Source organism: Heptranchias perlo, chromosome X (genome assembly GCF_035084215.1).
Source record: "Heptranchias perlo isolate sHepPer1 chromosome X, sHepPer1.hap1, whole genome shotgun sequence".
NCBI lineage: Eukaryota > Metazoa > Chordata > Chondrichthyes > Hexanchiformes > Hexanchidae > Heptranchias > Heptranchias perlo.
This window is the reverse complement of record NC_090370.1, coordinates 1,893,259-1,954,151: the sequence shown is the minus strand read 5'-3', so window position 1 is coordinate 1,954,151 and position 60,893 is coordinate 1,893,259. Positions and strand designations below refer to the sequence as shown.

At 52.3% G+C, this 60,893-nt stretch overlaps 2 protein-coding genes across 2 annotated transcripts; one reads left to right on the top strand and one right to left on the bottom strand.

Annotated features, from left to right (window-relative positions):
• The first annotated feature begins 19,208 nt into the window (after positions 1-19,208).
• cs (citrate synthase) lies at positions 19,209-36,734 on the top strand. Its single transcript, XM_067976430.1, has 10 exons — positions 19,209-19,258; positions 21,678-21,785; positions 22,683-22,748; positions 23,977-24,108; positions 25,224-25,412; positions 28,336-28,535; positions 29,947-30,076; positions 33,926-34,027; positions 34,716-34,925; positions 36,064-36,734. Exons 2-10 carry the CDS (start codon positions 21,783-21,785, stop codon positions 36,232-36,234), a joined length of 1,203 nt encoding a protein of 400 aa, XP_067832531.1. The 5' UTR covers positions 19,209-19,258; positions 21,678-21,782; the 3' UTR covers positions 36,235-36,734.
• Positions 36,735-40,186: 3,452 nt separating this feature from the next.
• Positions 40,187-56,810, bottom strand: LOC137306927 (coenzyme Q-binding protein COQ10 homolog A, mitochondrial-like). The gene is made up of 5 exons (XM_067976305.1): positions 56,652-56,810; positions 47,410-47,565; positions 46,330-46,522; positions 44,145-44,246; positions 40,187-42,010 (listed from the first exon to the last, which is right to left on the bottom strand). The coding sequence occupies exons 1-5, from the start codon at positions 56,783-56,785 to the stop codon at positions 41,843-41,845; spliced, it is 753 nt and encodes a 250-aa protein (XP_067832406.1). The 5' UTR covers positions 56,786-56,810; the 3' UTR covers positions 40,187-41,842.
• Positions 56,811-60,893: the final 4,083 nt, after the last annotated feature.

Genomic DNA, 60,893 nt, shown 5'->3' with positions numbered 1-60,893 from the left:
TCCCCCTCCCCCCCGTATCCGGGGGTTTTAAACCCCCTCCCCCCCCGTATCCGGGGGTTTTAAACCCCCTCCCCCCCGTATCCGGGGGTCTTAAACCCCCTCTTCCCCCCTCCCCCCCCCGTATCCGGGGGTTTTAAACCCCCTCTTCCCCCTCTCCCCCCCCGTATCCGGGGGTTTTAAACCCCCTCCCCCCCGTATCCGGGGGTTTTAAACCCCCTCCCCCCCCGTATCCGGGGGTTTTAAACCCCCTCCCCCCCGTATCCGGGGGTTTTAAACCCCTCCCCCCCGTATCCGGGGGTTTTAAACCCCCCTCCCCCCCCGTATCCGGGGGTTTTTAAACCCCCTCCCCCCCCGTATCCGGGGGTTTTAAACCCCCTCCCCCCCGTATCCGGGGGTTTTAAACCCCCTCCCCCCCCGTATCCGGGGGTTTTAAACCCCCTCCCCCCCGTATCCGGGGGTTTTAAACCCCCTCCCCCCCGTATCCGGGGGTTTTAAACCCCCTCCCCCCCGTATCCGGGGGTTTTAAACCCCCTCCCCCCCGTATCCGGGGGTTTTTAAACCCCCTCCCCCCCGTATCCGGGGGTTTTAAACCCCCTCCCCCCCGTATCCGGGGGTTTTAAACCCCCTCCCCCCCGTATCCGGGGTTTTAAACCCCCTCCCCCCCGTATCCGGGGGTTTTAAACCCCCTCCCCCCCGTATCCGGGGGTTTTAAACCCCCTCCCCCCCGTATCCGGGGGTTTTAAACCCCCTCCCCCCCGTATCCGGGGGTTTTAAACCCCCTCCCCCCGTATCCGGGGGTTTTAAACCCCTCTTCCCCCCCTCCCCCCCGTATCCGGGGGTTTTAAACCCCCTCCCCCCGTATCCGGGGGTTTTAAACCCCTCTTCCCCCCTCCCCCCCATATCCGGGGATTTTAAACCCCCTCTTCCCCCCTCCCCCCTTATCCGGGGGTTTTAAACCCCCTCCTCCCCCCCCCCCGTATCCGGGGGTTTTAAACCCCCTCTTCCCCACTCCCCCCCCCGTATCCGGGGGTTTTAAACCCCCTCTTCCCCCTCTTCCCCCTCCCCCCCGTATCCGGGGGTTTTAAACCCCCTCTTCCCCCTCCCCCCCCGTATCCGGGGGTTTTAAACCCCCTCTTCCCCCCCTCCCCCCCCCGTATCCGGGGGTTTTAAACCCCCTCTCCCCCCCCGTATCCGGGGGTTTTAAACCCCCCCTCCCCCCCCGTATCCGGGGGTCTTAAACCCCCTCTTCCCCCCTCCCCCCCGTATCCGGGGGTTTTTAAACCCCCTCTTCCCCCTCTCCCCCCCCCGTATCCGGGGGTTTTAAACCCCCTCTCCCCCCGGTATCCGGTGGTTTTTAACCCCCTCTTCCCCCCTCCCCCCCCCCCCCGTATCCGGGGTTTTTTAACCCCCACTTCCCCTCCCTCCCCCCGGTATCCGGGGTTTTTTAACCCCCCTCCCCCCCCGTATCCGGGGGTTTTTAACCCCCGTTCCCCCCCTCCCCCCACCGTATCCCGGGGCACTTAACCCCCGTTACTCCCTCCCCCCACCGTATCCCGGGGCTCTTAACCCCCGTTTCCCCCCCCCACTGTATCCCGGGGCTTTTAACCCCCTCTCCCCTGTATCCCAAGGTTTTATTTTTCACTCCCTTCCTGCCCCCGCGTTGCTGCTTTAACACCCCCTCGCTGCTCCTCTGTTAAGGGAGTGTGGGGGTGAAAGAAGATAATGGCGTGTCCCTCAGGGTTTATATTAACTTACTGGATGGTGCCTAAAGCTAAAGCACAAGGTACATTCATTTGGACAGCAGGAACAGTCTGAGGTGCGGGCCAGAGCCAAGAGGCAGACAACATCGGTAGGGCGTTTCCCCCCTCTGCTTCGGAAAGCACTGAGCGCAGGGTGACCTGTGCTGCTCCCCTGTCCCAGAACAGGACAGACACCTGAGAATGACTCCTTGCTGCCCTTCTAGTTGGGGAGATAGCACTTGAAGGGTGGAGAGAGAAGACAGCGAGGAATGGAAATTGAATCTATGTCAAAAAGAAAGAAAGAACAAACTTACATTTATCCTGCACCTTTCACCACCTCAGGACATCCCGAAATGCTTTACAGCCAATGAAGTACTTTTTGAAGTGTAGTCACCGTTGTAATGTAGGAAATGCGGCAGCGAATTTGCGCACAGTAAGATCCCACAAACAGCAATGTGATAATGACCAGTTAATCTGTTTTTAATGTTGGTTGAGGGATAAATATTGGCCAGGACAACTTGTGATGGTGCTAGGCTTCAGATTGTAGGAAGCATCTGCTGTATAAATAGATTATTTCTTGATCATGCAGATTGTCCAAATGGGGAATGAGGGTTAGGTCGTTAAACGGTAGCTGCTCACATACAGGACTAAAACGAGAAATCATGTCCAGATGTGGGACAGTGTTCTGGTTGTAATCTACTTTGGGAGGCCTGGTGAATTAACCATAAACTCGTCCTTTGTTTTTGCACTTTTTAACAATGAAGTCCCTCAGATGTGAAACACACTTTTGGTGTAAACTGTTTTAAAACTGTTATTGTTTAGTCGAGATTTATTTTTTGTATCGATAAAGGGAAGATCTTCGGTAAAGTAGTTGAGGCGGGGGGAGATGCAGTGGTGTGGTGTATTGGTATGTCGACTGGTAATTGGGGTTGGGCTTGTTTTAATTCGGTGCCGCCTTTAGAAATGTTTGAAAGTTCCGAGCTCAGTATAATTAGTCAGTGAGTGAGCCACGCCAACCATTAAATTGCCAGGTTCAGTTCGTAATCAGTGTTATGTTAGCTGTTCTTAGCTGGGATGGTAGTAGGCCTCTACAGTTGCACTAGAGCTAAGCGGGGTGGGTGAGAATTCGTCCGAGTTATCCACTGAACCCTGTTTGTGTGTGTGTGTGTGTGTGTGTGTGTGTGTCTGTAGAATGAGAGCAGGATTGTGCTTGGCTCTGAACTCTTTCCCAGGGAACTGAATTGGCTGCCAACGGCCGCTGTCTAGGCTTACACAAGCTGCCTAACACCTGTGGAATGCAAAGAGTCAACACATTGGGGAAGGGTGAGACAAAACTCAGTTTTCATATCTTTCAAAAAAGGGATGTTTGGAAAAGCTATTTTAATCTGTTCAATCCTTTTTAATAAAGCATTCGCAATCTATGGGATGATCGGTGTCATGAATCGAGTTTGCCAGTTTCAGTAGTTTCTGTGCCAATGTTACAGTTGACTGGAATCAAAGCTGCTAATTTAACTAGTCAAAAGAGCATATCCATCGTTTTATGTGGAAGCTGACATTCTTCTGTGATTTATATTTTTGGGTGTGACTCTCTCATTTCTCCCTAGTTTCTTTTGGTCTGCTTGGGCCACACACTAGCTGATGTTATACTGGGTCTAATGGGATAGTAGCACTGCAGCAACCCCAAAGTAAACTTGCTGCGTTTGCTAATGTCAGCCCCCACTTCCCGGGAGGCCACTTAATCCCGCAAGTTAACTTTGGGGTTGCCATTTGCTGTGTGGTACCAGTGCGTTGGGGACTGACAGCAGGGGTACCCCTCTCGGCCCTGGTTACAGTGGTGGTGTACCAGTGGTGTACAGGACCAGCAGCCCAGAGGTTGAGTGCTCGAATCCCAGCAGGTTATGAAATTGAATTCAATAAAGCTGGTAACATACAGGCTGGCACCAGGCAATATGGTCATGAAATTGGGATTGTTCTCAGCAGAGGAGGTTAGGGGAACATTTACTAGAGATGGTCAGAATTATAGAGCAGATGGGGAGAAACTGTTTCCACTGGCAGGAGGGTCGGTAACCAGAGGACACAGATTTAAGATAATTGGCCAAAATCTAGGGGTGGGGAATGAGAATTTTTTTTACGCTGTGTTATGAACTGGAACGCGCTGCCTGAAAGGGCGGTGGAAGCAGATTCACTAATTTTCAAAAGGGAATTGGATATATACTTGAAAAAGGAAAAATTTGCATGGCTGCGGGGAAAGAGGAGAGGGGAGTGGGTCTAATTGAATAGCTCTTTCAAAGAGCTGGCACAGGCACGATGGGCCGACAGGCCTTCCGTGCTGTATGATTCTGTGAAAGCTGCTGGATTCTTGTAAAAACCCATGTGGTTCACTGCTGTCCACCAGGGAAGGGGGTGTCCCCTATCCGTTCTGGGCCTACACAAGAGCCCAGTCCCATACCACACGGTTACCTCTTGACCCCCTCTGAAGTGGCTTACCAAGCCACTTGGCTGTAAAGGCAGTTGCGGTGTAGGACAATAGTAACAGCAGTTCCACCATTATCAAAGCAATGGCGTTGCCCGCAACCCAAGAACAAATTTCTTTTTAAAAAGCAGTTACAGATTACAGCCAAGATTTCTAGTGCTGCTCTGAGACCGGTGCTCGGAGGGATGGGAGACCGGGGTTAACTCTTCCATCCATCTGTTCCCAATGTGCCGATCCCTCTTGGCTTCATTCCGCTCTACTAAAGGGCATTGGCACTATTAGCAACTCATGGTGTTTTTGGTTTTTACATTGTTGGTTGGCTTAATCTGATCCGTTGTTTGATTCATGCCAGCGTAACGACTCTCCCAAGAAGTTGTGCATTTGAACCAGGAACTTGTATCAGCAAGCAAATTAATTATCCTCAGTGTATTTTGTAAAAATAAAATTCCGGCAGTGAGCAGCTTGTGTATTAAAAGCCCATTAAAACTCAATTCCAAATCCAACCGGTTTATGTTGTTTCCTTCATTTCGTACAAAGTGCTCAGCTGAATGTTGTCACAAGTTGAACACAATACGAATAGCTTGGTTGATATGAGAACGTTCCATTAAAAAGCGGTAGGAATAACAGAAAGGAGAGAGAAAATTGATCATATCTATCCAGGGTTCGTGATTGGATTTCTAATACCTGATCCATTATTTTTCCAGTTTAAAATGTTGTCATTAGTTGTTCCGCATGGCATTGACTTCCAAGCAGCTGAATGTAATGTTCTAATCAGTATTGTAATCATTTGAGTGTTTGCCTTTCCACTGAATTGACTGGTACAGCTGTAGAAAGAATGACTGCTCGATAGATTTATCTCTTGTTGTGTTGTCTGGCAAATCTCGGTGCCTGTTGGGTTATTAATTATTGGCTTCAGACTCTGAGTCCTTTAGTGACAGACCTGAAACCCACCACTGGGTCATGGAGACAGAGGGGGAGCTCTGTGTTGTGCAGTCTGGAGAGACACTGACAATCCGGCATTTGAGTCGGTTCCAGAATGCAGTCCTGTGCTGGTTTTATAACAGGTAGCAAATGCAGAAAGCGAGTGTTTTACCATTGGGAGGAAGTAGTGGTGAGGAAATAATGAGTTGAAAGGCCCATTGTACTAAGGTTTTGGTGTCAACTTGATGTTTTTTTTTGCATAACGTTGTATAACTGAATAAAATCGATGAACTGGCAGCCCATTGCATTTTGGCAGGTAGTATTTTTCCACTGCTGAAGCAAAGTTCAGAAAGGTCTCAGGCAGTCCAATGGCCTGGCCCGACCTTGATGTAGAGCCCGATCCACATTGCTATAAAGGAGCACCATTTGGAAACTGGTTATCTGCAGTATGAGATTGTATGACTTCCTTTGACAGTGGCATCTGGGTTTACTGCTGGTATCCCTCCCCTCCTTCCCCCACCATGTTCTATTCTGGATTTTGTCCACAACCTTGTGTTGAGATGTCAAATGAAGGTGATGCACAGTAAGGATGAAAGGAAAATACCACAATGGCTTATTGCTTCCATAAGTTTCCCAATAACTGGCTTGTGTGCAGCATTGGCAGTGTTGGGGGGGAGAAAGTAAGTTTAACGACAAGGTTAAACACTAACCCAAATACAAACCCCTTAAATGGATGCATCTTCTCCGTTTTATGTCGTCAAAGCTGATTTATATAATCCTGCTGGTGTTGTATAAATGTTGCACAGTGTAGCAGCTTCAGACCTTATCTGTGTTTTCAGTTTATCGTTAGTTGCGGCTTGCCACATCCAGGACCTTTAATCCAACAGAGCTGGAGCTAGCGAAAGCTTATCCGAGAAGGTATTCTGCGATAAGCGTCAAGTATGGATTTCTTTTCTAATGTGTAGTAGGGAGGTGATTTAGGAAAAGTAACCAGATGAGGGGAGGGGGAAGTCGCATTAAGTGTGCACAAATTGACTGTTCTGAAATCGGACACCTAAACAACAGCTTGCACTTTTACGTAAAGGTGTTTTATTTTGGGAATCTGAGCAGCAAGTCGGACAAAGCTGATGGGGTGTGATCAAAGCCACGGTCAAAGAGATAGCTTTTAAGGAGGCTTTTGAATGTGGGAGGGGAGGTTAGGAAGATAACTGTGGGGGCTTGGTGGTTGAAGACTCCAATGGAATGGAAGGGAGGAGAGTCCTTGGAGTAGAATGGATGAGAGTTGGAAGAGTGGGGTTTGAAGTTCAGCTCAGGGCTGAGCAGGGTACCAGTGCTGCTTTGCCGTTGGATCCAGATTGATCGAATATCCGGGGTTGGGGGGGAGGGGTAGAGAAGGTATCGGCACCTGAAACATACAGTTTCTGGTGGAAGCCAAACACACATGCTTCAGTCTTAATTACGTTGGATAAACATTGACCTGCATATAAAACAGCAGGTAATGAATGTACAACTAATTTTAGGTTACAAAATCCGTCAGGAAATTGCTGCTTTTAAAGTGCAATTCTCGCATCGCCTTTTGTCTTCAGGACACTTTTAACCTTCACAGTTGGTAGGCAGGACTGGATGGTAATATGGGTTGGGATGTTCCCATAGCTGGTGTCTTTATATGGCCCGGCTGCTTCACAATTGCGAGCCTTTTCCTCATCCTCTGTGTATAATTAGTACATTCTTCCGACTATGCTGCAGGAGCTCTTGTTACACAATCTCATCCTTTCTTTTCTACAGTTCCTCTCTGGTCTTCTGGCCTAACTTGCTCCGTCATTATTTCTGCTCATTTTCATTTTCTGCAGTCCTGTTCTGGCTACGTCCTGCCGCGTTTTCTAGCTGAAATTAGTTTTTATTGGTGAAATTAAATAATAAATGCTGTAAATGCACAGCAGGTCGATCAGCGTATGAAAGAAACGGCTAAGCTCCATGATGATTGCATGTGTAGTAGCTATGTCGAGCCACGGGTTTTTGGAGAATCTTGCTGTTTTTGATGCCACTGGCAGCCTAACTGAAAATATCTAAATCTCGTGTCTTTAAGGAAAACCTAAATTTAAAATGTTTTTTTTCTTTAAGTCTTGTACTTTTACAGTTTTGTAATGATACCTGCTGTAAAGTTCAATTTTCACTACAGAAACCAGCCATAAAAAGCATGTAAATAGCAATTTTAGCCCCTATATCTGAGCTTTAATTTCTGTGTGTTGTTGGGGGGGGGGTGGGTCCGTTCATTAAATTAAATTCACTTGTGGAATCTGGCACATTTGGTCAAGTTGTTTAGCACGCATGTTTGTTTGTAAGTGATGTTGGCCTTTTGGGAAGTGCTTTCAAATTTGCTACGGGGAGAGAATTCTGTGCAGTTCAACCATTTCCAGGCAGCTTGTCTTGTTGCTTTAAAGTTTAAAAAAATGGGTGCAATAAGCTGTGTGTGATAATCAGTTGGCACACACAAAATCTTGGATTGTACGAGACTTGCAGATGCACACACTGCCTCTCTTCGAAATCTGTGTGCCTGATTTACAATAACAACTGCACTAAATACCAGCATTTAGATAAACTCTGGGTATTATTGTCAGAAGGGCTGCAGATGGAGAGTCATTAGTCCCCACAAACTCAGATAATTTAATGTTATCAATTCTCATTTGAGAGCCGAGCCTTCAATTTGTTATTTTTTTTAAAAAAGAGCGCGGTATTTAAAAACCTAATGAGTAAAATTTGCAGCACAAAGTAATTTTGATTTGAAGCAAGAGGCAAAGACCCCGAGTGTTTCAAAAGCGGATTAAAATGGCGTTGGGTTTAGATCCGTGTGTCGACGGTGTGTAGTATGTGCAAATAACTTGGAGGCTTCTAACTGTAGATGGAGCCTATTTTTTGAATCTTTTGTCAGATTAAATATTTAAAAGGGAAAGTGTTTTCAATGCTGTCCCTGATAAAAAGCATCGGTATAATCTGTTTTTAGTCCATTAATTCAGAGCAACGACTGGGACTTGATTCCTATCCAAAGGTTATACTGACATTAAGGCGAACACATGACTGCCTTTTTTTTTGTGTGATGAAGGACACATCACATTGACTTTTCGAGTACAGTCAGCTAGCAAATACTACAGCGGTGATAGTGGCAAAATGAGTTAAGCCAGGCTGACTCGTGCCGGGGCTGTACAGAACGGCTGGCCACCCAGCCAGGCTGTGTGTTAGCGATTAAATCAGGCTTGCTTACCGCCTCAAAAGCTTGAAGCCTCTTTTACCCAACAAGGGAGAGGGGGGAGTTCCATCCTTGATGGCAATGAAGATGATTGCTGTTAAGGTGATTAAAGTAATCTGTCCCTTTGCATGGAGTACTTATGGGCTGGTGCAAAACTGGTGTGGGTGCTGGTTGCCCTTCAGTATGTCACATGCAAGTTTTGTGGGTGTGCATTAGTCGGCTATTTGACCACAAGAGGCATCACAGCCAATCCTCAACCGATCTTCACACATGCACTTCCAGCGGTGGTCACTGGATAGTGATCAGGAGTGGGAGCCCTGGCTGGGTTTTTTTTTTAAACCCTTTTCCCTAATCAGATGGCTGACACGACTTGTAGGGTCCCTACTGCTGCGCTGCCTCAGATCCCTTAACTTAGCACAGTCGGGATGGAAAGTGCAGTTAATGATTCAACGTTTACTGTAGCATGTAGTGTAGAGGTTGCACCCTTGCAGACTGAGAGGCTTGCACAAAGATGTGACTTGTATACCAGACTTTAACATAATTAATGGCATGTGTGGGGATCTGTGGGTCCCATGGCAATCTGTGCATGTGGAGTCTGTCATTTTGGAGCTTGACACCCCCATTAAAAAAAAATTCAGAATATGCTCCTAACCATTTCAGTTCCAAGCTGGAGACTTGCAAACAATTCAAATTGCTTATATTCCTTAAAGAGGGGTCGTTTCAGAATACCACTGGATTTATATTTGCCTGAGGGGTTACCGTATGCTGTAACCAGTAAACTGGCTCGTAAGTGTGCCTACTGTCTGTAAAGTTCCCCTCACCCCCCTTCCTGGCAGTAATAGTTTATAGATGTGGCATTCTTAGAGAATTTCATTAGTTTTCACTTTTTGAAGGATAGATATATTTTAAAAAGAATGTCATCGGAGGACCTGCTTTGATGTTGGTGAGTCCAACTGTGTGAGGGGGTTCAGTTAACACCATTGATGTGTTCTGTACCAGCTTTGTGTCGTTTGGTTCAGTGACCTATCTACATGTTAATTGTATCCGTGATTTATATTAATTAGTGTTAATTGTATCCATGTGATTTATATTGTTAATTATATTCAGGTGGTGAGTATCAATTGGGGACTCATATCCATTTATAGGAGGAAGCTTATCTTTTTTATTCGTTTATGGGATGTGGGCGTTTCTGGCGAGGCCAGCATTTATTGCCCATCCCTAATTGCCCTTGAGAAGGTGGTGGTGAGCCGCCTTCATGAACCGCTGCAGTCCGTGTGATGAAGGTTCTCCCACAGTGCTGTTAGGAAGGGAGTTCCAGGATTTTGACCCAGCAACGATGAAGGAACGGTGATATATTTCCAAGTCGGGATGGTGTGTGACTTGGAGGGGAACGTGCAGGTGGTGCTGTTCCCATGTGCCTGCTGCCCTTGTCCTTCTAGGTGGTAGAGGTCGCGGGTTTGGGAGGTGCTGTCGAAGAAGCCTGGGCGAGTTGCTGCAGTGCATCCTGTGGATGGTGTACACTGCAGCCACAGTGCGCCGGTGGTGAAGGGAGTGAATGTTTAGGGTGGTGGATGGGGTGCCAATCAAGCGGGCTGCTTTGTCCTGGATGGTGTCGAGCTTCTTGAGTGTTGTTGGAGCTGCACTCATCCAGGCAAGTGGAGAGTATTCCATCATACTCCTGACTTGTGCCTTGTAGATGGTGGAAAGGCTTTGGGGAGTCAGGAGGTGAGTCACTCGCCGCAGAATACCCAGCCTCTGACCTGCTCTTGTAGCCACAGTATTTATGTTGCTGGTCCAGTTAAGTTTCTTGTCAATGGTGATCCCTAGGATGTTGATGGTGGGGGATTTGGCGGTGGTAATGCTGTTGAATGTCATGGGGAGGTCGTTAGATTCTCTTGTTGGAGATGGTCATTGCCTGGTACTTGTCTGGCACGAATATTACTTGCCACTTATCAGCCCAAGCTTGGATGTTATCCAGATCTTGCTGCATGCGGGCTCGGACTACTTCGTTATCTGAGGGGTTGCGAATGGAACTGAACACTGCAATCATCAGTGAACATCCCCATTTCTGACCTTATGATGGAGGGAAGGTCATTGATGAAGCAGCTGGAGATGGTTGGGCCTAGGACACTGCCCTGAGGAACTCCTGCAGCAATGTCCTGGGGCTGAGATGATTGGCCTCCAACAACCACTACCATCTTCCTTTGTGCTAGGTATGATTCCAGCCCCTGGAGAGTTTTCCCCCTGATTCCCATTGACTTCAATTTTACTCTGACTCCTTGGTGCCACACTCGGTCAAATGCTGCCTTGATGTCAAGGGCAGTCACTCTCAACTCAACTCACCTCACCTCTGGAATTCAGCTCTTTTGTCCATGTTTGGACCAAGTCTGTAATGAGGTCTGGAGCCGAGTGGTCCTGGCGGAACCCAAACTGAGCATCGATGAGCAGGTTATTGGTGAGTAAGTGCCGCTTGATAGCACTGTCGACGACACCTTCTATCACTTTGATGATTGAGAGTAGGCTGATGGGGTGGTAATTAGCCGGATTGGATTTGTCCTGCTTTTTGTGGACAGGACATACCTGGGCAATTTTCCACATTGTCGGGTAGATGCCAGTGTTGTAGCTGTACTGGAACAGTTTGGCCAGAGGCGCAGCCAGTTCTGGAGCACAAGCCTTCAGCACTACAGCCGGGATGTTGTCGGGGCCCATAGCCTTTGCTGTATTCAGTGCACTCAGCCGTTTCTTGATATCACGTGGAGTGAATCGAATTGGCTGAAGACTGGCTTCTGTGATGGATCATCCACTCGGCACTTCTGGCTGAAGATGGTTGCAAACGCTTCAGCCTTGTCTTTTGCACTCGTGCTGGAATCCACCATCATTGAGGATGGGGATGTTTACAGAGCCGCCTCCTCCTCCAGTTAGTTGTTTAATTGTCCACCACCATTCACGACTGGATGTGGCAGGACTGCAGAGCTTTGATCTGATCCGTTGTTTGTGGAATCGCTTAGCTCTGTCTATAGCATGTTGCTTCTGCTGTTTAGTATGCAAGTAGTCCTGAGTTGTCGCTTCACCAGGTTGGCACCTCACTACGCCTGGTGCTGCTCCTGGCATGCTCTTCCACACCCCTCAATGAACCAGGGTTGATCCCCTGGCTTGTTGGTAATGGTAGAGTGAGGAATATGCCAGGCCATGAGGTTACAGATTGTGCTGGAATACAATTCTGCTGCTGATGGCCCACAGCGCCTCATGGATACCCAGTTTTGAGCTGCTAAATCTGTTCTGTATCTAGTGTGAGCACAATTCGTAAGTGGGGGGGGGGGTTTCTGACAATAAAGGCTTAGAAACAACTGAAGACCAGGCTCTAGAATTCCACCCTAGCCATCCGACTTCTTACACATGAGTTCCTCAGTCATTAGCACTCACTTAATAAACAAATATTGAGATACGGAACAAAGCTTTGCTAATGGAAGAAAGATTTGGATTTCTATAGAGCCTTTCATGACCTCGGGATGCCCCGAAGCACTTTACAGCCAATTAAGTACTCTGAAGTGTAGTCACTGTTGTAATGTAGGAAATGCGGCAGCCAATTTGTGCACAGCAAGCTCCCACAAACAGCAGTACGATGTGTTTTTAGTTGTTGATTGAGGGATAAATGTTGGCCCGGGACACTGAGAGAGCTCCCCCTACTCCTCAAGTAGTGCCATGGAATCTTTTACGTCCACCTGAGAGGGCAGACGAGGCCTCGGTTTAACATCTCGCCCGAAAGATCTGGCTGGGGTTTCCACGCAATGACCTGTCGCCCATTCCAATCCAGCATCTGGCCTGAGTCCAGTCTGCTAGAGAGAATTTAGTGATCTGGCGATAGTATAATCTATTTCCTTCGCTTAATCCTTTGAAATTCCCTATAGTCCTGTGTCTTCCAATCATGAAGGCCTAATCTTCCGAGGCCTTCTGGCAGATTTAAAGCTGTATAATCTGACAGGAATAGAAACTGCTGTTGTCCTGATTCTGCAGGTCAGTGCCCAGTAACAGTACATCTAAGGGAAGTATTTACTTGTTGCTGCAGAAGTTAAGAATTCTATATTTTGAAATTGTAGAAGTTAGGAACTTTTCCTATTTTTAATAACTTCTTTCGCAGTAGCCCCTGCACTGGTATACAGGGGTCTCTCCACCATCTTGGTCTCTTCCCACCCCACTACCAATTATAGCCTTTAATGTTAAGCCTGCCCTGGTAAAACTGACATCTACATGTAGTGTGATACTGAACCCCATAGTCCAGGAGGTCCCAGGTTCAATCCCAGATCTGTGCTGTTAGCTGGCCCCAGAGAGGTGGCTTCCCTCTACTGATTCAGTGACACCCCCCCCTATTTCATGTATGTAATGCCAGATGAGGTCAGGATCTGGCTTGACTGGGATATCTCGTTTTCCACCCGCCCCCCCCAAATCCAATAATCGTGCCACACATGAATAGTGGGTGAAGTGCCAGTGGGCTGCTGGTAGCTGGAACCAAATCCCAACAAGAGTCAGCACCTTCAGTGAGGAGAAAAATGGGAGGCAAACTACATGCCATTTTGTGCTTCCCCATGCCTCATCCAACAGGATCGCTATTACTTGTGCTCCATGAGCAGGACGTATAGTTTGAGCCTGGCAATGTTGCTGCCTTCCCTACAGTACTCCCCTTCCTGGGAAAGGAGGGGGAGTGCCTCCGGTTAAGTCCAGCTAAGTGCTACAACTCTACCAATCGATAATTTTCTGATGGGAAGGGGTATCTTCTTCCTGCCTTCAAACAACAGTGTTTTGGAGAGTTGGAAGCTTAGTTGTACAGATTTACATAGAGTCTACAGCACAGAACCAGGCCATTTGGCCCAGCTGGTCTATGAGGGAGGACGCTTTGCGCATTTATCTACAATGAGTGAAATTGAGCTGCATAGTTTCCCTGGGCCTTCCAGCAGCCGATGAAATGCACGGAGGCCGAGGTCTAGCTTATACCAGAGGACTTTGCTCGAGTGATGGAAACTGGCAGCTTCGCAGGAAGCGAGAGATGGGAGAACGGAAGGGCATGGGCTGGCCCGTGAGACTGGAGGGGGTTGCAGAGGTCGGGTGGGGAAAGACCATGGAGTTATTTATAAATGAGGATTTAAAATTCTGTGTGTGTTGGAGAACTTGGCACAGACCAAGCATCAAATTGAGTTTGAAAATGCTTGAGGAGGAGAAAGCAGCTCCCAAGAAGGGCACCAAGAAAGCCTCGAATAAAGCGCCAGAGAGGTTGAGGAAGGAGAGTTACTCCATCTACAAAGTGATGAAGCAGCTTCCCCTCCCACCCCCGACACTGGCATCTCCTCTAAAGCCGTGAGCATCATGAACTCCTTTTGTGAACGACATTTCCGAGCGCATCGTGGGGTGAGGCTTTTCCCGCCTGGCGTCCCACACCCATTAGTTCCCGGGAGACCCAGACTGCCACGTACCTGCTGCTGCCCCGGGAGGAGCTGGCCAAGCTCGCCGTGTCGGAAGGGACAAAGGCAGTGACCTGCTCCAAGTAAAATTTCACAATGTACTGAGAAAACACAGACCAAGCAGCAAACGTTCCAGCTCAATTTTGCCCAACGCTGTGGACTCACCAACTGGGTCACCTGGGGAACAGCCTTGTTGCTTTTAATCACATTTTATCAATCCCTGAGTGTTTGTTTAAATAATGATCCAGCTGGTTCAGCCCAGTATCTGAACATTCAAGTTACATCCTTGAGTTATTCTTGCGCTACAGCTCCTCTGCTCTAAAGCTCATGAAATCATGCTGCACACTTGATAGTAAATGGTTTTTGGTACATGAAGTGACGTCATTATGTCTCCAAAACCCATCGGTTGCAAGGTAAACAAATCTAATAACTACTTGCATTTGTATAGCGTCTTTTAACATAGTAAAACATCCTGAGACACTTCACAGGAGCGTGACCAAACAAAATTTGATATCGAGCCACATGAGATATCAGGACAGGTGAGAGGTAGGTTTTAAGGAGCATCTTAAAGGAGGAAAGAGAGGCGGAGAGGTTTACGGAGGGAATTCCAGAGCTCAGGGCCCAGGCAGCTGAAGGCACGGCCGCCAATGGTGGAGCGATGGAAATCGGGGGATGTGCAAGAGGCCAGAATTGGAGGAGCGCAGAGATCTCGGAGGGTTGCAGGAGGTTATAGAGATAGGGAGGGGGCGAAGCCATGAAGGGGGCGAAGCCATGGAGGGATTTGAAAGCAAGGATGGAGAATTGTAAAATTGAGGTGTTCCCGGACTGGGAGCCAATATAGGTCAACGAGTGCAGAGGTGAAGCAAGGCCTGCTAATGGTGTTGGGTACAGAGGGAGGATAGGAAGCTGGTCTTGTTGCTCCAGGAATATACTGGCTACCTGTATATTTACTTGTAAAATTATTGTGTAATTACACCCATGGATAACTGATTTTTATTACAAGTGAACACACTGGTATTTTAGCAGCTAGGGTCATGCACACAGCACTGTGCTGTCTTTGTACGTTCACTGGCAGGAAGATGAAATTGTTTATAGCTCGTGTTAGATTACAGAGCACTGATACCCGCCGTGCCATCTGCAAATGGATGTTCTGACTCACCATTGATAGCTGCCCTTCCAACGTATGCATCCACAAATGTTGCAGTCTGCACACTGCACAAAATCTGTTGTCGTTCGCATTTTAAACGCTGATGAATAGGAAATAGAGCCTCTGTTTGTGTTACCGTGGTACCAAACTACAATACAGGTTATGTTCGAAGAGAGCATTAATTAGATTTATTTGCTTTTGCCAATTTTCTCTCCTAAAGGCACTCACTCCTGTTGGTGTACGGTTTTAAGACTGGGTTGTCCTAGTGCTAATTATACAGGGCCTTGGTGAGACCACACATGGAGTATTTTGTGCAGTTTTGGTCTCCTTACCTAAGAAAGGATATACTTGCCAAAGAGGGAGTGCAGCAAAGGCTCATCAGACTGATTCCTGGGATGGCAGGACTGTCGTATGAGCAGGGATTGGGTCGACTCGGCCTGTATTCACTCGAGTTTAGAAGAATGAGAGGGGATCTCATTGAAACATATAAAATTCTGACGGCTCGACAGACTGGATGCAGGGGGGATGTTTCCGCTGGCGGGGGGTCCAGCACGAGGGGTCACAGTCTCAGGATACGGGGTAGGACATTTAGGACTGAGATGAGAAATTTCTTCACTCAGAGGGTGGTGAACCTGTGGAATTCTCTACCACAGAAGGCTGTGGAGGCCAAGTCACTGAATATATTTAAGAAGGAGCTGGATAGATTTCTAGACACAAGGGGCATGGGGAGAGAGCGGGAATATGGTATTGAGATAGAGGATCGGCCATGATCATATTGGATGGCGGAGCAGGCTCGAAGGGCCGAATGGCCTACTCCCGCTCCTATTTTCTATGTTTCTATGGTTCGTTGCTGAGACCGTTAAGATTTCTAATTTATATCAATGACTTGAATTCAAATCAGTCAAATTTGCCAAACTAGGAGGAGCAGTAGAAGTGAAGGAAACTGCTCAGACTACAGAACGAGTTGGGCAAATATATATGTGCAGAAAACAATGCGAGATTTAATTGAATGCTGACGCGAGACGCATACACTCCATGATTGGCGTTGAATTAGCTATGGAAGAGGTTAAAAGTGACGGAGGAGTCTTGGTCTCAATCAACCCGGGGCAGCAATTAGCAAAGCCAAAACTGCAGAATACAAGCCAGTTATCTTGTGATGTTGTGCCTGCAGGCTGTTTGAGGATTAGGGCATCACAGCCAAACCTGGCATCTCCACACATGTGGTTTCTAGCAGGGCTTACCGGATAGCAACCAGACTTGGGAACCCTGGTTTCCTTTCTAAAAAAAATTAACAGGTGACCAACCGCTCCCATCCAAGTCTGCTGTAAGACGTGCAACAGGGAGTGTAACCGTTCAATAAATGTGTTGGGGTGTTTTGGTCCAGGAAGCATTAATAGCACACTATTCACTGGACTTAGTGCAAAGGTTTGCATTGCCTGATATCGCAGATACTGTTTGAGCCACGTGCAGCAAGGGTTCTGCTTTGTGGAAGCTTGCGTGTGAGTGAATTTCCTAATGGTTCTGGGTAGAGCGGATGCCTGTGACTGTCTATTTAAATCGTCAGTGCAGATGAATTGCAGGAAGATAGGATTGCACAGCACTGGAGGGGACCATCTTGCTTAAACTGACTGACCCCAGAATTCAAAAACAAAGTGCACAGTTCACTGCCAAATGACTTTAATTCTCTGTCCAACTTCCTCTCAAGTTTACTGATGCTATCTGCCTCGATCCCCTCCCTGGGCAGTCCATTGGCCTCCCTCTGTGTGAATTAGTCATATCTGACCTGGTGATTCACCTGCCTGCTTCTGAGGTTTGAGGGTAGCAGGAGAGCGCACCTGGCTGTGAGGCAACATTTACAAGCTCCGGTACATGAAATGATCTCCTGACTGCACAGGAATGTCTTAGGCTGTTACCCCATTTGTGAGTGTCCTCTCCAATGACACACAACCATACACAGTTTAAAGGCACTTAAAAATGCATCAAAAAGGTTGTTGTGTTTTCTTTTGTCAAAAGCACCGTTGACACTTGAATCAAAACCAAAATCACCTTTGTTGAAGCCGTGGCTCAGTGTTAGCACACTTGTAATTATAAAGGTGATAAATAGTTTTGTTAATTACCGTTGTGTTTTTGGTCTTCCTGGTTGTGAAAGCTGGGGTGATTTTTTTAAAATTTAAAGTCCAAGATAAAGACTGCCGATTGACCAGTTTTAAATAGTCAGTGATCTGGTTATTTCCTCCTACCAACGATCGTATGGTTAGGTGTGTGGGGGAGAAAGGAAGCAGTTCCTGGATAGAGTCAGGATTTTTGTGTGGAAAGGCCTTGAGATTTGGTGTTGAGAGGGAACCTACGATTCCACATACGGCGGTGTCCAGCACTTGCTGCACTGTGTGAGCTTTCTGAACCATTCTGAGATTAATTTTTTTTTTAAAAACTAGATGTCTGGCTTGTTTAGATATGGCTCAGGGATCACAAGGAGCTCTTGCTCCGAGATCTGCAGCCATTAACTTGCTTGCGAGACAGCCACAGAACAATTTGAAGTGACACAGTGCACAAGCTTGGGTGCGATGTCTTGTCCATTTCAGTAACCGGCTGCTGCCTTTACTGGTCAAAATGGTCGCCTGAAATATGAGCTTCACTGACTGCTATAAGCTGCCTCAACAAACAGTGCCTTTCATTCACACACTGCACGTTTGAAGCTGGAACGGACGTTTCTAAAACACCAAGCTGCAGTTACAGCTTTCCTTAAGTTCAAGGGAGATACTCTTGTTATTGGCGAATCAGCTGCATTTTTTAATGTGCATAAATTCATGTCATTACCTGGTTTATGATTCAAGGGAAGCGCCCTCATTTCTGGGTGATTATCGTCAAAAAAATGATTCATTACATAATTATGTTTCTAGGAAAACGCCTTCATTCCCCAGAGTTAGGAGATTTTAATTACCCCTCTCATTGAGACAGAGGAGGGAGTAGATGGAGAAAAATAAACGGAATTCCTAAAATGTGTGCGGGACTCGTTCCTGGAACGTTGTGTTCGAATGCGTACAAGGACGGGGGTGCGGCGTAGCTAGATCTAGTTGTGAGTAATTAAACAGAGCAGGCAGATAAGTTGGATGTGGGTGAGCACCTTGGGGAGCAGCGAACAGAACATGATTAGGTACAAGGTCCAAACAGAAAGAGGAAAAAGTTAGTACAGGAGCAAGGGAAACCGGATTGGAGGAGGGCAGATTTTATTTGGATGAATGAGCTAGCTGAGTGATATTGGTAGAGTGTGATATTGGCACCCAGAACTGTACATCAACAAAGGGATATTTGTAAAAGAAAATTGTGGAATAAATATGTATCATTTAGTTCAATTTTCAGAATGCTGTGGATAGATTGGAAACAAACTAAAAATTGAAAGGGGGATAACTGAGCCTATAGATATGGTATGAGAAAATGAGGGGTTGAGAGAAGGAAAAGGAAAGCAAGAAGGGAGTATGAAGAGTATGCCAAAATATGTTTTTTAAAAAGAGGAGAGGAACAAATTGGTGGGGATATTTAACAAGGACATTGCTAGAGTGTTTTGAACAGAAGGATATTGTGGAGGAGGTAAATCCTGAATTTGATTAAATAGTATAGCAAATTGAGTATTCGAGAACTTGGTGTATCTGAAGGAGGGCAAAGTGCCAGCACCTGATGGAACACATCCTGCAGGAAACCGGGGAAGAGATAGCATTTGCCCTAGAAATTATATTTCAGTGTTCTATTAAGAGTGGATGTGTGTTGGAGGACTGGAGAGTGGCCAGTGTAACACCAAGGGAGACAGAGCTAATCCCGGTAATTACAGGACAGTTGGTTTAACATCTGTGGTGGGGAAAATTTGGGAATCTTTAATTAGCTATTTAGTAATTTCATCTTTTAAACAAAGAGAAAATAATTAGAAGCAGCTAGCCCGGATTTTGCACCCTCTTTTTAAAAACTTCCCTCAGTTTGGAGGGGCCTGCAATGAAATAGCTAATTGAGAAAGTGACAACAGAAAATTTCCTAAGTGTGTCGTGTTTGCTCGGTTTCAGTCAGCTGGCTGTTCACCCATGGATTTTATACCCTCTAGTGAACCTGGCTGGAACACCATTTTACTGCTCCAGAGGGTTTGAGACAACTTTTCAGACCAGCGCCCAGCTAAAATGAACTGTTTACTGTGACATCAATAAATGCTGTACTTAAAGAAAACCCTTTGTGTTTTATTTAAAACAGAATACTGCATGCATCATACTTGCTGCAAGGAATACAAGTTCCTCATTGGTAAGTGGTCTCTCCTACATCTAGATTGCTTATGGTCTATTTGCTAATTGTCATTGTATAATGGGCATAGTGTAAAGGCCTGCTTATATTGTCTGTTGTCACTGTCCATGTATGCCTTCTCCCCTACCCTCTTTCATAACTGTCTCTGTCTGCATTACACTCTTTATGTACGTGCTGCTGGCCATTTTAGGAGATGTAACAGTGACCTGTTGATTCCGTTAACCCCTCTTCCCTCCCTCCCGAAGAAGGGAAGCGCCAAGACTGCCGAGGAAACAGATTGTGTCTCAGAAGAGAGTGGCCTCTGTGGACTGCTGTCTTCTCTCCTTCCATCCCCCACCATACATTTCACCGTGACAGTCTCTAGTGTTGCTTCCTATGTTCGCAGGAGCACACGGCCGTAACCAGATACAGATTTGTCGACTCGCCTTCCCGTGGGTCTGTGACATCATTGGATCACTTACACCAGAATCTTACACCGTCATGCTACTGTAAATGTACAAAGGCCTTAGTCTTCCAGTACATTTCTTGCCTCCATTCCTTGATTCTGCATGCTTGATTTACCCAGTTATGTATTTTTAACGCAGCAAAATGAATTAAGCTTCAGTTGTACACATCAAGCACTAATGAAAAATAATGTTCATCATGACCGATGAATTGGCTTCATATTTTCTTACACACTTCGTCATCCAGCCTCACACACGAAGAATAGACTCCTGAATGAGCCACCCCGGAACACCCCATCCCTTGTAGAATCGTACAGCACAGAAGGAGGCCATTTGGCCCATCGTGTCTGTGCCGGCTCTTCAAAAGAGCCATTCAATGTTTCCTCTTCAAATATATAACCAATTCCCTTTTGAAAGTTATTATTGAATCTGCCTCCACCGCCCTTTCAGGCAGCGAATTCCAGATCATAACAACTCGCTGCGTTAAAAAAAAATTCTCCTCATCTCCCTCTGGTTCTTTTGCCAATTATCTTAAATGTGTCTTCTGGTTACTGATCCTCCTGCCAATGGAAACAGTTTCTCCTTATTTACTCTATCAACTGTTTGATTTTGAACACCTCGATTAAATTTCCCCTTAACCTTCTCTGTTCTAAGGAGAACAACCCCAGCTTCTCCAGTCTCTCCACATAACTGACGTCCCTCATCCCTGGTACCACTCTGGTAGGTCTCCTCTGCAGCCTCTCCAAGGCCTTGACATCCTTTCCAGGGGGAAAAAAACATAATCTATAAATCATTGGTTCCTATTAATATCCCATTGGAGGGGTGCAATGCCGAAGCTGATTGTAATGTCCCAATAATTGGCTGTTGACCAGAGGTCACCGGTTACGGTTATTGGCTTAGTACAAAGAGGAGAAGAGTCAATTCTCTCTTAACTCTCAATTTGCTTTATTCACGCCGTTAGATCATATACATATAGCTTATACGTCTGGTTAGATATAGACATGCAGTTTGCACCAGGTTATACAGTTTTATACCCAAACTAGGATCTAAACGCGCACCCGCTGGGTTTCTCTGACACTCCGAGTGGTCACAGAATATAAAGGATAATACCCGAAAAGGAGAGCTGACGCTGGCCAGGCGTTCCGTGTTTTTTTTTCTCTCTCTCTCTCGACGTCGTCTCTACGTCCCTGACATGGGTTCTTCCACTTCTGCGATGGTTGGTCTCCGGAGTCTTCGCTCTGGCTCCACGCCCCAAATCCTTCATTCTTATTCCGAATCTCATCTCTTCAAGCTGTGCTGTCTCTCTCTCTCTCTCGTTGGTTTAGGCTTGCTCGCCTAGCCTGTGTCTTCTCCTCATTGGCTCTGTCCCAAGGACTTGGGTAGCATTACCTCATTACTCCTTTTCTAAATAAGGACTTGTGTCTTATCACATCTCCTTTGTCTTTCACAAAACTTGGTTAATTCAAACCGGTTCCAGCCAGCTCAGGCCCAGCCGTGATCTAACTCCAAATGGACATTGGGATCGAAAGTGGGGGCCTTTCTGATCAGTGTTGCAGTGCCAGGGTATTTACTTGTGCACAGATGGCTCATTCTTTTTAAAAAAAACAAGAGACATAGACGCTTCTGTTAATTGAGACATTCTCTCATGCGACAGTGGAACCTGGGTTCAAATTCACCTTGGATTACTGGGGCAAAAGTTGCCTGTATGCCCTCAAACTAATTTCTTGCGTGTTTGGCCCCAACCCGCAGTGCGGATCTGCCCACGATTGGCACTTTTGCTCAGGCTTACGGGCATCGTTTAACGTGGGAAACAGGAAAATGTGACTGAGTGCAGCAAAGGCGACTCCTGAGGTTTGCAACAAAAAAAAATGGGGTGAAAAGTTTTTTTTTAAAAAGGTAAGGGACTGGAAGAAGCAGATGATCCTGTCTTTGTTGCTGTGGGAAAACATTTAATCCACACTTTTTTGTCTTCCTAGAATTTGAAGGAAGTTCTCACTGAACTCATCCCCAAGGAACAATCCCGGATCAAGGCCTTCAAACAACAACATGGCAAAACAGTTATCGGGCAAATCAGCGTTGACATGGTATGAGTTACTTCTGTTACTTTTTTGAGGGGGGGGCAGGGCTGGTTGGGGAGAGATGTTTGCATTCCTGGCCGACTGCGTGCTTTCCCATGCTTTGGAGTGGCCTTGACACTGGATCGAGGTCCCTTACACCCCTCCCCTGCTGTTTGCAATGGGAATGCTCCCCTTGTGATTGACATCGCACTGGTGGCCTTGCAGGGAGTGAGAACCAACCCTAAGATTTTTGTGCAAGCAAGGAAAAATATTTTAGGGCCGGGGTGTGGGGGGGTTCATAATTTTCCTTTATAAAACGGGGGCTACTTTGAATAGAAAATACTAAACACTAGACTTTTGTTTCTTTTTTAAGAAAGGCACATTGTTATACCCGTTAACAAATGATTTGTGTTGTCTGATAATCAGCCTGTATGGATGTAGTAAAATCTGTCCCTAGATTTTACAGATCAGCCATGATCTAATTGAATGGCGGAGCAGGCCTGAGGGGCTGAATGGCCTCCTCCTGTTCGTATGTAACAGGCTCGAGGGGCTGAATGGCCTCCTCCTGTTCGTATGTAACAGGCTCGAGGGGCTGAATGGCCTCCTCCTGTTCGTATGTAACAGGCTCGAGGGGCTGAATGGCCTCCTCCTGTTCGTATGTAACAGGCTCGAGGGGCTGAATGGCCTCCTCCTGTTCGTATGTAACAGGCTCGAGGGGCTGAATGGCCTCCTCCTGTTCGTATGTAACAGGCTCGAGGGGCTGAATGGCCTCCTCCTGTTCGTATGTAACAGGCTCGAGGGGCTGAATGGCCTCCTCCTGTTCGTATGTAACAGGCTCGAGGGGCTGAATGGCCTCCTCCTGTTCGTATGTTCCTAGTTGTAAGCAGTTTTGAAGCTTGTAATGGTTGCTGATTTTCCCCTCAGATGTACGGTGGTATGAGAGGAATGAAGGGCTTGGTGTATGAAACATCCGTGCTGGATCCAGAGGAGGTACAAAGTTGTTTTTTTTAAAAGTCTCTGCACATGTTTTGCTTTATGTGCCCCACCTCACCATGTTGTAAAACAATCCCAATCCTTTATTCTCCATCACCCATCCTCAGCAGGTGCTCTGATAGTTTCACTCGTTTTCAACTCGTCTAGTTTTTATGATGAAGATTCAAAAACAGCATACGTTTATAAAGCACCTTTAATGTAAAACGTCCCAAGGCCTTGTCACCGAGCCAAAAAGGAGATATTAGGACAGGTGACCAAAAGCTTAGTCAAAGAGTTAGGTTTTAAGGAGTGTCTTAAAGGCGGAGAGGTTTAGGGAGGGAATTCTAGAGCTTAGGGCCCAGGCAACTGAAGGCACGGCCACCAATGGTGGAGCGATTTAAAATCGGGGATGCACAAGAGGCCAGAATTGGAGGAGCGCAGAGATCTCGGAGGGTTATAGGGGCTGGAGGAGGTTACAGAGATAGGGGGGGAGGTATTGGTGAGGCCATGGAGGGATTTGAACATGAGGATGAGAATTTTAAAATCAAGGTGTTCCCAGACTGGGAGCCAATGTAGGTCAGCGAGCACAGAGTGGGGGGGGGTGAACAGGACTTGGCACGAAGTAGGATAAGGGGCAGCAGAGTTTTGGATTCACCAAGCAATAGGACTACAGCTGCTGAGTATATCCCTGGGCACTGCACCAGAAACGGGAAAACACCCTGCCCTTGGTACTAAGATGGGCACTGTCTGCCTGGATCCCAGGTCACTGTCTATCTGCAGAACAAAGCAGTCCAGTCATTCTAACGTTACGCTGGCAGGCACTGAAAGCCACACGCACTGTTCCTTCCGCAAGCCAGCAGGGGTTGTGCAGTGTGGCGGTACGTATGCTATGCTGCGAGCATCTGATTGTTTCCCAGATGCTCCTCTTTTACCCTCTTGTATTGAGTTGTCCAAAACCAAATGGCCATCTGCCGCTTTGCCAGTGTAGCAGGCGCTCCTGGCTATGAATTAGAGGCAAGCAGTGCACAGGTGTAACAGGGTTGTATGCCTGGTGTGTTGTCCCAAGTTCCATAAAGTGAAGTATCGAGTTAACACCTGTATTTCCCCCTCTCGTGCTTTTCCCCGGGTGTTCGATAGAAGCAGCGAGTTGGAATTATTTCACTCCGACTCTAGCTGTGTGACACGGAAATCGGCGGGATGTTGATTGTGAATTTCTGACCTAGCCTTTCGCTTTTTTTTTTGCAAGGGTATCCGATTCCGTGGCTACAGCATACCAGAGTGCCAGAAGCTGTTACCTAAAGCACCTGGAGGAGAGGAGCCACTTCCTGAAGGTCTGTTCTGGCTGCTTGTGACGGGTGAGATCCCCACCCAGGAGCAGGTAATGGAATTTGCCTCAAGCTTTGCTGTAGTGAGTAGGATGGCGGCGACAGCTACCTTGGAATGGTTAGAGGTCCGTGTCTAGTGCCTTTGTAAGCCGCTCAGTTACTTAGCCAAGGAGCTCAGAAGGCGACTTATAAACAACTGCAATGCACAACAATGCCAGCAGTGCAACTCTAACTGCTCCCACTTAATGAGAGGGGCTAAACGCGTTTGCTTATTTGCATTGAAATCGTCCATGTGTCCCCCACTCCACGTTTTCTCGTGTACATCAAAAGTTCGGGGCCCATTCTTGGCACCTCCCATTAGCCAGCACACCAAGGACAATCTCATGAAATCGGGCAGCCAGCCGGTGGAAAAGATTGTGAATTTAATCAGTCGTTGGTTCAGAAGCTTTCAATCGTGGAGCTGACCCCCGAACCTGTACTTCCAGCAGTGCTGCTAGACCACAATGAGGGCCGGGAACACCTACTGTGTTCCCCCACCTCACCCAAAGCTTGGGGACAGTGCATCTTATTGTACCCTATCCCCCCACCCATAGCTTGGGGACAATATGACAACATGACAACATGGAGTCATGGGACACTGGCTTGCACCCACATTCCACCCCCCCCACCAAACCAACTGGCCCCACCCCATTGCTGTAAGGAGGTACTAACCAGTGGCCAAATACTTCACCCCTGCCCTGCTATCCTGCGATTCCCTGAGGTCTGACTGAACAAGCAGCTGGAAACCCAGTTCCTGTCCCGTGGTTGATGCTCACGTGCTAGGGGAACAGGAAAGGGGAGTGGGAGAAGAGATGGAGGGGAAGGAGGACCATGTTTAAAGAGAGGATGCCTTACCCTCACACAGGGACAGGAGGAGGCCATTCAGCCCCCTCGAGCCTCCGTTGTCATTGTGTCGTGCAACTACGTAGATAGTAGAAGGCAAAATAGATGGACCATGGTCTTTTTACGTCTAGTTATACCTATGAAACCTCTTTGGTCCAAGTTGTATTTTTAGCTTTGTTTATGGAGCTGCCCACAAAGCTGCAGCTTGGTGTTTGCTGCTGACTCTCTCTCGAGCTGTCCTAAGGCTGACAGAGTTCCGATTTTATTTTCCCCCCCCGTTCCGCAGGCCAACTGGGTGTCCAAAGAGTGGGCGAAGCGGGCCGCCTTGCCCTCGCACGTGGTCACGATGCTCGACAACTTCCCAAACAACCTGCACCCGATGTCCCAGCTCAGCGCAGCCGTTACCGCACTGAACAGCGAGAGCAGCTTCGCCCGTGCTTACTCCGAGGGAGTCAGCAAGACCAAGTACTGGGAGGTAAGGGGGGGGGCTTGATTCCTCAGTCGTCCCGTTGCAGCGGCAAGGCGCGGTGATCTGTCCTGGTAGGTTTCTTCCACACCAGCCTTTTCGGAGCTGCGAAAGATCTAGTGAAAGCAGAGCCCCATTCTCCACCCTCCACCCCCCAGGCCTGTGCACTGTTTGGGGGATTCCTCTGCTGTTCCTGAGTCCTTTTGCGCCCCACTCTAGCTTAGACTTTGGTCAGAGGGGCGCAGACTTGGGAAGTGAGGGGACCGAGGGATAGGGGGAAAAGGCAAGGAATGGGGGTTAAAGAGGGTGGGGCTGCCACGGCTAGTAACGTGACCGAGCAGGCTGTACTGTACTGCTGCTCGGTCACGGGAGGTGAGCAGCCTTGGGGAGGTGGCTGCGGGTGAGACGAGGGTTACGGTGGTGTTAATAGTTGTGCTCCTGGTCCAATAGTCCAGAGAACGAATGTTCAAATCCCACCCTGGCAGTTTGAGAATTTTGAGTTTAGTTTTTAAAAAAAAACTCGAAATAAAAAAAAACTAGCATCAATAAAAGCGACCGTGCAGCTGTCGGATTGTCATTAAAAGCCCCAGCTGGTCCGCGAATGTCCTTTTGGGGAAGAAAACCTGTTGCCCTTACCCTTCCAGACCCACACCGACGTGGGTTGGCTCTTAACTGCCCTCCGCAGCCCTCCAGCAAGCCACTCCGTTGTATCATAACCGCTGCACGCAGTGGTTCAAGAAGGAGGCACATCACCACCTTCACAGGGCAACTAGGGATGGGCAATAAATGCCGGCCTTGCCAGTAACGCCCGTGTCCTGAGGATGGAAAAAAGAACGAACCGTCCCACTGGTGTTTTGCCTCTAAAGGTTCTGACTCCTCTCGGCGATTATAAGTCTGAACCCGAGCCTCGGTTCCATGCTTGACTGTTAGTGTAAATTTAGTTTTAAATCCGGGCACTGACTTTTGATAACAATGCCAGCACTTGACGGGAAATGCTCAGTCTCTCTTCTGCTGCTTGCTGCTGTGAGAAACTTGCATTTGTTGAGGCAAGGCCATCTATTGCACACACCACCGTACAGACTTGCCTGGAGTCTGGAGTGACACTGAACAACTATAAATAGACACTGACCTCCATATTCAGCACTGGAACATGCATCACAACAAACAACCATAACCTGAATTTATACAGCGCCTTTAACGTAGTAAAATATCCCAAGGCGCTTCACAGGAGTGATTATCAGACAAAATTTAACACTGAGCCTCAGAAGGAGATAGTAGGACAGGTGACCAAAAGCTTGGTCAAAGAGGTAGGTTTTAAGGAGGGGAGAGAGGCGGAGAGGTTTAGGGAGGGAATTCCAGAGCTCAGGGCCCAGGCAGCTGAAGGCACGGCCGCCAATGGCGGAGCGATGGAAATCGGGGGATGGACAAGAGGCCAGAATTGGAGGAGCGCAGAGATCTCGGAGGGTTGTAGGGGCTGGAGGGGGTTACAGAGATTGGGGTGGGGGGAGAGGGGCGAGGAGACCATGGAGGAATTTGAAAACAAGGATGAGAATTTTAAAATCGACCGGACCTGGAGCCAATGTAGGTCAACCAGCACAGGGCAGAGGTAGTGACAAACCAGCACTGATACTTGGCTGGTGCCATTACTGGAGTGAGAGTACCTCCCACATTCAGCAATAGACTTGCTAGATTGGACCTGATGAGTTGAGTGCGGACTTTAGACCATCCTTGATCCAGAGGTGTTGCTGCACGAGATCTTTCCCTGCTGTTGTACCTCCTGCTGTCCTCGCCAAGGTTTCAGGGAGTGTGCAACTCTTGCATTCCTGGAGTTTGTCCGCATAATATAAGTAGTTTAGGATTTTGTCCTTCCAAACTTGGGGTTGTGTCTGAAGAGAGCACACAATGCTCTGGTGCAGTCGTGGTGGTCACACATCTGTCGCCGGGGGTGGGAGTAATTTTCTGCAGCATTGTTTTGTTGATTGTGATCGTAGAGCTGCAGCGTCCTCGCTTTTAACTTCTGTCCAGGTTTGCCCTTTTAACACAGGAGGTTGGGTTTGTACGACTGCTAACCAGGGAGAAAGAGCGGGCGCATCATGTCAGTGCAAAAAGAAAAGGTCAAAAGACAATTGAGAGCGCATTTAAAAATTGGGAAGTGTTAGGCTGAAATATCATCAGGCCACAACTTATCTTCGTAACTTAATTCTGCGCATTGTACCTCTGGACCTGTGGAACGGTGTACCCGAGATAGACACAGTTAACAACCAGTGCTGTCCTTCACGTTTTCCTCCTTGCTTGCTTTGTTGCTCGTGTCCAGGAACCCAATTGAAATAGTATATTTTAATGATATGTCCCCTGTGTACAAGATGTTGCAGACAACAGTTTGCCCCATGTATTGTATCAGAGTTTGAGAGAAAGTGGGCTTCATGTAACCTCGGCCCAGAATTTACCCGACATGCCGTCCACACTGCAATCGGCTGACACTTTGGTGCAGTCGGGAGAGAGTGCTGCATTGTCAGAGGTGCCGTCCCTTTGGGACAAGATGCCATCTGCCTATTTCCATGGCTTGGGTGAATGATTCAGATCCCGTGGCATTATTCGAAGAGGAGCAAGCAGGTGTCCTGGCCAACACTTCTCACTCGACCAACGCCGCTGTAACCAGATTAGACGTTTCTTCTAATCTCCTTTGCCGTTTGTGGGACCTTGCTGTGCGCAAAACGGTTGCCGAGTTTGCCGACATCACAACAGTGACTGCATTTCAAAAGTAATTAATTGGCCGTGAAGCACTTTGGGGTGTGTTGAGGATATGAAAAGTTACATTAATGCTACCTCCTCCCTTCCCATCAGGATACCTTCAGAAGATCGGACGTGACCCTTAATAATGGCAAACGGCGGACTAACTCTCCCCCTCTCTCTTCTCTCCCCCCACCCGTAGTTTATTTATGAGGATTCAATGGATCTGATTGCAAAACTGCCCTGTGTGGCATCAAAGATCTACCGGAACCTGTACAGAGAGGGCAGCAGCATCGGAGCCATTGACCCTGAGCTCGATTGGTCTCACAACTTCACCAACATGCTGGGCTACACGGAACCAGAGTTCACCGAGCTGATGAGGCTCTACCTCACCATTCACAGGTCAGTGTCTCCACCCGGCTTTGTGGGGGGGGGGGGGGGGGGCTGCATCTTGGATTCTCCAGTTTCCAGGCTTGCCTCTGGGACTGCCTTTCAGCTTTTTGTAAGCCTGCTGTCCCTCGTTTCAGGGGTTGGAAATGGTTTCCCTCAATTTAGCATTTGCTTTTCTACCATTTCATTTTAGTCTCGCCAAGATTTTTTTTGAGGTGATCGGCAAAAGCACCAGAGGGGGACATGAGGGGGGAGAAAGACTGTTACGCAGCGAGTTATGATCTGGACTGCGCTGCCTGAAAGGGCGGTGGGAGCAGATTCAAGCCCTCAAGCCTGCTCCGCCATTCAATCAGATCATGGCTGATCTTCGACCTCAACTCCACTTTCCCGCCTGATCCCCATAACCCTTGATTTCCCCTCGAGCCCAAAAATCTAATAAGAACATAAACAGGAGCAGGGCTATGGGGAAAGAGCAGGGGAGAGGGAGTGGGACTTACTGGATAGCTCTTTCAAAGAGCCGGCACACGCACGATGGGCCGAATGGCGGCCTGTGCTGTATCGTTCCACGACTATTTTAGTTGATTATCGGATCTCAACCATATGAGAGCAATGTACATGTCGAGCAAAAAGGATTCGATAAAGACTTTGGGTTATAAAATAGCAACGCTGTCTGTTTCAATTCCACGATTCTCCCAGCATCCGAGTACTGAGTTGACTTAGCGAGGGCGTTGGGCCGATGTAATTCAAACTACGTGTGGACTCCCTCCTGCAGTACGATCCCGCAGGTGGCCTCCTGGTGGATATTGTCCATCTGTCAGGCGAGACCGGGAGCAGAGGCAGGTCATTGAATGGTGGGGGACCGATTTCACCAGAGCCCGATTCTGTCCTTTCCACATGTGTACATTCTAATGGGGAGCCCTGGTTGGCATGGGGTCTGGTAGTGAGGGATTCATTACACCAGCCCAGAAGCTGAGTGTTCAAATCCCACGCTGGCAAGTTATGCGATCGGGAGCCCCGGCGTGGGGGTCACTGGACGGTGATCGGGAGCCCCGGGTAGGGGGTCGCTGGACGGCGATCGGGAGCCCCGGGGTAGGGGGTCGCTGGACGGCGATCGGGAGCCCCGGGGTCGGGGGGCCGCTGGATGGCGATCGGGAGCCCCGGGGTCGGGGGTCGCTGGACGGCGATCGGGAGCCCCGGGGTCGGGGGTCGCTGGACGGCGATCGGGAGCCCCGGGGTAGGGGGGGTCGCTGGATGGCGATCGGGAGCCCCGGGGTCGGGGGTCGCTGGACGGCGATTGGGAGCCCCGGCTGTTTGAAGAGACTTGTTCTAACAGAGCTAGGTCACGTTTCGTTCGGTCAAGATTTGTTTCAATTGCCTTTCAACAGTGAGGCTTAATCTATTTCTTGTTCACACTTTGCAACAGTGATCACGAGGGTGGTAATGTCAGTGCTCACACCAGCCACCTAGTGGGCAGTGCTCTCTCTGACCCCTACCTGTGCTTCGGAGCTGCAATGAATGGACTGGCTGGGCCTCTTCACGGACTTGCAAATCAGGTAAGCAGCTGGCTTGGACCGTGAATGTTGAAATGTTAGTGTCGCCATTAACCCATTGTGTACTTGATGCCACCAAATTCAAAAGCCTCGTTAGATTTTTTTTTTGCAGAAGGATTTTGTGTTTCAAATCTACAGTTTAAGGCTGTGTAAGCAGGATTTGGGGAACTGAGTCGCGTCGGGTGATGTTACCCTGTGGGTCGGTGAAGAGCGCGACCCAAAGCGTTTTGAAGTCTGTCTTCCAGTCTGCTGCAGCCCCGTCGGAGACTGGAAGTAGGGTCCGGGTCCAGCTGCAGATTGGGATTGCACTGCCACTGGGAGATTTCTGGCTGTACAGTCCAGCACCGCTTATAAGCGGGCGTTTTGGTGTTAACCTGGGCCGTAGGAATCCTAAAACTCCAAACCCCCCACTAAAAGTTACACAAAACAACTTAATTTTAATACATTTGAATCACCCCCCCCACAATTAAACTGAAAGACATTCATAAATGCAGCAGCAGAGGTTCGGGGACTTGGGGATTGACCTGGTCTGCTGCCCTTTGCCCTCTTCTATTGTGAAATGAGTACACGCAGTTTCCTTTTTTAATTTGTTTTGCCACTGAAACGCCGGGATATTTTCGAGGATTTCAAATGCTCTCCCATCAGCGACCAGGCGGCGCAGGGCGTTCACTGAGTTGCCCAAAATAGAAGGCAAGTTTTTAATACGCTGTAAGGAGGCGCCTTTTGAAATTGATCTCCCTGCCGATGGCAAAATGGTGTGCGTTAGTTGCTCGGTGTAAACAGTTGCCCGCCATAACCGTGGGCGCTGAAAATGCTGGGGACTGTTCGACCAAGGAGTGCCGTTGGCAAAATAGGACCCCGGCCTGGGCTTTTTGCCAGGTTTTGGTAAAAGAATCAGAGATGAAATGAGCAGTTTTTTTTTAATGCAGGGAGTTATTACAATCTGGAACGCACCTCCTGAAAAGACAGTGGGAGCAGATTCAATGATAACTTTCAAAAGGGAATTGGATAAATACTGCAGGGGAGAAATTTGCAGGGCTGTGGAGAAAGAGCAGGAGGGAGTGAGACTAATTGCATAGCTGTTTCAAAGAGCTGGCACAGGCACGATGGGCCGAATGGCCGCCTTCTGTGCTGCATCGTTCTAAGAACAGCACCACTGCATTATGAAAACACTCACTGTCGTTCCTACACGATTGAACAAGGAATCGGGATTGCAAGATTATCAGGTGGCGTTGTGACAACCTGGCCTTGCCAGTACCTCTGCTTGTTTGACACTAATATGTTCAAGTTAATTATACAAAAATGCACTTAGATCAAATCCTCAAATATAATATAGGTGATTATCTGGGCTAATGCTGAGATTGCCTCTGGCTGCCCGTCGGTCGTCTGCGGTATTCAAATGGCCAGCAGCCAGTAAAGTCCCTCGAACCTGTGTGTGTCTCTGTGCCTGTGTGTGTGTGTCTCTGTGCCTGTGTGTGTGTGTCTCTGTGCCTGTGTGTGTGTGTCTCTGTGCCTGTGTGTGTGTGTCTCTGTGCCTGTGTGTGTGTGTCTCTGTGCCTGTGTGTGTGTGTCTCTGTGCCTGTGTGTGTGTGTCTCTGTGCCTGTGTGTGTGTGTCTCTGTGCCTGTGTGTGTGTGTCTCTGTGCCTGTGTGTGTGTGTCTCTGTGCCTGTGTGTGTGTGTCTCTGTGCCTGTGTGTGTGTGTCTCTGTGCCTGTGTGTGTGTGTCTCTGTGCCTGTGTGTGTGTGTCTCTGTGCCTGTGTGTGTGTCTCTGTGCCTGTGTGTGTGTGTCTCTGTGCCTGTGTGTGTGTGTCTCTGTGCCTGTGTGTGTGTGTCTCTGTGCCTGTGTGTGTGTGTCTCTGTGCCTGTGTGTGTGTGTCTCTGTGCCTGTGTGTGTGTGTCTCTGTGCCTGTGTGTGTGTGTCTCTGTGCCTGTGTGTGTGTGTCTCTGTGCCTGTGTGTGTGTGTCTCTGTGCCTGTGTGTGTGTGTCTCTGTGCCTGTGTGTGTGTGTCTCTGTGCCTGTGTGTGTGTGTCTCTGTGCCTGTGTGTGTGTGTCTCTGTGCCTGTGTGTGTGTGTCTCTGTGCCTGTGTGTGTGTGTCTCTGTGCCTGTGTGTGTGTGTCTCTGTGCCTGTGTGTGTGTGTCTCTGTGCCTGTGTGTGTGTGTCTCTGTGCCTGTGTGTGTGTGTCTCTGTGCCTGTGTGTGTGTGTCTCTGTGCCTGTGTGTGTGTGTCTCTGTGCCTGTGTGTGTGTGTCTCTGTGCCTGTGTGTGTGTGCCTCTGTGCCTGTGTGTGTGTGCCTCTGTGCCTGTGTGTGTGTGCCTCTGTGCCTGTGTGTGTGTGCCTCTGTGCCTGTGTGTGTGTGTCTCTGTGCCTGTGTGTGTGTGTCTCTGTGCCTGTGTGTGTGTGTCTCTGTGCCTGTGTGTGTGTGTCTCTGTGCCTGTGTGTGTGTGCCTCTGTGCCTGTGCGTGTGTGTGCGCCTCTGTGCCTGTGCGTGTGTGTGCGCCTCTGTGCCTGTGCGTGTGTGTGCGCCTCTGTGCCTGTGCGTGTGTGTGCGCCTCTGTGCCTGTGCGTGTGTGTGCGCCTCTGTGCCTGTGCGTGTGTGTGCGCCTCTGTGCCTGTGCGTGTGTGTGCGCCTCTGTGCCTGTGCGTGTGTGTGCGCCTCTGTGCCTGTGCGTGTGTGCGCCTCTGTGCCTGTGCGTGTGTGCGCCTCTGTGCCTGTGCGTGTGTGCGCCTCTGTGCCTGTGCATGTGTGTGTGTGTCTCTGTCTCCCCATCACGAGATTACCCAGAAGGGATGTATGCCAATATTTGTTTCTTGGGAGCAAACACAATTCAGTAAATGTAATCAAAGGCCTCCAATAGCAAACAGCCACTGGCAGACACTAAGGAGTTTGTGTGACGGGGGCATTCTGCCAAGCATTCCGAGATCTGTGAAAATGTACAAAGTCTGTCCGAACAAAAGGTATTTGAGGTTTCAGCACACACGTTTCAGCCGTGCGAGTCATCGTCACACAGTTCAGAGATAGGCTGGAGGCTTCAAACAAATCAGAGGCAGCGACTTGCATCAGATGTCAAGGCCTTGGTGAGGGTGCAGAGGAGATTTACCAGAATGACACTAGGGATGCGGGACTTTGTACGTTTTCACAAATGTCAAAATGCTTGGCAGACTGTCCCCGTCACGTAAACTCCTCAGTGTCTGCCCCAACCGAGCACCGCCCTGTGGTTAGATTAGGGACCTGAAACTAGCTGCGATACCAATCGTGTTTTAATGAAGGTCGAGTGACTGTCGGGGATTCTGCGTAACTGATCAGGAGCCCAGAATGTGTCCTTCACTGCGTGGAGTGTAGTGAGCGGCCACTTAGCAAAGGTGCAGTAAGCCTGTCTCGCCCCTCTCCTCTGTTCCAGTCTTCCTGGATTTTCGTGCCACTATGGTCAGTGTTACTCTGAACTTTCCTCTTCTGTTCTTCCTAATCGTCCAGTACGCCATCCCGACAAATACTCTCTCCCTCCCATTCCCCCCCACTTTCTGCTCCTCCTCCTCCCTCCTCCTTCCCCACTTTCTCCGATTAGTGCCATATTAAGGCGGTTTTGTGCTTAGACCCATGCCCACTAAGTACTGAATTGAGATCCCTTTCACACAGGACCCTTACAGAGGAAACTTCGACCAGAGGATGATATGAGATCAGCCCCGAGAGCTCTGAGGCCAGTGTCAAACCCATTCTCTGTTTAAAAAGCAAGGGCACAAACGTGATCTGTGACCGGGGACTTAAAAATAAGAGGACAGATTTCACTATGGAGCTTTGAGACAGCGTTTAGACACTTACCATTAACCGTGTGTTCTGCTCTTGTACGCAGGAGGTGCTGGCGTGGCTGACGAGCCTTCAGGCCGAGCTGGGTGGCGAGGTGTCGGATGAGAAACTGCGGGACTATATTTGGAATACGCTGAATTCTGGCAGGGTGAGTGAGGTACCCCTGCACGCAGTGTGTGGAGCCTGTAAGGGACTATTTAACAGTCCTTCGCAGTGGGATGTGCCCTGTCGTGTTGGGTTGGTATGCTTTCGAAGGAAAGAAAGAACTTGCATTTATCCAGTGTCTTTCATGGCCTCGGGACGTCCCAACGCGCTTTACAGCCATTGGAAGTACTTTTTGAAGTGTGGTCAAGTGTTGTAACGTCGGGAAACGTGACAGTCAGTTTGCGCACAGCAAGCTCCCACAAACAGCGATGAGAGAAATGACCAGATTTTCTGTGTTTAGTGATGTTGGTTGAGGGATAAATATCGGCCCCAGGACACTGGAGAGAACTCCCCCCTGCTCTTCAAAATAGTGCTGTGGGATCTTTTATGTCCACCTCGGGGTTTAACGTCTCACCCGAAAGACGGCCCCTCCGACAGGGCAGCGCTCCCTCAGCGCGGCCCCGGGAGTGTCGGCCCGGATTATGTGCTCAAGTCTGTGGAGTGGGGACTCAAACCCACAACCATCTGACTCGGGAGAGGGGAGAGATACCCACTGAGTCTGACACGCACGCTCTGGGGATGGCTATTTCATTGCTGCAGTTATAAATTACGCGTTCTGTCTTTAACCATTTGTCTCCTGAGTTACCGATCCACAGTCACTGCTGTCTCCCCGTCTCTCTCGCTCTCTCCAGGTGGTCCCTGGCTACGGCCACGCTGTTCTGCGCAAGACCGACCCTCGCTACACCTGCCAGAGGGAGTTCGCCCTCAAACACCTGCCAGACGACCCCATGTTCAAGTTGGTGGCTCAACTCTACAAGATCGTGCCTGGTGTCCTCCTCGATCAGGGAAAAGCCAAGAACCCGTGGCCAAACGTGGACGCACACAGCGGTGTCCTGCTGCAGGTGAGTGCCCCTGGACCGGGCGGTGATCCACGCGGCCCGCTCTGCGGCCCCCGGGGACCGGGCGGTGGTCCCCGCGGCCCGCTCTGCGGCCCCTGGACCGGGCGGTGGTCCACGCGGCCCGCTCTGCGGCCCCTGGACCGGGCGGTGGTCCACGCGGCCCGCTCCGCGGCCCCCGGGGACCGGGCGGTGGTCCACGCGGCCCGCTCCGCGGCCCCCGGGGACCGGGCGGTGGTCCACGCGGCCCGCTCCGCGGCCCCCGGGGACCGGGCGGTGGTCCACGCGGCCCGCTCCGCGGCCCCCGGGGACCGGGCGGTGGTCCACGCGGCCCGCTCCGCGGCCCCCGGGGACCGGGCGGTGGTCCACGCGGCCCGCTCCGCGGCCCCCGGGGACCGGGCGGTGGTCCACGCGGCCCGCTCCGCGGCCCCCGGGGACCGGGCGGTGGTCCACGCGGCCCGCTCCGCGGCCCCCGGGGACCGGGCGGTGGTCCACGCGGCCCGCTCCGCGGCCCCCGGGGACCGGGCGGTGGTCCACGCGGCCCGCTCCGCGGCCCCCGGGGACCGGGCGGTGGTCCACGCGGCCCGCTCCGCGGCCCCCGGGGACCGGGCGGTGGTCCACGCGGCCCGCTCCGCGGCCCCCGGGGACCGGGCGGTGGTCCACGCGGCCCGCTCCGCGGCCCCCGGGGACCGGGCGGTGGTCCACGCGGCCCGCTCCGCGGCCCCCGGGGACCGGGCGGTGGTCCACGCGGCCCGCTCCGCGGCCCCCGGGGACCGGGCGGTGGTCCACGCGGCCCGCTCCGCGGCCCCCGGGGACCGGGCGGTGGTCCACGCGGCCCGCTCCGCGGCCCCCGGGGACCGGGCGGTGGTCCAGTAACAGGGACACTGAGCGGAGGGAGGGGTGAAGGACATGATTTGTGAGAGTTCCAGCTCAATTCATTACTGTAGGCCTTGTTCCCATGGTGTGCTACTGCTGTTGGTGGCGGTCCCAGGACACTGCACCCTGTGCCGTGGTTAATCGTCAGGGCTTATCCGGTCAGCTTCACCACCTCGACGCACACCTGCGCGCTATAAATAATTAGCGATCAATTAATTAGTGCGACTCTCCAACGACCGTGTCCCCTCTCTCTCTCTCTCTCTCGCAGTATTATGGAATGAAGGAGATGAACTACTACACGGTGCTGTTCGGGGTGTCCAGGGCCCTGGGAGTCCTTTCACAGCTCATCTGGAGCCGGGCCCTGGGCTTTCCTCTGGAGAGGCCCAAGTCCATGAGCACGGACGGCCTGATACAGCTGGTGGACGCCAAGTCGGGATAAACCAGTTTCAAAAAGCCGAACGAGTAAGGGAGCCGAGTTTGAGAGTCTGCACTTAACGACACACCCATGGTGCACACTTCAGCACCGGTGTTTAAAACAGCCGCTGAGGACAGGATAACCTGACACATGAGATGTTCTGTTTTATTTTTGTGTGTGGTGGGGTTGGGTGGGGGGGGGGGGGTGAGAGAAAGTTGCAAGCAGTGTGGAAAAGGACTTAATTTAATTATTGATACAATTTCTTTTTTAAATGTATGGACTGTTTGTCTTAACTTAGTTTGGACAGACACACACGTACGTGCGCACACTTACACACACTTACAAACACACACACACGCACACTCCTTTCGAGAGACTGAGATGGGACGGGCACACCTCTGGCTGCGACCGTCTCTCCGGTAGGGTGGCAGAGAGCTGTAAAACTTATTTGTGTAAATGTACTGATCATGTCTCATACCTCAGGTTGTTCTGCATCTAAAATGGAAATAAATGTTTTTACTAGAGTCGGTTTGCAGTGTCGTACTTTGTGGGACGGCTGGGGGAGGGAGGTGCTGTCGCTAACTAGGTTGTGGGGAATCAGCTGAGGGAGTCGGAATCCTGGGCGTTGCCACTGGGCGGCGATCCAGAGAGAGAGAATCTGAGGCCAGGTAATCGAAGTAGAGACCCGTAACAACCTCCAGGTTTGAAAATGACCTTGTAGCCCCTGGTTCGGGGTCCATGCCCGCAGTCACATCTCCGTGCTGCTTTGCATCGCTGTCACGTGCCTGAGGGCCTCCAGCTGACTCAGCTCCTCACACTGAACACGGCCCAAGACTGCCTGTTTATGGACCCATCTCACAGGCCCCGTTCCCCTCCCTCTTAAGGCTCCCTTTATTTGAAGAGGTTGGGGGTGGGGGGCAATGCGGAATTAAGGTCTTTGCAGTGATCACTTCACCCAATTACTGTTTGATGTGCAGGGACTTAATGTAGGCAAACGTAGCCAGCATTTTAGCACCAGAGGCCATTCGGCCCATTGTGTGTGCTGGCTCATGGCTAGAGAAATCCCAAACTAATCTCTCTGCTCCGTGTTCTCCCCATAGATCTGTATCAATCCAATACTAATCCCACTGCCCCGCTCTCTCCCCATAGCCCTGTATCAATCCAATACTAATCCCACTGCCCCGCACTCTCCCCATAGATCTGTATCAATCCCACACTAATCCCACTGCCCCGCACTCTCCCCATAGCCCTGTATCAATCCCCACACTAATCCCACTGCCCCGCACTCTCCCCATAGATCTGTATCAATCCCCACACTAATCCCACTGCCCCACTCTCTCCCCATAGATCTGTATCAATCCAATACTAATCCCACTGCCCCGCACTCTCCCCATAGCCCTGTATCAATCCCCACACTAATCCCACTGCCCCGCGCTCTCCCCAAACTAATCCCACTGCCCCGCTCTCTCCCCATAGCCCAGTATCAATCCCCAAACTAATCCCACTGCCCCGCGCTCTCCCCATAGCCCTGTATCAATCCCCAAACTAATCTCTCTGCCCCACTCTCTCCCCATAGCCCTGTATCAATCCCCAAACTAATCTCTCTGCCCCACTCTCTCCCCATAGATCTGTATCAATCCAATACTAATCCCACTGCCCTGCTCTCTCCCCATAGCCCTGTATCAATCCCCACACTAATCCCACTGCCCCACTCTCTCCCCATAGATCTGTATCAATCCAATACTAATCCCACTGCCCTGCACTCTCCCCATAGCCCAGTATCAATCCCCAAACTAATCCCACTGCCCCGTGCTCTCCCCATAGCTCCCTATCTCACCACTTCACGTTTATCTACGACAGCTTGCATTTATATAGTGCCTTTAACATAAAACATCCCAAGGCGATTCACCAAGATAGCGGGACAGGTGACCAAAAGCTTGGTCAAAGAGGTAGGTTTTAAGGAGGGAATTCCAACACTTAGGGCCTAGGCTTTTTAAAAATTTGTTCATGGGATGTGGGCGTCGCTGGCGAGGCCGGCATTTATTGCCCATCCCTAATTGCCCTTGAGAAGGTGGTGAGCTGCCGCCTTGAACCGCTGCAGGCCGTGTGGTGAAGGTTCTCCCACAGTGCTGTTAGGAATGGAGTTTCCAGGATTTTGACCCAGCGACGATGAAGGAACGGCTGCTGGAGTCTCGGCCACCAATGGACGAGGGGAGGAACTCTTAGCTCAACAGTTGCAATTGTGTCTCCCTCAACTACCTGGAATGCATAGCAGCTCCCCTTCCCCTGCAAAGAGAGATATCTGACCTTTGACGACACATCAATCACTATTCAGTGCAGCTGACATTTTTTTTTAAAAAAAGCAAGTGTTTGCTGAGTGAGGTCAATTATTTATTACATAGCATCGTGGAAAACAGTAAATTGCACCAATTTCAACTTTTAAGAGTCTCACCACCAGCTGCATCTAAGTATCAACCCTACACACTCGACGCTGAGGGGAGAAGGGCTGAACCCCACTTATAGCTGCTACATGTTAGTGGTTCTCGTGCATCGGGGAAACAACACAATGAGGTAGTGATGGTTACTTGGGTGGGGGGGGTTCCAATCCTGCTCCGCTCGGGTTATTTCTTACTCCCTCTGAGTGCGGAAGCGTAGCCCCACCAAGGAGTCAAACGGCAGGCAGCGAGCGTCAGCAGGCTCTTCGGCTACAGGGGGCATCGTGCATATGCTTGCCAGCACGGGTCGTTGTCTCTCGATTTGCAGCGTAACTTTGCCCCCCCCCCCCCCCCCTCCCTAAGCCGGGAGTGTGGAGACCAGTTTAAATGACCGGCTTTCCTTTGTAAGATTGTTTGGCAGTTGCAATGCGTGACAACTGGATGAAATATTTGATTTTTAAAAAAAATCTTTGTACGTGAAAAACCTTCCATCCGGCCCACTTTTCCTGTCTGAGACCTTGCTTCCAGTCGTTATATTTTGTCACACTTTTTCCCTTACAAATTCCTATGTCCACATTTATAATGGAAACTGTATGTAAACTTGTCACACTGTAATTACACCCTCCTACCAAAGGTGGCACTGTAGCACCTCAGTTTTGCATCTGGAACACAGGAGGAGGCCATTCAGCCCCCTCGAGCCTGTTCCGCCATTACATTAGATCACGGCTGATCTGAACCTCAACTCCATTTATCTGTCTTGGTTCTGTAACCCTCGATACCCCCTCCAAGGCTTGCGCAGATTCTGCAGAGAAACTCCTGCGCTCCAAACAACTCTACTTCCTAAATTGGTGTAAGTTTTGATGTTTGACCATAAATAATTATATAAAAATACAGACAAAATATATGACTCTAAAATGGGGACTGGATTGTATCTGGGCATTCTGGCACAATTACCCCTCCCTTGCCCTCTCACCCCACTTCACTGGAAGACTCCACTTGTCTCTCCTCGAGCAAGGCCACAGGAGATCGACTTGTAATATATCAGAAGTTTTGGAATGTTGTCTGCACTTCCTGTAAGCGTCACACTTTGTTGACAGCAGCCATATTGTTATGAAGCAGCCCAACTTCTTACCCAACTCTAATATGAGCGATGCTCGCCTTGTGTCCGTCACAGACCCAGTCACACTGTCACGGACAGCCGGCTATTGACCGGGAGCCTGAAATTTACGAGTTACAGCTTCCCTCTGACAGACCTCAGCAGTTACAAGCACCGTACCTGGATTTGCCGATGGCCTTAAAGGGACAGTCCAGCAGGTTAGAAGTATCACAACCATTCCTTAAGGGATCTGCTGGTGTCTTTCTAACCTATTTTCCTAAGAAAAAAATAAAGTACAAAGCAATTGCAAGTCAAGATCTGGGCTACAGGACTTCCAGCTGCTATTCAGGATAGCAAATTCCATCCATCCCTCCTCTAGTCACTTGTATCTTATTCATTCCCTCACCCCCCAACACACACACCCCCCTCTTCCATTTGCCCTATTTTCTTAGTACTTTTTCTCTTTCCCCTCCCTTGCTGGAGATTTTAAATTAAATACACAGTAGATTGTTCAGGAGCACTCCTGAACGGAAGGTTTGTTGGTCTCCCCCACTCCTTGTGTCGGGGGTGATTTTCTACTTTTTTTTTGTGGGAGGGGGGGGGTAAAAGAATAGGAGGTAAATAATTGCCCCCATCGCTAATAGGGAGACAGGGTCCTCAGCGAAATAGTGGGGTGATTGCCCCTTCTGTTCGCACCTAGGCCTGGACTCCTGTACCCACCACCCCCCAACCTAGATTCACAGTACAAGAAATCACAGTTGCTCCAGTACCGTTACGTCAGGTATCTGCCCATCTGTCTCCTCTCACTGTTTCCCCTTTTGACAGTGAAACCGGCAGACCCCTCCCCTCTCCTGCCCAGGTGTCACACATGTGCCTCCCCCTCCCCGTGGAGCTCGGCAACATTTAGAGACACACACACACACAGCCAAGACGTAGCACAGCTCACCCCACCCAGGGAAGGTGGCTGAAATTTAGCCCGTATGTGGGGAGCTCTTCGATCCGAAACCAGGAGCCCCCTCTGAGCAGAAGCTGCCGCTGGGACACGAGGGGGCAAAACAGTCCACATAATTCAAAAAGCAGCATCTCGGATTAGTTGTTCTGGATGGAAGAACACCGTCTGAGAGAGAGAGACATACAGAAAAAAAAGGAACGGCACAGACAAGCTCAAAAATAAAATCATTATTGCCCGTAAACTTAGAGCAGTTCGGACAAAGGAGACACTGCTCTCAGACTGCAGTGTTTAAATGATGCACAACAATTTTAAAAAAGGAGCTCCACAGACACGTGTATATATCCACACACACGTGTACACACAGGCATGTGCATGTACACACGAACATGTGTATCTACACAAACGTTCACACAGACGTGGATACACGCACGTGTGTACATGTACGCACAAACAGGCACGTGCATATACACACATGTACACAGGCATATGTATATATACACACAGGCATATGCCTTTACATACTGGAATGTGTATATCGACACAAACATACACACAGACATGTGCATACACACAGGTACACACGCATTGTGTATATATACACAAACAGGCACCTATGTATGCACAGACACAGGCATGTGTATATATACACACTTATACGCACACAGGCACGTGTATATATGCACAGGCGCTTGTAAATATACGCACAGGCACACATACGTGTGTGTGTGTGTGTGTGCGTGTGTACACATGTGCACAGCACCTGGGCTACAGGTGAACGCGACTTCCCTTTTTCATGCCGCATTCACTGCTGGGGTGGCCGGTCAGCCGAGAGCAGTAACTCAGCGCCACCGCCCGCGGAACTAAAGAAGAATTAAAAGCCTCAGAAGGACGAGGCAGACCGGCAAAGCCCGAGCCTGACGACTCCCTCTTTAGCGTGTAGCCGATCGGGAGACTCCCGGGTTTGCTCATTGTGCAAGTCCAGTCCTTCATCAATTAGGGCCGTTATAATGACGTTAGAACACTGAACGATGAAGTAGGGAAGGCGGAAGGCAGGCTGGCTGCGTCCCAGTCCGACGCTTCCGAGCATGACTCTGACAGCTTGGTGATATTGCCTCAGCCCCCCCCGGGACCAGGGCGAGTCTCCCTTCCTCACGTCTGCCGGACCTGGTCAGACATTAGCTCCCGCGGAATCCTGGTCTCCGGCCCGTACAGCTGCGACGCTCTCCGCTCGAACGCCGCCACCATCTGCATCACCACCTCGTCGAAGAAGACCGAGGCCAGCTGAGAGTGGAGGAACGATCGGAACTCGAAGGCGATCTGCGGGGGGAGCAGGGGGGAGAAACATCATTCGATTATTATCAGCGTGAGATCCTTCAAACTGGAACAGAGACGGTCGCGAGGAGATTCGATCGAGGTGTTCAAAGCCATGAAGGGTCTAGACAGAGTAGACAGAGAGAAACTGTTCCCATCGGCGGAAGGGTCAAGAACCAGAGGGCATAGATTTAAGGTGATTGACAGAAGAACCAAAGGCGACATGAGGAAAAACATTTTTACGCAGCGAGTGGTTAGGATCTGGAATGCACTGCCCGAGGGGGTGGTGGAGGAAGATTCAATCATGGCCTTCAAAAGGGAACTGGATAAGTACTTGAAAGGAAAAAATTTGCAGGGTTACGGGGAAAGGGCGGGGGAGTGGGACTAGCTGGATTGCTCCAGCACAGAGCCAGCGTGGACTCGATGGGCCGAATGGCCTCCTTCCGTGCTGTAACCTTTCTACGATTCTACGTCCAAGTAGAAACAGAACAAACCAAGCATCTCAGCAAGTCAGGCAGCATCCGTGGAGAGAGAATCAGAGCTAACGTTCCAGGTCGGAGACCCCTCACCAGTTCTGACGAAAGGGTCTCCGACCTGAAACGTTAGCTCTGATTCTTTCTCCACAGACGCTGCCTCACTTGCTGAGCTTCTCCAGCGTTCCCTGCCTTTTGAAACCAACCATCTCACTGCTCGGCGATCAATTAAACTCCAGTTTAACAGGTTGGGGAGGACAGAGGTGGGGGGCGCAGAGATGGCCTCGTACAGAAGGTAAGTGTCAACACGCGGGTCCATGTGATCTCCTGGGCTGAGGGGGGAACGGAGAGGGATTTTCCAGTCCCCCTTATCGTCCCTGGGTTATTTCTCTCCCTCCCGGGAGGTCACAGGGCTGCGGGGAGAGAGGGTGGGGCTGAGTCCAGTCAGGACGCCTCCACGAGGCGCGGGGCAGGCTTGATCGGGTCAGCTGGCACTTCTCCTGCCCGACAATTTGGTTTGTGACTTAAACACGACCAAAAAAGAAGTTCGATCGGTTTTATCCCACAGCAAGAACATGGGCTGGGGTCTCACCTAACCCAACCGGCCCAGATAGTGAGGGTTGGCAGGCTATTCAACTGTTGGGGCATCGCAGTCCGAACCGATCTTGTCCTTCTGCACCCCCCCTCCCCAACACACACACACTTTTCCCCACAGGAGTCACTGGATAACGATTCAGGAGCAGGGGGAACACTGGCTCATTTCCCCAGCCCTGTCCCAGGGGTCGCCCAGACAAGCACCCACTGTTTGAAAGGGCTCTCCCCCGCCCCCAACTTTACGGGGCCCAAACTCCGCTCCCTGGCCCCCAACTCCCTCTCAACCCTTTGCAGCTGAAGCTCAGTGGCAGAGCTGCAATGGGTAGCACCAGGCCATGATAACGATGGTGTCTCCATCTGGGTCCGGGGGCCCAGAGTCTGGGGAACATCAATTAAAAACACCCACGTTATAACCGGCAATGGAAATATAAATCCCTTGCGGATAATGGGGAGCAGAGGTACCCTCATTACAACAACAGACACCTATACAGACCGTTTAACGTAGTAAAACATCCCCGAGGCCCTTCACGGGGGCGCAAATCAGACAAACATTAACATCGAGGAGATATTAGGGACAGGTGACCAAACGCTCGGTCAAAGAGGGAGGTTTTAAGGAGCGTCTTAAAGGAGGAGAGAGAGAGGCGGAGAGGTTTAGGGAGGGAATTCCAGAGCTCAGGGCCGAGGCAGCTGAAGGCACGGCCGCCAATGGTGGGAGCGATGGAAATCGGGGAGATGGACAAGAGGCCAGAATTGGAGGAGCGCAGAGATCTGGGAGGGTCGTAGGGGCTGGAGGAGGTTACAGAGAGAGGGAGGGGGGATTTGAACACGAGGATGAGAATTTTAAAATCGAGGCGTTCCCGGACCGGGAGCCGATGTAGGTCAGCGAGCACAGGGGGGGTGATGTGTGAACGGGACTCGGTGCGAGTTAGGATACGGGGGGCAGCAGAGTTTTGGATGAACTCAAGTTTACGGAGGGTGGAAGATGGGGGGCTGGTCAGGAGAGCACTGGAATAGTTAAAAAAAGTCATTAAATAAAATTGGAAAGTAGTTTGGCAAACGCGGGAGGTGCTCACCGAGAAATCGACAGTGCAAGTGCGCGGGTAGCCGGGGATTCCAGGGCTGAAACGCCAACCCGTCTCCAGGTGATTGAAGAGCTTCCCGTCTGTGCACACGGCCTGTGGGGAGAGAAGGTAAATCAGAACACAGTGGGACTCGACTGTAAAGCGGGTCCAGCCCCTCTGCCTCACACACTGGGCTCGGGATGGGGCATCCAACCCAGGCCCTGTCCGTCCCCCCTTACAGAGTCTCAGGTCGTTCGCTGGCGGGGGTGGGGGGGCTTGTAATCAGAGCCCCGAGACCCCAGGCCGGTCGGCCCCATTTCCGTTGAGGAGAGTTGGAGTTTCGTGGGACCTGGAGGTTTGGGGAGGAGCTGTTCTCAGCGCTGTTACCTCGTTGGGTCAATCCCAAATCAGAAACACCCAAACCTGTTAGTGTCGAAAATTTGGGGTTTCCCAGAATTCGAGGGGGGGCGGGGATTTAGACTTTACACGGAGGTGCACATTGATGGGGTCCCCGTGTTCAGCCCTGTTCAAGATCCCAGAGCACCGTCGCAACAAGAGGAGAGAGTTCTCCTGGGACCCGACGTTCCTCCCTGGACAACAGGATCTTCACCGTCCATCCTAAACCATCTGAACAGAACCTCGGTTCATCGTCTCATCTGAAAGACGGCCCCTCCGACAGTGCAGCGTTCCCTCAGTACTGACCCTCCGACAGTGCAGCGTTCCCTCAGTACCGACCCTCCGACAGTGCGGCGTTCCCTCAGTACCGACCCTCCGACAGTGCGGCGCTCCCTCAGTACTGACCCTCCGACAGTGCGGCGCTCCCTCAGTACAGACCCTCCGACAGTGCGGCGCTCCCTCAGCACCGACCCTCCGACAGCGCGGCGCTCCCTCAGTACCGACCCTCCGACAGTGCGGCGCTCCCTCAGTACTGACCCTCCGACAGTGCAGCACTCCCTCAGTACTGACCCTCCGACAGCGCGGCGCTCTCTCAGTACCGACCCTCCGACAGCGCGGCGCTCCCTCAGTACCGACCCTCCGACAGCGCGGCGCTCCCTCAGTACCGACCCTCCGACAGCGCGGCGCTCTCTCAGTACCGACCCTCCGACAGTGCGGCGCTCCCTCAGTACCGGCTCTCCGACAGTGCGGCGCTCCCTCAGTACCGACCCTCCGACAGTGCGGCGCTCCCTCAGTACCGACCCTCCGACAGTGCGGCGCTCCCTCAGTACTGACCCTCCGACAGTGCGGCGCTCCCTCAGTACCGACTCTCCGACAGTGCGGCGCTCCCTCAGTACCGACTCTCCGACAGTGCGGCGCTCCCTCAGTACCGACTCTCCGACAGTGCGGCGCTCCCTCAGTACCGACCCTCCGACAGTGCGGCGCTCCCTCAGTACTGACCCTCCGACAGTGCGGCGCTCCCTCAGTACCGACCCTCCGACAGTGCAGCACTCCCTCAGTACCGACCCTCCGACAGTGCGGCGCTCCCTCAGTACTGACCCTCCGACAGTGCGGCGCTCCCTCAGTACCGACCCTCCGACAGTGCGGCGCTCCCTCAGTACTGGGAGTGTTGGCCTGGATTGTGTGCTCAGACTGGGACTTGAACCCTCAACCTTCTGATACCCACTGAACCAAAGCTAAGAGCAGAAATGTAACGTAATGGACAGTGTATTATTCTGCTGCCAAGGGGGAGCGCTGTCCCTCTCAGGGCACAAAGTGTTGTTGACCCTGGGTGAGGTCAAAGTTTAATTGTTGCTGACCCCGGGTGGGGTCGAAGTTTAATTGTTGCTGACCCCGGGTGAGGACAAAGTTTAATTGTTGCTGACCCCGGGTGGGGTCGAAGTTTAATTGTTGCTGACCCCGGGTGGGGTCGAAGTTTAATTGTTGCTGACCCCGGGTGGGGTCGAAGTTTAATTGTTGCTGACCCCGGGTGGGGTCGAAGTTTAATTGTTGCTGACCCCGGGTGAGGTCAAAGTTTAATTGTTGCTGACCCTGGGTGGGGTCGAAGTTTAATTGTTGCTGACCCCGGGTGGGGTCGAAGTTTAATTGTTGCTGACCCTGGGTGAGGTCAAAGTTTAATTGTTGCTGACCCCGGGTGGGGTCGAAGTTTAATTGTTGCTGACCCCGGGTGGGGTCGAAGTTTAATTGTTGCTGACCCCGGGTGGGGTCGAAGTTTAACCTACAGATAAAGCGGCAGTTCTACCTTCACTAAGTGTGGCCGTACGAGTGTGATGACCGAGGTGTACCGCTCCACGACTGGCGGGAAGCCGATCTCCAGCTGCGCCTTCGCGTGACCCGCGCGTCTCGTTAGAACGGCTGACCGCTTGCACCAGGGCACAAAGTGTTTGTAGTCCTCGACATTGGCCACAACATTGTACATCTCCTGCATGGCGTACCTTGAAAGAAAGAAAGAGGCTTGTATTTTATATCCAGCACCTTTCACCACCTCGGGACGTCCCAAAGCACCTCACAGCCAATGAAGGACTTTTTGAAGTGAGGTCACTGTTGTAACGCAGGAAAGGCAGCAGCCAATTTGCGCACAGCAAGATCCCACAAACAGCAATGAGATAATGACCAGATAATCTGTTTTTAGTGATTAGTTGGTTGAGGGATAAATATTGGCCCCAGGACACCGGGGAGAACTCCCCCCTGCTCTTCTTCCAAATAGTGGTCGTGGGATCTTTTACGTCCACCCGAGGAGGCCTCCGACAGTGTGGCGCTCCCTCAGCGCTGACCCTCCGACAGTGCGGTGCTCCCTCAGCGCCGACCCTCCGACAGTGCGGCGCTCCCTCAGTACTGGTTATAACCCACCCCTCTCTAAATTCAGGAATTAGCCTCCAACTCTGCTCCTGAACTCCCTCGGATAAAGCGACATCTCTCCTGAAATACAGAGACCAAAACTGAACCCAGTGCGTCCAGACAGAGCCTCACCATCAGCATCACCGCCTCACATTATAAATCACACCCCTTGCTATACAACCCGTCACCTCCTTGCATTATGTCTCACACCCCTTACTGTACATCCCAACGTCACCTCCACACATCATAAATAAGATTCTGAATTTAGTTTGTGTACACAGTTGAATATTTTATATACCTCGATCAGGTTCCCTCACCTTCAACCCCCCTTCCCTCGGGTTCACCTTGACCTTTCCCCTGTCACCTCTGCCCTTTACACCTGGGGTCACTCTAGCTGCTCGACCCTTCAGCCTCTGTCCCCTCTGACACTCTGCGATGCTCCAAGTGGAGTCTAAGTGACGTTCAGGCAGTTCGGGAAGCTCACCCAAGTATCCGCCTCTCAGCGTACTCTTTCCTCTTGTTGGTTAGTGGCCCGGGAATGTTGAAGAAGGTTCTGGAAGCCTGTGCCTGACCCGCGGACCTCACGCCCTGTACCTTCCTAGGACCTCTGCTCACCAGGATACCATAAGATGACAGGTGTCTGGGGTAAAACGTACAGAATGAATACTGTTAGTGTTAAATCAGAACGACTTGTGTTTATACAGCGACTTTAACATAGTAAAATGTCCCCAAGACGCTTCACAGGAGCGTAAATCAGACACAAATTTAACACCTAGCCGCACAAGGAGATATTAGGACAGGTGACCAAAAGCTCGGTCAAAGAGAGAGGTTTTAAGGAGCGTCTTAAAGGAGGAGAGAGAGGGAGGCGGAGAGGTTTAGGGAGGTTAGGGCTTAGGGCCCGGGCAGCTGAAGGCACGGCCGCCAATGGTGGGAGCGATGGAAATCGGGGGATGGACAAGAGGCCAGAATTGGAGGAGTGCAGAGATCTGGGAGGGTCGTAGGGGCTGGAGGAGGTTTCAGAGATAGGGAGGGGAGGGAGGGGCGAGGAGGGATTTGAAAACAAGGATGAGAATTTTAAAATCGAGGCGTTCCCGGACCGGGAGTCGATGTAGGTCAGCGAGCACAGGGGGTGATGGGTGAACGGGACTGGGTGCGAGCTAGGATACGGGGGGCAAGCAGGAGTTTTGGATGAGCTGAAGTTCCCGGAGGGTGGAAGATGGGGGGCCGGCCAGGAGAGCATCGGAACAGTCGAGTCTGGAGGGGACAGAGGCACGGACGAGGGTTTCAGCAGCAGATGGGCTGAGGCAGGGGGCGGAGACGGGCGACGTTACAGAGGTGGGAGTAGGCGGTCTCGGTGATGGAGAGGACGTGGGGTCAGAAGCTCACCTCAGGGTCCAACAGGACGCCGAGGTTGCGAAAGGTTCAGCCTCAGACGGTGGCCGGGGAGAGGGATAGAGTCAGTGGGAAACAATTTAATCAACGGCCTGATTAGTTACAGTGATACGATCCATCCCCAGTATCCATTCACTGTTACACATGTTTGCTCACAATTCACACTCTGTAACAATAAAGAAACAAAATAAAACAAATCTGGATGAAATACCAGGATTGTTTCACAATGTTACCACAGGTTTAGACCCGTACCAGAGACACTCCAAACTTTAACCGGCTTTTCACTTTCCCGGGTGAACCGTTCCCCGGGTCTTCGCTCAGACCGCCTGCACTTTTTAAAAATCTGCTCATTAGACCTCGTTCACCGATAGGATCAAAGAGTGACATTAACCCGAAATTGAAACAGAGGCTGGCAAAAGGCAGTTACCAGCCGATGATCACGGGCTCCGAACACACAACTGGGTTAAGATAAGATGGAACGGGGATGGGGTAATTGTTCTGTGCGGCTTCCACTGCAGCACAGTGAGGAGAGCGGAGACAGAAACGGAAAGAAAGGACTCAGGACGTCCCGAAGACGAGAGCTGGACCTGTGGAGATCTCCTCGTAAACCTGGTAACGTTAATTCGGTGTCACCTGGATTGGATTTGATCGCCTCAGGGGCGGGGGGGTTTGGGGAGGGACTTTCCAGATTTCCCCCTCCCCCAAATCGGCCTGGGTCTTCAATCTGATTTTTTAAAATCTGCACAGGGCATCACAATTAAATGGGACAGACTGGATGGACCAGAGGGTCACCACCTGACCAGCATTTTTTATATGTTCGTAACCCGTTTTACAGCAAATAAAGTACTTTTTTGAAGTGTGGTCACTGTTGTAATGTAGGAAACGTGGCAGTCAATTTGCGCACAGCAAGATCCCACAAACAGCAATGTGATAAATGACCAGATAATTTATTCTTTGGTGATGACGGTTGAGGGATAAATATCGGCCCCAGGACACCGGGGAGAACTCCCCCCCTGCTCTTCTTTCAATATTGGCCATGGGATCTTTTACGTCCACCTGAGGGGGCAGACAGGGCCTCGGGTTAACGTCTCATCCGAAAGACGGCACCTCCGACAGTGCGGCGCTCCCTCAGTACTGACCCTCCGACAGTGCGGCGCTCCCTCAGTACTGACCCTCCCACAGTGCGGCGCTCCCTCAGTACCGATCCTCCGACAGTGCGGCGCTCCCTCAGTACCGCCCCTCCGACAGTGCGGCGCTCCCTCAGTACCGCCCCTCCGACAGTGCGGCGCTCCCTCAGTACCGACCCTCCGACAGTGCGGCGCTCCCTCAGTACCGACCCTCAGACAGTGCGGCGCTCCCTCAGTACTGACCCTCCGACAGTGCGGCGCTCCCTCAGTACCGCCCCTCCGACAGTGCGGCGCTCCCTCAGTACCGCCCCTCCGACAGTGCGGCGCTCCCTCAGTACCGACCCTCCGACAGTGCGGCGCTCCCTCAGTACCGCCCCTCCGACAGTGCGGCGCTCCCTCAGTACTGACCCTCCGACAGTGCGGCGCTCCCTCAGTACTGACCCTCCGACAGTGCGGCGCTCCCTCAGTACTGACCCTCCGACAGTGCGGCGCTCCCTCAGTACCGACCCTCCGACAGTGCGGCGCTCCCTCAGTACTGACCCTCCGACAGTGCGGCGCTCCCTCAGTACTGACCCTCCGACAGTGCGGCGCTCCCTCAGTACCGCCCCTCCGACAGTGCGGCGCTCCCTCAGTACCCTCCGACAGTGCGGCGCTCCCTCAGTACCGCCCCTCCGACAGTGCGGCGCTCCCTCAGTACCGCCCCTCCGACAGTGCGGCGCTCCCTCAGTACCGACCCTCAGACAGTGCGGCGCTCCCTCAGTACCGACCCTCAGACAGTGCGGCGCTCCCTCAGTACTGACCCTCCGACAGTGCGGCGCTCCCTCAGTACCGCCCCTCCGACAGTGCGGCGCTCCCTCAGTACCGCCCCTCCGACAGTGCGGCGCTCCCTCAGTACCAACCCTCCGACAGTGCGGCGCTCCCTCAGTACCGCCCCTCCGACAGTGCGGCGCTCCCTCAGTACCGCCCCTCCGACAGTGCGGCGCTCCCTCAGTACTGACCCTCCGCCAGTGCGGTGCTCCCTCAGCACTGACCCGCGACAGAGCGGCGCTCCCTCATTACTGACCCTCCGACAGTGCAGCGCTCCCTCAGAACTGACCCGCGACAGTGCGGCGCTCCCTCAGTACTGACCCTCCGACAGTGCAGTGCTCCCTCAGTACTGACCCTCCGACAGTGCGGCGCTCCCTCAGTACCGACCCTCCGACAGTGCGGCGCTCCCTCAGTACTGACCCTCCGACAGTGCAGCGCTCCCTCAGAACTGACCCGCGACAGTGCGGCGCTCCCTCAGTACTGACCCTCCCACAGTGCGGCGCTCCCTCAGTACTGACCCTCCGACAGTGCAGCGCTCCCTCAGAACTGACCCGCGACAGTGCGGCGCTCCCTCAGTACTCACCCTCCCACAGTGCGGCGCTCCCTCAGTACTGACCCTCCGACAGTGCGGCGCTCCCTCAGTACTGACCCTCCGACAGTGCAGCGCTCCCTCAGTACTGACCCGCGACAGAGTGGCGCTCCCTCAGAACTGACCCGCGACAGTGCAGTGCTCCCTCAGTACTGACCCGCGACAGAGCGGCGCTCCCTCAGTACTGACCCTCCGACAGTGCGGCGCTCCCTCAGTACTGACCCTCCGACAGTGCGGCGCTCCCTCAGTACCGCCCCTCCGACAGTGCGGCGCTCCCTCAGTACCCTCCGACAGTGCGGCGCTCCCTCAGTACCGCCCCTCCGACAGTGCGGCGCTCCCTCAGTACCGCCCCTCCGACAGTGCGGCGCTCCCTCAGTACCGACCCTCAGACAGTGCGGCGCTCCCTCAGTACCGACCCTCAGACAGTGCGGCGCTCCCTCAGTACTGACCCTCCGACAGTGCGGCGCTCCCTCAGTACCGCCCCTCCGACAGTGCGGCGCTCCCTCAGTACCGCCCCTCCGACAGTGCGGCGCTCCCTCAGTACCAACCCTCCGACAGTGCGGCGCTCCCTCAGTACCGCCCCTCCGACAGTGCGGCGCTCCCTCAGTACCGCCCCTCCGACAGTGCGGCGCTCCCTCAGTACTGACCCTCCGCCAGTGCGGTGCTCCCTCAGCACTGACCCGCGACAGAGCGGCGCTCCCTCATTACTGACCCTCCGACAGTGCAGCGCTCCCTCAGAACTGACCCGCGACAGTGCGGCGCTCCCTCAGTACTGACCCTCCGACAGTGCAGTGCTCCCTCAGTACTGACCCTCCGACAGTGCGGCGCTCCCTCAGTACCGACCCTCCGACAGTGCGGCGCTCCCTCAGTACTGACCCTCCGACAGTGCAGCGCTCCCTCAGAACTGACCCGCGACAGTGCGGCGCTCCCTCAGTACTGACCCTCCCACAGTGCGGCGCTCCCTCAGTACTGACCCTCCGACAGTGCAGCGCTCCCTCAGAACTGACCCGCGACAGTGCGGCGCTCCCTCAGTACTCACCCTCCCACAGTGCGGCGCTCCCTCAGTACTGACCCTCCGACAGTGCGGCGCTCCCTCAGTACTGACCCTCCGACAGTGCAGCGCTCCCTCAGTACTGACCCGCGACAGAGTGGCGCTCCCTCAGAACTGACCCGCGACAGTGCAGTGCTCCCTCAGTACTGACCCGCGACAGAGCGGCGCTCCCTCAGTACTGACCCTCCGACAGTGCAGCGCTCCCTCAGAACTGACCCGCGACAGTGCGGCGCTCCCTCAGTACTGACCCTCCGACAGTGCAGTGCTCCCTCAGTACTGACCCTCCGACAGTGCGGCGCTCCCTCAGTACCGACCCTCCGACAGTGCGGCGCTCCCTCAGTACTGACCCTCCGACAGTGCAGCGCTCCCTCAGAACTGACCCGCGACAGTGCGCCGCTCCCTCAGTACTGACCCTCCCACAGTGCGGCGCTCCCTCAGTACTGACCCTCCGACAGTGCAGCGCTCCCTCAGAACTGACCCGCGACAGTGCGGCGCTCCCTCAGTACTCACCCTCCCACAGTGCGGCGCTCCCTCAGTACTGACCCACCGACAGTGCGGCGCTCCCTCAGTACTGACCCTCCGACAGTGCGGCGCTCCCTCAGTACTGACCCTCCGACAGTGCAGCGCTCCCTCAGAACTGACCCGCGACAGTGCGGCGCTCCCTCAGTACTGACCCTCCCACAGTGCGGCGCTCCCTCAGTACTGACCCTCCGACAGTGCAGCGCTCCCTCAGAACTGACCCGCGACAGTGCGGCGCTCCCTCAGTACTCACCCTCCCACAGTGCGGCGCTCCCTCAGTACTGACCCACCGACAGTGCGGCGCTCCCTCAGTACTGACCCTCTGACAGTGCGGCGCTCCCTCAGTACTGACCCGCGACAGAGTGGCGCTCCCTCAGAACTGACCCGCGACAGTGCAGTGCTCCCTCAGTACTGACCCGCGACAGAGCGGCGCTCCCTCAGTACTGACCCTCCGACAGTGCAGCGCTCCCTCAGAACTGACCCGCGACAGTGCGGCGCTCCCTCAGTACTGACCCTCCGACAGCGCGGCGCTCCCTCAGTACTGACCCTCCGACAGCGCAGCGCTCCCTCAGTACTGACCCTCCGACAGTGCGGCGCTCCCTCAGTACTGACCCTCCGACAGCGCAGCGCTCCCTCAGTACTGACCCTCCGACAGTGCGGCGCTCCCTCAGTACTGACCCTCCGACAGTGCGGCGCTCCCTCAGTACTGACCCTCCGACAGCGCAGCGCTCCCTCAGTACTGACCCTCCGACAGCGCGGCGCTCCCTCAGAACTGCACTGGGAGGGTCAGCCTGGATTACGGGGCTCAAGTCTCTGGAGTGAGGGCTCGAAACCACGACCTTCTGACTCAGAGAGAAATCGAGAGACAGAGAGAGAAATAGAGAGACAGAGAGAGAGAGAGAGCGAGAGAGAGCGAGAGACACAGAGAGAGAGATACCCACTGAGCCAAGGGAAGGAGTAGATTATTCTTATCCATTCACACTGAAAAATATATAATTTATGAACACAGTATAAAGGTACAGTTCACGCCCAGAGTAGTCACCTGTGCCCCATGCATGTTAATTATTGGAAAACACATTCATTCTAAAATTAATACATTTTAACATCATCTCCCCATTGGAAAACTATACCCAGATTTCTAAATCTCAGTGGAAATAAAGCAATCTTATGTAGCACTGCGTCAGGCCCACAGGTAACCAAGTTCTCCTTTTTTAAACGAATGGATGAACTTCCAGTCGTGCTTTCTGCACAGTGTTTTACTCTGTGCCACTTTAGCCTGGGGCTGGCAGGAGGAGAGAGGGTCAAACACCACTCGACCTCCCTCCAGTAGTGGGCCCGTGGATCCCAGGGTCTTTCCCACTGCTCTCAGCCAGGCTTGCTCACTCCATGTGTCAGCTCTCCAACTCCCTGCTCCCGCAGCCTTTCGCCTCATCCGACGGTGAGTCGGAGATCGAGTCCCCGGTAATGGGGTTTGCATCAAAAGTGAAAACACTTTATTGAGTATTAATATCTTAGGGACACAGAGAGAGAGAGACACACAGAGAGCGAGAGAGAGACACACACAGAGAGAGAGAGAGACACACACAGAGAGAGAGAGAGACACACAGAGAGAGAGAGACACACAGAGAGCGAGAGAGAGACACACACACAGAGAGAGAGACACACACACAGAGAGAGAGAGAGACACACACAGAGAGAGAGAGAGACACACACACAGAGAGAGAGAGAGACACACACACAGAGAGAGAGAGAGACACACACACAGAGAGAGAGAGAGACACACACAGAGAGAGAGAGAGACACACACACACACAGAGAGAGAGAGAGACACACAGAGAGAGAGAGAGAGACACACACACAGAGAGAGAGAGAGACACACACAGAGAGAGAGAGAGACACACACAGAGAGAGAGAGACACACACACAGAGAGAGAGAGACACACACACACACAGAGAGAGAGAGACACACACACACACAGAGAGAGAGAGACACACACACAGAGAGAGACACACACACACACAGAGAGAGAGAGACACAGAGAGAGAGAGAGAGAGACACACACACACAGAGAGAGAGAGAGACACACACACAGAGAGAGCGAGAGAGACACACACACACACACAGAGAGAGAGAGAGAGACACACACAGAGAGAGAGAGAGAGACACACACAGAGAGAGAGAGTGAGAGACACACACAGAGAGAGAGAGACACACAGAGAGAGCGAGAGAGAGACACACACACAGAGAGAGAGAGAGACACAGAGAGAGAGAGAGAGAGACACACACACAGAGAGCGAGAGAGACACACAGAGAGAGCGAGAGAGAGACACACACACAGAGAGCGAGAGAGACACACACACAGAGAGAGAGAGAGACACACACACACACAATCATACAGACACTATCACAGAGAGAGACACACACAGAATCACACAGACACAGAGACACACAGAATCACACAGACACAGAGACACACAGAATCACACAGACACAGAGACACACAGAATCACACAGACAGACACACACAGAATCACACAGACAGACACACACAGAATCACACAGACACAGAATCACAGAGACACACACAGACACAGAGACACACAGAATCACACAGACACAGAGACACACAGAATCACACAGACACAGAGACACACAGAATCACACAGACACAGAGACACACAGAATCACACAGACACAGAGACACACAGAATCACACAGACACAGACACACACAGAATCACACAGACACAGAATCACAGAGACACACACAGACACAGAGACACACACAGACACAGAGACACACACAGACACAGAGACACACAGAATCACACAGACACAGAGGCACACACCAGAATCACACAGACACAGAATCACAGAGAGACACAGAGACACACAGAATCACACAGACACAGAGACACACAGAATCACACAGACACAGAATCACAGAGACACACACAGAATCACACAGACACACACAGAATCACACAGACACAGAGACACACAGAATCACACAGACACAATCACACAGACACAGAATCACACAGACACAGAGACACACACATACAGAATCACACAGACACAGAGACACAGAATCACAGACACAGAGACAGAGACACAGACACACACACAGAATCACAGACACAGAGACACACACAGAATCACAGACACAGAGACACACAGAATCACACAGACACAGAGACACACAGAATCACACAGACACAGAGACACACACATACAGAATCACACAGACACAGAGACACAGAATCACACAGACACAGAGACACAGACACACACACAGAATCACAGACACAGAGACACACACAGAATCACAGACACAGAGACACACAGAATCACACAGACACAGAGACACACACATACAGAATCACAGACACAGAGACACACAAAATCACACAGACACAGAATCACACACACAGACACAGAGACACATAGAATCACACAGAGACAGAGACACACACAGAATCACACAGAGACAGAGACACACACAGAATCACACACACACAGACACAGAGACACACACAGAATCACAGACACAGAGACAGAGACACAGACACACACACAGAATCACAGACACAGAGACACACACAGAATCACAGACACAGAGACACACAGAATCACACAGACACAGAGACACACAGAATCACACAGACACAGAGACACACACATACAGAATCACACAGACACAGAGACACAGAATCACACAGACACAGAGACACAGACACACACACAGAATCACAGACACAGAGACACACACAGAATCACAGACACAGAGACACACAGAATCACACAGAGACAGAGACACACACATACAGAATCACAGACACAGAGACACACAAAATCACACAGACACAGAATCACACACACAGACACAGAGACACATAGAATCACACAGAGACAGAGACACACACAGAATCACACACACACAGACACAGAGACACACAGAATCTCACAGAGACAGAGACACACACATACAGAATCACAGAGACTGACACACAGACACACAATCACACAGACACACACAATGAGACCCCACCCACCCAGTGCTCTGATATCCCTCCCCAGAGTCCCCCAGAAACCAGGCAGTCTCCTGGTCAAAGTTACAACACTCGGTATCTCATCAATGAGCCGCTCCCGGTCCCCCGGTCAATGCAGAGCCGGAGGGTGCAGCACAAATGCGAGTGTGTGTGTGTGGGACACACTCTGCTCTCTGCCCCCACCTTTACCTGATGGTCTGGCGCCCACCTGTGCCCCGGGATTGATGGAGAGCCGATTCCAGGACGGTGTCAGTGAGAGTCTGCAGCACAACCCGGGCCATCTCCTCTCCTCTCCCTCTCCCCGCACCGCACCCGATTATCATCAGCAATCAGTGAATCACAGAACCGCCTTCAGCCTGACCATGTGCAGTATTCTGGGAGGTGGAGTCCTCACTGGCTCACAGACTCTTTCCCCAAACCCCCTCCCTAAAGATCAATCACCCCCGAACCCCAATCCCCCCAAACCCCAATCCCTCCAAACCCCCACCTCAATCCCCCTCAAACACCCCACTCCAAACCCCCCCAAACCCAAACCCCCACCTCAATCCCCCTCAAACCCCCCCAAACCCAAACCCCCACCTCAATCCCCCTCAAACCCCCACCTCAATCCCCCTCAAACCCCCACCTCAATCCCCCTCAAACCCCCACCTCAATCCCCCTCAAACACCCCCACCCAAATCCCCCCGAACCTCAATCCCCCCAAACCCCCACCCCAATCCCCCCCAAACCTCCCACCTCAATCCCCCTCAAACCCCCCCAAACCCAAACCCCCACCTCAATCCCTCTCAAACCCCCACCTCAATCCCCCTCAAACCCCCACCTCAATCCCCCTCAAACCCCCCACTCCAAACCCCCCCAAACCCAAACCCCCACCCCAAACCTCCCACCCCAATCCCCCTCAAACCCCCCACCCCAATCCCCCTCAAACCCCCCACTCCAACCCCCCTCAAACCCCCACCCAACCCCCCTCAAACCCCCACCTCAATCCCCCTCAAACACCCCACCCCAATCCCCCACCCAACCCCCCCAAACCTCCCACCCCAATCCCCCTCAAACCCCCCACCCCAACCCCCCCAAACCCCCCACCCCAACCCCCCCAAACCCCCCACCCCAACCCCCCCAAACCCCCCACCCCAACCCCCCCAAACCCCCCACCCCAACCCCCCCAAACCTCCCACCCCAATCCCCCCAAACCTCCCACCCCAATCCCCCCCAAACCCCCACCCCAATCCCTCCAAACCCCCACCTCAATCCCCCTCAAACACCCCACCCCAATCCCCCCCAATCCCCCACCCAACCCCCCCAAACCTCCCACCCCAATCCCCCCAAACCTCCCACCCCAATCCCCCTCAAACCCCCCACTCCAAACCCCCCCAAACCTCCCACCCCAATCCCTCCAAACCCCCACCTCAATCCCCCTCAAACACCCCACCCCAATCCCCCCCAAACCCCCACCCCAATCCCCCCCAAACCCCCACCCCAATCCCCCCCAAACCCCCACCCCAATCCCCCCAAACCTCCCACCCCAATCCCCCTCAAACCCCCCACTCCAAACCCCCCCAAACCTCCCACCCCAATCCCTCCAAACCCCCACCTCAATCCCCCTCAAACCCCCCACTCCAAACCCCCCCCAAACCCCCCACCCCAATACCCCCCAAAACCCCCCACCCCAATCCCCCCCAAACCCCCACTCCAAACCCCCCCAAACCCAAACCCCCACCCCAATCCCCCCCAAACCCCCACCCCAATCCCCCCCAAACCCCCACCCCAATCCCCCCCAATCCCCCACCCCAATCCCCCCCAAACCCCCACCTCAATCCCCCTCAAACCCCCCACTCCAAACCCCCCCAAACCCCCACCCCAATCCCCCCCAAACCCCCACCCCAATCCCCCCCAAACCCCCACCCCAATCCCCCCCAAACCCCCACCCCAATCCCTCCAAACCCCCACCTCAATCCCCCACAAACCCCCCACTCCAACCCCCCCCAAACCCAAACCCCCCACCCCAATCCCCCCCAAACCCCCCACCCCAATCCCCCCCAAACCCCCACCCCAATCCTCCCAACCCCCACCCTAATCCCCCCCCTAAATCCCCCCGAAACCCAATCCCCCCCAAACCCAAACCCCCGACCCCAATCCCCCTCCAAACCCCCCCACCCCAATCCCTCTCCAAACTCCCCACCCCAATCCCCCTCCAAACCCCCACGCCAATCACCCACAAACCCCCACCTCAATCCCCCACAAACCCCACAGCCCAATCCCCCCCAAACCCCACAGCCCAATCCCCCCCCAAACACCACAGCCCAATCCCCGCAAACCCCACAGCCCAATCCCCCCCCAAACACCACAGCCCAATCCCCGCAAACCCCACAGCCCAATCCCCCCCAAACCCCACAGCCCAATCACCCCCCAAACCCCACAGCCCAATCCCCCCAAACCCCACAGCCCAATCACCCCCCAAACCCCACAGCCCAATCCCCCCAAACCCCACAGCCCAATCACCCCCCAAACCCCACAGCCCAATCCCCCCAAACCCCACAGCCCAATCCCCCTCCAAACCCCACAGCCCAATCCCCGCAAACCCCACAGCCCAATCCCCCCCAAACCCCACAGCCCAATCACCCTAAACCGCACAGCCCAATCCCCCCCAAACCCCACAGCCCAATCACCCCCCAAACACCACAGCCCAATCCCCCCCAAACACCACAGCCCAATCCCCCCAAACCCCACAGCCCAATCACCCCAAACCCCACAGGCCAATCACCCCCAAACCCCACAGCCCAATCACCCCCCAAACCCCACAGCCCAATCACCCCAAACCCCACAGCCCAATCCCCCCCAAACCCCACAGCCCAATCCCCCCAAACCCCACAGCCCAATCCCCGCAAACCCCACAGCCCAATCCCCCCCAAACCCCACAGCCCAGTCACCCTAAACCGCACAGACCAATCCCCCCCAAACCCCACAGCCCAATCACCCCCCAAACACCACAGCCCAATCCCCACCAAACACCACAGCCCAATCCCCCCAAACCCCACAGCCCAATCCCCCCAAACCCCACAGCCCAATCACCCCAAACCCCACAGGCCAATCACCCCCAAACCCCACAGCCCAATCACCCCCCAAACCCCACAGCCCAATCACCCCCCAAACCCCACAGCCCAATCCCCCTCAAACCCCACAGCCCAATCCCCCCCAAACCCCACAGCCCAATCACCCCAAACCCCACAGCCCAATCACCCCCCAAACACCACAGCCCAATCACCCCCCAAACCCCACAGCCCAATCCCCCCAAACCCCACAGCCCAATCCCCCCCAAACTCCACAGACCAATCACCCTCCAAACCCCACACAGCCCAATCCCCCCAAACCCCACAGCCCAATCCCCCCAAACCCCAAAGCCCAATCCCCCCCAAACCACACAGCCCAATACCCCCAAACCCCACAGCCCAATCCCCCCCAAACCCCACAGCCCAATACCCCCAAACCTCACAGCCCAATCACCCCAAACCCCACAGCCCAATCCCCGCAAACCCCACAGCCCAATCCCCCCCAAACCCCACAGCCCAATACCCCCAAACCTCACAGCCCAATCACCCCAAACCCCACAGCCCAATCCCCGCAAACCCCACAGCCCAATCACCCCACAAACCCCACAGCCCAATCACCCCCCAAACCCCACAGCCCAATCCCCCCCAAACCCCACAGCCCAATCCCCCCAAACCCCACAGCCCAATCACCCCAAACCCCACAGCCCAATCCCCCCAAACCCCACAGCCCAATCCCCCCCAAACCCCACAGCCCAATCCCCCCAAACCCCACAGCCCAATCCCCCCCAAACCCCACAGCCCAATCCCCCCCAAACCCCACAGCCCAATCACCCCAAACCCCACAGCCCAATCCCCCCCAAACCCCACAGCCCAATCCCCCCCAAACCCCACAGCCCAATCACCCCCAAACCCCACAGCCCAATCCCCCCCCCCAAACCCCACAGCCCAATCCCCCCCCCAAACCCCACAGCCCAATCACCCCAAACCCCACAGCCCAATCCCCGCAAACCCCACAGCCATACACCCCCCAAACCCCACAGCCCAATCCCCCCCAAACCCACAGCCCAATCACCCCAAACCCCACAGGCCAATCACCCCCCAAACCCCACAGCCCAATCCCCCCAAACCCCACAGCCCAATCCCCCCAAACCCCACAGCCCAATCACCCCAAACCCCACAGCCCAATCCCCCCCAAACCCCACAGCCCAATCCCCCCAAACCCCACAGCCCAATCCCCCCAAACCCCACAGCCCAATCCCCCCCAAACCCCACAGCCCAATCCCCCCCCCAAACCCCACAGCCCAATCACCCCAAACCCCACAGCCCAATCCCCGCAAACCCCACAGCCCAATCCCCCCAAACCCCACAGCCCAATCACCCC

Excerpts from the sequence above, each read along its gene's own strand:
- cs (XM_067976430.1), top strand. Across the intron at positions 30,077-33,925 it reads TTCACGGACTTGCAAATCAG|GAGGTGCTGGCGTGGCTGAC; the intron begins GTAAGCAGCTGG and ends TCTTGTACGCAG. Across the intron at positions 34,028-34,715 it reads ATACGCTGAATTCTGGCAGG|GTGGTCCCTGGCTACGGCCA; the intron begins GTGAGTGAGGTA and ends CGCTCTCTCCAG.
- LOC137306927 (XM_067976305.1), bottom strand. The coding sequence starts at position 56,785 with ATGATAATCGGGTGCGGTGCGGGGAGAGGGAGAGGAGAGGAGATGGCC. Across the intron at positions 46,523-47,409 it reads GCTGAGAGGCGGATACTTGG|GTACGCCATGCAGGAGATGT; the intron begins GTGAGCTTCCCG and ends CTTTCTTTCAAG. Across the intron at positions 42,011-44,144 it reads CTTGCACTGTCGATTTCTCG|ATCGCCTTCGAGTTCCGATC; the intron begins GTGAGCACCTCC and ends CTCCCCCCGCAG.